The 72,089-nt window shown below is 35.1% G+C and overlaps 3 protein-coding genes and 1 non-coding gene across 4 annotated transcripts; 2 read left to right on the top strand and 2 right to left on the bottom strand.

Annotated features, from left to right (window-relative positions):
* The first annotated feature begins 12,610 nt into the window (after positions 1-12,610).
* Positions 12,611-21,617, top strand: LOC131653087 (protein DETOXIFICATION 35-like). Its single transcript, XM_058923132.1, has 6 exons — positions 12,611-13,007; positions 19,215-19,840; positions 19,955-20,250; positions 20,328-20,446; positions 20,583-20,669; positions 21,016-21,617. Exons 1-6 carry the CDS (start codon positions 12,747-12,749, stop codon positions 21,091-21,093), a joined length of 1,467 nt encoding a protein of 488 aa, XP_058779115.1. The 5' UTR covers positions 12,611-12,746; the 3' UTR covers positions 21,094-21,617.
* Positions 21,618-47,386: 25,769 nt separating this feature from the next.
* On the top strand, positions 47,387-50,579 carry LOC131653088 (protein DETOXIFICATION 35-like). The gene is made up of 7 exons (XM_058923133.1): positions 47,387-47,746; positions 48,224-48,849; positions 48,979-49,035; positions 49,393-49,631; positions 49,716-49,834; positions 50,092-50,178; positions 50,284-50,579. Exons 1-7 carry the CDS (start codon positions 47,486-47,488, stop codon positions 50,353-50,355), a joined length of 1,461 nt encoding a protein of 486 aa, XP_058779116.1. The 5' UTR covers positions 47,387-47,485; the 3' UTR covers positions 50,356-50,579.
* Positions 50,580-50,866: 287 nt separating this feature from the next.
* LOC131653089 (rRNA 2'-O-methyltransferase fibrillarin 2-like) lies at positions 50,867-53,966 on the bottom strand. The gene is made up of 7 exons (XM_058923134.1): positions 53,815-53,966; positions 53,332-53,645; positions 52,736-52,831; positions 52,572-52,649; positions 52,317-52,493; positions 51,367-51,435; positions 50,867-51,182 (listed from the first exon to the last, which is right to left on the bottom strand). Exons 1-7 carry the CDS (start codon positions 53,828-53,830, stop codon positions 51,006-51,008), a joined length of 927 nt encoding a protein of 308 aa, XP_058779117.1. The 5' UTR covers positions 53,831-53,966; the 3' UTR covers positions 50,867-51,005.
* LOC131654462 (small nucleolar RNA snoR60) lies at positions 51,761-51,831 on the bottom strand. The gene has a single exon (XR_009299499.1). It is a non-coding gene; the product is annotated as a small nucleolar RNA snoR60 (small nucleolar RNA).
* Positions 53,967-72,089: the final 18,123 nt, after the last annotated feature.

Here is a 72,089-nt window from a genome sequence, read left to right as displayed (position 1 = left end):
ATTCATTTGGGGCACACTTCCATAAGACTATATCTATCTTATAAATACTTTGAAATTGTTTTTACAACCATCTTTTTCCATTTTAAATACCAAACTACCATATTTTCCAAATAAATTTCAAAATGACATTTTTTTTCAAAAAAAAAAATAAAAAAAATAATTTTGAAGTGCATCCGCCAATTGAATGGGCGGATTCTTCTATTTTATTTTATTTTTAATTTTTTGCAAAAATTAGTTTTTACAAATTTTTTTGCAAATTTGTCTAAAAAAATTGATTTTTGCAAAATTTCCTGTAGAATTTAATAAAAAACTATTTTAAAAAATCATATATTTAAAGAATCCGTATGTAATTATGTATGAGTATAATTTCGCAGAAAAATCGCAAACAATTTTCTAAGAAAATCCACACGTAATTAACAAATAAATTTGAAAAAAATAATATAGTGTCCATCAAAACATTGGACAGATGTACAGTGCCAAATTTATTTTCTTATGAAAAGATGGTAGTTTATGAATAAATTTGAAAATTTTATATTTTTCTATTTAGTAAAGGAGATTGAAGAAATTTTATTTAATTGACAAAAAGTTATTTTACACAAACATATTTTAAAAATTGATATCAATGAATATTCACTAATACAACCAAGCATTTCAAAACCCATTATTTAATGTTCAAGAGACACATATATGGATACAGATGTCATATATGTCCAACAAATTGGATGACTATTATATTCAACACCGATTATTCACACTGACATCCAAATCCAACATTAATTTATATATTTTAAGATACACAAAATAATAATTTAATAATATTTAATTTCGAATTTTTGAATTAGGTAGTAATAAATCTTTTTTACAATTACTTAAATATTAATTTTTATAAAAAAAATTAACATTTTAATAATTAATAAAATATTTACGCGATGAAATGCATCGAAAGTCGAAATTATATTTTCAAGAAACCTTAACCAGCTGTCAAACTTATTCTGTTCGTGCGTTCATCGTGTACAAAAAGAATCTAACTTCAAACTTTAAAGGGTAGTATTGTCATTTCCCAAGTCGGTCCCACCTGTGTTAGCAGCGGGCCCACACTAGTGCCTACACACTGATCCCAACGCGCACAACTAAAGCGAGTCCATACACGCGCCTGTCGCACCATACTCTGTTTCTTGTCTTGTGTTATTAAAAAATGGGAAATTGTTGACATGTGATTCTGAAATTCAGATTACAAAAGTCAATATAATCAATGGCTAGGGTTTTATGACTAACCAATCATTAGCTAGCATTTCTTTTTTACATGATTTTTAAAGTAAAGCATAAGTTAATCAAAAACTTAATGTGATCCTTTGACTAAGATTAGGATATAGTTTGGTCTATTACATGCATTTAAATTGTTTTTTGTGCTGTCATGTATTGTTACACATTTCATGTGTATTTACCATGTTACTGTTTTGAAAGAGCACTCATATTTGGATGATTTTTTTTTTTTTTTACATTATAAATAAGTGTTACTTTCCATTTTTAAATGTAGATACCTATTAAAAATTTTAATCATTTAAAAAAAATTGAAAATGTAATTTATATATTTATTTTATGTATAGATATAGATATGTCTAAAATACTTTTTTTAAAAATGTATATAGTTAATCTTACTTCCAAATAAATAACCCTTACAACATTTGTATGTCAACTTCAACGGACCTTTTATTTATTTTTAGGTGTAAAAATTCCCCAGTGCATTACATTATTGATTACCTTTGAGACATGAGGTGATGCACTATAACCAAAAACATTTATGCATGAACAGTATCATCATTGTGTCATAAAAAAATCATTATTTTTCAAAAACGATTTTTTTTTTTTAATATTCAAAACTTATATAGTTTTGTCAATTTTTTCAATTAGCATATAAAGTTTTGTCTAAAAGAAGTTAATTAACAAACAAAGTTTTGTCAAAAAAATAATTAACAAATAAAGTAAAATCACTAATAAAAGGGGGTGTTTATGAGAAGATTCTTCCAATCATGATTCATACATGTACCAAAAAGCAAACAAAAATTAAAAGCAAACTTAAAATCAATGGAAGGAGAGAAAGCTTTGAAAAGGAGTTTGTTTTCTAAAAGGACTTGTTTATTTTAGTTATAAGTTAAAAAAGCTCATTTGACTTGGGGAAGAAAAGAAAAGCTAGTGGGACTTGAGAAGATTCTTGGATATATTCTTATATGGCCTTATGTATGGTGCAAGCGCCACACTAAATATTACTTTATTTCTCTCTATTCATAATTTTGTTTATTTCCTAATAAACTATCTTAACAATTAAGTAAATAATTACACAACTTTTCTCCCTTTTTTTAATGTTTTAAAATTCAATATGATTTAATCGGTCGAATCGAGAATTAAATAGTGTAATAGATTACAAAAACTCAATACGATCGAATCGATCAAATTGAAAATCAGATAGTAAGACTACACAACTTTTCTCCTTTTTTAAATGGTTGTATTTATTTTCTTGATATTATGATTATTCAATTTTTACATTACATATATTTTTTAATCGATTTTAGTAATTTTACTTAAGGTTTGAGATTTACTTGTTTATGTTTAAATTTATGTTCTATTAAATCAACTTAGTTGATAGTTGTGTATGGATTTTAAATACAAAATTACATTCTACTTGATTATCTTTAAAGAATGAACTCAGATCATTAGACTACTAAATTAGGTGACAAAAAAATTCACTTACAATGATTATAGATAAGAATCGTGTTATCGCATATTTAAATATAGTTTCTTTTTATATTATATAATTTTTAATGTTACTTTATTTTTCTTCTAGCTTTTTTGTGTATTATTGTCTATGATATAAAGAATTAATTTTTGTAATTACACACAAAGAGAATACTTAGTTTATTAAAAATTTCTTTTTGTATAGTATATTCAATTTTAACAACTACATTTATAAAAGCTCGTGCAACCCACTGAATAAAATAATTATATCATCTATTTTTAGTCAAAACGTTTACATTTTGGATTATGTTTAGAGTTTTAAACTGAATGAGAATTATATATGATAATTCTGTTTAGGTTTGACAATTTGCTTATAAATGATAAGTTAAGTTAAGAGATATGATAGAATTTGATTTCTTAGATATTTATCACTATAGAGATGGATTCATGTAAATCAATCCTCCAAGTCGATATGACCCAATTGGTCTATGAGTTATATTTGGAATTGGGCCCAATGACACGTCATATACATCTTTTGACCCAAGCCCATTTCTTTTACTATTCATGTTAACCCATCATTCACCTATCACCCCCACGCTTAAACATAACACCCTCTTAAATATTGTGATTTTACTATATTAACTTTGTCAAACAAAAATTCATTTCACTATTTACTTGTAACATTTCAAAGTTTTCAAAAAGATATGAATCTTATCTGATTTTTCGAGCCAACTACCGAATTTTTTCAAGTATACAATTTTATTGGTAATTTCAATTTTATACTGGATCTTTTGAAAAAAAACATGCATTTTTATAGTCATTTTTAAAATGTTTGGTAAAATCTCATGTTTCTCATGCATTTTATCAGTTTTTTTGAAAGTCATGTTAAATATGCATGTGTTTTATCGAATATTTTGAAAATTTCGATAAAATTGCATGCATTTTTATCAGAATTTTCAAAAAAAAAATTAATAAAAATGAATACAAGCATACCGAACTTTTTGAAAAACCGGTCAAAGAAAATTTTGAGATGGTTAACTGGATATTTTGAAAATTTAGGGAAAACCATGTTGATTTCTGGATTTTTATAAAATCTGGCAATTCATATTTCATCATTTTTTATTTCCAGTGAAGACCTGAGAATCAAACGGGAAAATTGCTTCTACGCAACGTGATAGAGCTGTAACGAGGGCTCGCGCGAGAGTAGACGACGTCGATGACTCGCATATTTGGGCGGTGAGAGTAGCCGCAACTGGTTCTCACAAGAGGCAAACAGCTTAGCAGGCTTGCACACCATAAAGAATTCGATGTAGATGAGCTAGAGCTGATTGCTGATGAGCCCGATGCTGCGATTGTTGTTGTTGATGTCCAGAAAGCAATTGCAAATTTAGAGGGTCAAGATAACATGTAGATGATGGCCAAGACAAAGATGTCCTATCATTGTGAAACGAAGCCCTTGGCTGATATTAAGGTGACTCCTCAGGCTTATACTGAGATGATTCCTCTGGGAGATATAAAGGTGCTTACTACAAGTGGTATGGAGGTTACTCCTCCAACTGATATGGAGGCGACTGGTTCAGCTTCAATTGAGTCATATGTACACACTGATAAAAGGTTTCACGGAGGGCCCAATGATCAATTTTTGCTCACTGAATTTGGTGATCATGTGGCATTGAGATTATAGTAGGGATTTATATATATATATATATATATATATATATATATATATATATATATATATATATATATATATATATATATATATATATATATATATATATATATATATATATATATATATGTGTGTGTGTGTGTGTGTATGTGTGTGTGTGTGTGTTATGTTGAACTTGATTTTATTTATTATTGATATGTTGAAAATAACTAATGCTTTTTACTTTGTTTGCTACAAGACCAAATGCCACTAAAGGTTCCCATCCATGGGGCGAAACTAAAGAAGTTCTTAGATGCCCCGATGCCACGTGAGGTCTGGGAGATTGTCGATGATTGTAATCTTCTTTCATTGGTCGATTGTTTGCTGATCATGCTCAACTCTGCACTATTATCAGCTTTTGTTGAGCGATGGCATAAGAAGACACCTTCCTTTTATCTTCCATTTGGTAATATAACAGTCAATTTGGATGATGTATCATCCATCTTCCATTTTCCCATGTAAGGTAGTTTTTCATTGCTCCTCTTATTAACTAAGAGCTTGCATGTATTACTATTATATAGGACTTGGGGGTTGCCGAGGCGCATGTGAAATGTGATTTTAAGGCTAAGAGGAGGTGCTCACTTTTGTCTGTCTTGGCTCTGGGATAGTTATGCGGAGATGATGGGGCAGTCCCTAGAGTATACATGATACATCTTATAGGATGTACTATCTTAGTGGATAAGTCTCATTTATATATAGATGTGAGGTACATGTGGTTGTTTAGTAGCCTTAACCATGTCAGTTGGGCATAAGGGTGTGTTGCATTGACTTGTCCATATGTTGTACTTGGAAAGGCGACTGTCTTTGAGACTAAGCAGCTTGCCGGTTATATTATTTTATTTTAGATATAAAAATGAATCATTTCTTATTAATTTAGTTCTTATTTATAACATTTGTTGATTTGCCTATGTTCTTGTGCAGTGTTGAATATACGAGCATTTTTCATCCTTTTGTGAGAGGCGGCTTATTTCTACCACTGCTGACTCCACACGGGCCGAGAGATGGAAGTCCAGGCATGCACATCCAGGCGATCTTCTAAAGTACAAGAAGAGGATTGATGCACTTACCATAAACAATGTCGTATGGATGTGAGTGCAATATCTACTCTTAGATGTTTTGAATGATGTCAAAACTAGGAATTATGTAGTATTTTTACATTGGACCTTATCTATCTGTGTCTAGTTGCATTTTCATCTTAGGACACTTCTAGATCAAGTCATAAGTTTTTTGGACAAGTTTAAAATGTCAAAAATATGTATTTTTGTGAAAAATCATGCTTGGAGTCGACTCACCCGTGGTAGGAGTCGACTCCCACTGAAAGATTTTTGAAAAATAACTCCCTTGTTAAAAGGAGTCGATACATAGCCTCTTGGAGTCGATACACAACACGCATGAGCCGACTCCCTTGAGCTATGGTTCGACGCCCATTAAAAGCGTTTTAAAAAATTTTTCTTTGCCAAGTAGGAGTCAACTCCCACACATTTGGAGTCGGTACATAACACGAAGGAGTCGACTCCCAGTGTTGTGGCTCGAGTCCTACTGAAGCTGTTTTTGAAAAATTCTTTTCTTTCTAAAAGGAGTCGTCTCTCAGGCAGTATGAGTCGACTCCCTTGGCCTTATGAGTTGACTCTTACTTTGAATGAGTCGACTTCCACTATTTAAAATATCCAGTTTTGTAATTTTACAACCCTATTTTTTCAGTTTTGTTCTTTCACAGACATATACTCATTCATGCATCATTTCTCATTATTGAAACCAAAAATATACACAGAAATGTTCATCAGGACTTGTTCGAGGTACTATGTGATTAAGATGGTGGATCTGTATTGCTGGGAAACAGCAAAGCTTGCAAGATTATGGGTGTTGGATCTGTGATATTCAAGCTTCATGATGAGTCAATACGGTTGTTTACTGAAGTCAGGTATGTACCTCATTTCAAGAGAAATTTTATTTATCTTGGTGAATTTGACAAGAAAGGATATATTTTTCAAGAAGAGAAAAATATCCTAAGATTCATGAAGGGGTCGAAGCAAGTCTTGAGAGACGTGAAGAGACAAGGTTTGTATACCCTTGAGGCTGAAGTTGTAAGTGGTTCTGCAGATGTTGCATCCACGAAACCTTTTTCAAAGACAAAAATTTGGCACATGAGATTGGGTCATGTCAGTGAAAGGGGTTTGGACGAATGGGTGAAACGAAATCTGCTTGGTGGAGACAAATTTGAAAAGCTAGAGTTTTGTGAACCCTATGTACTTGGAAAATATTGCAGAGTGGAGTTCAACAAATGCTAACAAAGAACTCATAGATCTCTTGGTTACATTCTTGTAGATCTTTAGGGGCCTGCAAGTTTTGAGAATTTCAAAAGTTAGAATACTCTGGTAAACAATCAGATTGGTAGAAAGATTCAGAGGTTAAGAACCGACAATGACCTTAAATTTTGCAATGAGACATTCGACAGTTTTTGTGCAGCCTCTGGTATTGCAAGGGCAGAACTATTGTAGGTACTCCCCAGCAAAATGGTTTGACTGAAAGGTTTAATCAAACCATTTTGGAAATATTTAGATGCATGATGACTAATGTTGGGCTAAATAGGGTGTTTTGGGTAGAGGTTGTTTCGACAATAACATATTTGAAAGAGATGTCCTTCGACTGTGTTACATATGAAGACACCTTAAGAAGTTTGGTCGGGACATCAACCAGATCTCAACAAACTTAGAGTATTTGGTTGCGTAGCCTATGCTCACATTATGCAAGACAAGGTCGAACCTAGAGCTCCGATATGCATGTTCATGGGATACCTTGAAGGAGTCAAAGCGTATAGGTTATGGTGTCTAGAGCAAGGTCACAGGAGGTATATCACACTTGGGAACTGATTAAGAAACCCGATGGATCCGGGTTAGTTAGCTATAAGTGGATTTTCAAAGTTAAGGAAGGAATCAAAGGAGTGACGTTGAAGAGATACAAGGTAAGATTGTTCGCAAGGGGTTTCACTCTAAAAGAAGGTGTTGACTTTAATTATGTGTTCTCACTAGTTGTAAAACATAGAACCATCAAAATGTTGTTAGCTATGGTGCGAAGTTCGACCTAGAACTTGAACAGATGGATGTGGAGATTGATTTCTTGTATGGTGATCTAGATGAAACAATCCTAATGAGGCAACCTGAAGGGTATGCAGAAAAATGAAAGGAAGATTATGTGTGCAAGCTGAATAGATCTTTATATGGACTGAAAAAATCTTCTCGACAGTGGAATAGGAGATTCGACAAGTTCATGGGACACATAGGGTTCATTAGAAGTCATTTCGACCACTGTGTTTACTTCAGATTTCGACCTGGAAATTCATTTGTTATTTTGTTGCTTTATGTGGATGATATTCTCATAGTAAGCAATAATGTTGAGGATGTAATGAAGGTGAGGGCTGAATTTAATAAGGAGTTTGACATGAAGGATCTGGGAGCTGTATCCAGGATTCTTGGGATTGACATCCAAAGAGATAGAAAGTAATCGAGATTATGCTTATCTCAAGAGACATACCTGAAGAAGATTCTCGAAAAATTTGGTATGTCGAATTCAAAGTCTGTTGTGACACCAACAAATCCTCAATTCAAGCTAAGTATAAATCAGTGTCCTAGTACCGAGATCAAAAGAACTTATATGAATGGCATCCCATATGCTGACATAGTAGATTCTTTGATGTATGCTATAGTTTGTACTAGACTCGACATAGAATATGCAGTAAGTCTTGTAAGAAGGTTCATGGAGAATTCTTGAAAGGCTCACTGGCAAGCATTGAAGTGGATTATAAGGTACAAAAATGGGTGTCTCAACAGAGTCCTAATTTATGGTGGAGTCAATGGTGAACATAGTAAAGAAGTAATCGAAGAATATGTCAATTCTGATTATGTATGTTGTATGGATTCCAAAAAATCAATTTATGGATATGTGTTCACTATATTTGGCACATTAATCAGTTGGAAAGTTAAACTTCAGAAGGTTGTTGCCTTATTAACCATTGAAGCGAAATATATCGCCCTAACTGAAACTGTGAAAAAGCATTGTGGCTTGAAGGTTTTGCTAAAGAGCTAAAACTCCAAGGTCGAGTTATCACTACTAAATGTGATAGTCAAAGTGCAATACACCTGTCGAAGAATTCAGCATATCATGAACGAACCAATCACATCGATGTGAGGCTGCATTTTGTAACACCCTTCTAACCAACTTATAAAATTCGCAATATATTATAATAATTAAATAATCACGAATCATCAACAAGGGTGTCACCTTCATAAAAAAATACACAATAAAACGTCTTGCTCCGTAACACTGGTTCTCAAAATTATTTAAAACCAATACTTCTTTAACACAATAATAGTAATTCAACTTCTCGCAGCGGAATTCATAATTCAAAATATCAATTATTTAAAATGATTCATAAACTTCTTCACAATTCATTATTTTAGGAATCATGAACCAAGACAATCAAATACTATGAAAGACAACTCGTCACATCAAGATAAATGAAATAAAAGAACATAATAGTTCTAAAACAAACGATCACAACCTCGATGTTACGTATCAGAGCAAGATCCTCTTTATTCGAAATAAACTACTAAAAGACTCCATGAAGATATCCTCTAAGCTTTGAAGAACTATTCCTTATTACCTGCGCGTTACCCACGTGAAGGTAACATCCAAACAGAAAGGGTGAATAATTCTAATCATTATAAAAGACATAAGGAATAAACATAGTAGTTGCACAACGGTTATCAATAATCACACATATACAGATACATATATATCCCCATGCTTCACATATTTACTCACACCTGCACATCCTCAAATACTCACGGTGTCATGACGTAAGTCAATTACATTCATCATCAAAGTCTCATTTATTCATTGATAGTCAAAATATCATGCAATCAATTATTATGCAATGTCACAAAGAATGCAATGAAACTTCATTGACTCATGCATGTGGTACCAAAACTTCACTGATGACTCAGTCATCGTGCACCAAAGATCCCCCCACCAATAGGATCAGTTCCTGCTTGGAACCAGGGCACTTCATAATATTGTACCCAATATACACTATGAGATTGAGGCCATCACTAGACCAATCGTCCTGCAAACATCACTAGAGCAATGTCCGATTATATATGTCATGAATGCATGATGCGCAACAACAAAATATATGTGACCATGGCTAGTCAAAACGTATCATCATTCACATAACCATCATAGTAATCACCACATACTTCGCATTATACACGGAATCATCAACAAGACAACATAATTTCAACATAAGAACATACATCAAGCATCGTCACAATACCATCAGAACAACAACGCATCATAACAAGCAATACTTACACATAGTCATAAAATCAAGTTCCACGTCATCGATAAATAGCCCTCTAAACCCATATAAACGTGTCAATTAAATTCCACAAAATTACTAAAAAAATTAGCATAAAATACAAGCTTTCATAATCCGAAACAATTTTTCAAAAATATTACTTTTCGTCCCAGATCATCGCGCTAAGCGGGCCTCCCTTCGCGCTAAGCGTGTGACTCTCTGCCTCGAACTGTGTTTTCTAAACGAAACCGCACTAAGCACGATTCACCGCGCTAAGAAGGATCTGCGATTTTGCAGAAAATCCCTGCACGACCTGCATCATTCCCATACGAGTTTCTAACCCCAAAACACACCCTAATCATCATTTCCTGCGACTTAAGGCATATAAACTTATTTCTAACATGTATTATCTATTACAAACATCAAAATACAATCAATCATCATAATACCAAGAATTATCATCAAAACCCTATACCTTCAAACCCATGGAATGGTGGATTTGACTCTAGTTCATGTTACTACTCATCATATAATCAAAGATTAACATCATTATTCATACAACAACATGAATCCAAGCATCATTCTTCATAATTTCCTCATAAACATCCAATTCATCACAAAACTGCACTACACAAACCCAACCGACAATTATCTAAACCTTAGATCAATAATAAGAATCATGATAACTCCCCTTAACTTAGATTATAGCTAGCTTTAATTCTCGTTCTAAGTTCCACGGTTCTCTCTCTCCCTCTCTCTCTCTCACGCTTCTCCCAAATTTTCACAATCGAATGAGTATTTCTTTCTCTTCTTCCGATTGACTTAGTTAACCTTAAGACCCCTAATATGATCTTCCTATTATGCCCTCCCTTACTTCCCCTAATTATTTATCTCATCCTTATATTATTTATTTAATTAAATAATAATGCATAGTTAGAAACTCTAATTATTTATATTATTCTAACCAACACCTTAATTCACACTACCCCACATGCATCAACATAAAAATCACATATATTCTCAGATACTCCATATCAATCATATAATCACACCAAAACAACTAAATAATAGATTAAACAATTAAATCTAAATTTTGGGGTGTTACACATTTTGTCAAAGGGGTAATCGAGGGCGGAGAAGTCCAAGTGCTGAAGATTTCAACAGATCACAATGTTGTTGATATGATCACCAATACCTTGACAAGTTTCAAGTTTTTCCACTGTATGCAATTGACAAAGTTGCAGGAAGAAAGTTAGTTTGTTCCCTTGATATTATAGAGTTTGTTCCATGGTGGAGATTTGTGAGATATTTGATCGAACTCTAATATGGTCGAAGGGTAGCTTCTTGGTTCGACAATTCGAGAGGATCTTAATTAGTATGTCGTTGAAGTCTGATCACATACTGTAGTTGAATGCTTGCAATGTTGTAGTTGAAGTATACTCAAGTATGCAGTAGTTGAAATGCTAGGATTGTTAGCATTATCGAATTGGGCATGTTTGCTAAGCCCAATTATTTAAGTTAGCTTGTTCCCTAAATTAGCTTGTGTAAAAGCCCGTTAGTTTAGTGTGTTAGTTTTCTTATAAATAGCATACTAATCTCTCATCATTGCACCCTACAAATCCTAATTAGGGTGAGAGTGGTTATTTGTTATTTGTAACCTTGTTTCAAAGAGAAAGTAATGAATAGCAATTTATAATCAACTTCATTGTATTCTTCTTGCTTTCATCTTTCCTACAGTTGTGGGTTTCTTGCCAAAAAAAAATCTATTATACTTTGTTCTTGGTATTGATTTCACAACAATATTTAACATTTCTTCCATTTTTAGTCAATATTGTCCATAAGTGTGAATCACCCAGATCACTAATCTTGATCCATATTAGAATCTCACTTTCACTCCCTAAATGAATTTGACCATGGGTCTAGTACCACTTGTTGGGAGTGTGGAAAGCAGCAAAAGTGTCAATGAGTTAAACTTTCATGATCTAAGAGACATTGACACTACCTATTAACCCAAGACCTTAAAATATCAACATTCCCCCAATTCTTAGTCGATATGAGACTTAATCACTCACACTGAATCACAATAATCTCCCTCACAAATAAGAGTTTTCTACATCCTATAACAGGATCCAACATGCACTTTTTCCACCAAACTAAACTATTACTTTGATATCATTTATTGGAGAGTCTGTGAAGTCGAAAGTACCAAAAAAATATTGACACCATGTATCCAACAAAAATCTTAAAATAATGAAAGTATTAATTTTTTATTCATCTTTAAAGTAACTAAAATTTCCGAAGTTACATGATATCAAAGTCTCTTGAGCCATTTTCAAGTCCTGTTTCTTATATAAATATTCATCTTCATCGCACAACAAAATATAAATTTAAAAAACATGGTGAGTGAGTCAGAGACTGAGGGCCTGTTTGAAAGGCTTTTCAAAAACTCTATTTTAGTTTTTGAAAATTTAAAAACTAAAAACTTGTTTGAATATAGTATTTTACAAATGTGTTTTAAAAAACTCTTCACAATTTTTCAGTTTTTAAAAGCAAAAAACTGAAATGGCTAAATTGTGTTTTGATTTTTACTTTTCAGTTTTTAAAAACTAAAAACAAAAACTATTTCAAACAGACCCTGAATATTTATATTTCTATCAACTTCTCAACACACTTCTTTAAAATTCTAATAATTTTCATACAAACAAATTCTGAAATCACATTTATTAATGTGGGACTTCTCAACAGATACTTCACCAAAACATGAGGCACACATCCATCATACTTCATTTTCAAAAGGACAACAGTTTGGTTGTTGCCACTTTATCTTTATGGTATCCAGCGGTATAACAAAAGGCTATTAAATACAATTCCCAAAGTATATAGCATATACTGCTCTATGCTTTTCAATTTGAGTGTGACAAAGAGAGAAATTGAATCTCATTGAAAATGGAAACACCTTTGGTGAAGAAAAACTTAACACCAGAAAGTGATTATTTGGCAGTGAAAAGGTTGAAGGATGTTAAATATGTGCTATGGAATGAGACAGCGAAGATATGGAGGATAGCAGTTCCAGTGGCTTTGTGTTCACTTTTTCAGTATCTTAATTACACTTCGACTTCAATCTATGCTGGTCATCTTGGAGACATTGAGCTCTCTTCTGTCTCTCTTTATCTAAGTGTCATCACTTCTATCTATTACTCCTTGCTGGTTAGTCACTACATTCAAGAACTCTGAATTATTTTTAGGAATTAAAACCTGCTTTTTGATATTTTTCTAACTTTATACAATGTTCTTTTTAATCCCTTCCTTGACATACATTTTCTTTTTTGATTGTGATTTTCAAAGTTTAATTAGCATTAATTATAGATTTATTAATAATGCATTTGATTATTTATTGATTGACTTGTTTATATTTATAAAAAAACAAAAGTGGTAGTAATGTTTGTGATTAGCGGTCTTCATGGTATACTTCGAGAGAAAATTGAATCGAATCAAACCGAACTAAATTATAATAAAAATTTACTCGAACTGAACATAACTGTTTCAATTTACTAAGAACTGTAATAACAGATAGTCATAAAGCTATTCCTATAATTAAGGGGTTACAAACTATACCTATTAATGTGCAGATGAATTGGCACAATTTGAATCATTCATAGTTCCCTTAATATTAGGAATTAGTTATACAATACAGTATCAATTGTAACTATAAAAACTCAGCATCTAGGGCTGCAACATGATTGAAAAATATCATTCCTTTATGGTATCAGAGCGTAAAGCTTAAAAGTAATATTTTTTTTCGATCCTTGTTATGCCTTCTGACGCTATGCCTTCTGACGCTGAACTGACGCTCACCATGTCATCACCAGCAGACAAACTGATCGTCTTGAATGCTGGTTCTCAACTCTCTATTAAACTCGATGGAGACAATTACCCAGCCTGGAGAATTCAATTCATGGCTCTTTTAACAGGCTATGATCTTCTAGGTTATATTGATGGAACTAAGCCTTGTCCATCAAAACAGCTCGCGAACGATACCACGGCTGTTAATCCAGCCTTCACGCATTGGGTTCGACAAGATCAACTCATCCTACATGGTATTGTATCGTCTGTGGCCGCAACAGTGGTCACACACTTAGGAACCGTCAAAAGTTCCAATCAAGCATGGGAGATCCTAAAAACCATGTATGCGGGCCGTTCAAGAGTGCGGATTATTGCGCTCAAACAACGGATTTCCAATTTCAAAAAAGGAAATCAATCGATGGCTACATATCTACAAGGGATAAAGGCAATTTCGGATGAACTCTCAATCATTGATCATCCTCTTGATGAAACTGATCTTGTTATTCACACTCTCAATGGTTTGAGTGCTGAGTATCGTGAAATTTCTGCTGCACTTAGAAGCAGAGAAAGTCCCGTTTCATTTGCTGAACTTCATGAGAAACTGATCGATTTTGAAACGATTCATCACCAAGCTGACCCACTTACAGCTGACAATGTGATTGCCACTGCCAATGCAGTCACAAGAACCAAAAACTATCAACACAAAAACAACAACAACCGCAGCTCTTCTCCAACTCTGCGGAATGGCGAAAATAAGGTGATCTGTCAGTTTTGTGACAAGGTTGGTCACACTGCTAAGGTTTGCTACAGAATCAAGGGATTTCCAAAACGAACCGGCCCTAAACCAACAGCGAACTTTGCTCAGAATTCGGCTGCAACACAACATGGTAACTGGGTCATGGATACAGGAGCATCTCATCATATTGCTCCGGACCTGCAACAGCTCACTTTAGCAAATTCCTATCCTGGAGCAGATCGGGTGATTGTTGGTGATGGAACAGGTTTGAAAATTACTCACACTGGTAACTCTGTTATTAATACTTCTGTCAAACCCCTTCATCTTAAACAAGTCTTATGTGTCCCTAAAATTAAATCTAACCTTTTGTCTGTTTCCAAGTTATGTCAATCTAATGGTTGTTCTGTTGAATTTTTTCCAAATCATTTTGTTGTCAAGGACCTGACCTCGGGTCAACCACTGCTTCAAGGACCACTTAAACAAGATCTCTATCATCTATCCAATGCATTCAGTCCATTCAGTCCATCCAGTCCACCGCACGCATTGCATACAAGCATCCATTCTGCCTCTACATGGCATCACAAATTAGGACATCCTTCTTTCAAAATAATAAAGCATCTAATTGACAATCATCATCTACCAATAAAGCTTCCAGCCTCACATGAGTGTGCTTCTTGTCACTGTGCGAAAAGCCACAAGCTTCCTTTTTCAAATCATCATCTCACAAGCAGCAAACCTTTGGAACTTTTGTACTCTGATGTTTGGGGCCCAGCTCCTGTTAGATCATTAGATGGTTTTTTATACTATTTAATCATTGTTGATCATTTTTCCAAATATGTCTGGTTGTATCCAATGAAACATAAGTCAGATGTATTCTCTATTTTTGTTCAATTCAAGTCCATTGTTGAAAAATCCTTTAATTTGCCGATTGTTTCTCTTTTCACTGATAATGGTGGAGAATTTATCAAATTAAAATCCTTTCTTGCCAATAATGGCATTTCTCATTTCACCACACCACCTCACACACCTGAGGTAAATGGCACAGCAGAGAGGAGACACCGACATATTGTTGAAACGGGTCGTGCTCTTTTGCATCATGCTAATTTACCCTCCCACCTATGGTCGTTTGCTTTCACCACCGCTGTGTATCTTATTAACAGGATGCCTAAACCAGTCATTAAAATGATCACTCCCTTTGAAGTATTGTTTAAAAGTAAACCAACCTATAGTAAACTTCATTCATTTGGATGCTTGTGTTTTCCTTGGCTAAAACCATATATGCAAAATAAGCTCCAACCCAGGTCTAAACCTTGCGTATTCCTAGGCTATTCACTGTCACAGTATGCATATATTTGTCTTGAACCACTATCAAATAGGATTTATGTATCTAGACATGTCAACTTTGTGGAGAATGCATTCCCTTATCAATCCATAATTAATTCGTCATCTCCTTGTCCTCTAATTCCATCACATGACTCTACAGTACATAGTATTATTCATGTCAATCAAGATCCAAATTCAGCTCAGGAACCACACCAGTCCCGAGCACATGAGTCATCTCTGCCTGCAGTTCCACCTTTACCGGTATCCGGTCCTGCACCAGTCCTCGCACCGAACCAAACACCTACCTCTGAGTCATCAGTCCCGGTATCGAGTCCCACACCAGTTCCGGGATCAAGTCCTCCACCAGTCCCGGAGTCAATGCTACCTATCGAGTCATCTGTGACAACAGAGCTACCAGTGAGTAGTGATAACTTAACAACTTCTACCACCAACACTGCATCTGGTTCGGTTCCAACTTTAACGACAAATAATCCAGCTCAACGTGCTCCTGTAGTAACAAGGTCACAAAATAATATCTTCAAACCCAAGAAACTATTTATTGCCACTAAACATGATTTACAGGAAAATCTTGAGCCATCTACCATTACTCAAGCATTCAAAATACCACATTGGAGAGATGCTTGTTCTGCTGAATTTAATGCACTCATGAATAATGGTACTTGGACCTTGGTTCCTCGTCAACCTCACACTAATTTAGTTGGCTGTAAATGGTTGTTTCGCATCAAGAGAAATCCTGATGGAAGTGTGGCACGGTACAAAGCACGGTTGGTTGCAAAAGGATTCACTCAAACACCTGGTCTTGATTTTAAGGAAACATTCGCACCGGTTGTGAAACCTCAAACCATTAAAGTGGTTCTCACTTTAGCACTTTCTCAAGGGTGGTCTTTACACCAAATGGATGTTAATAATGCCTTTTTGCAGGGAAAATTGACTGAAGATGTCTACATGCAGCAACCACCCGGATTTATTCATTCTGAATTTCCTCAACATGTATGCAAACTCAAGAAGGCTATCTATGGTTTACGACAAGCACCTCGAGCCTGGCATGATTCTCTCAAAGCTTTTGTTCTTTCTGTTGGGTTTCAAACAAGCCAAAGTGATTCATCCTTGTTTATTTACAATAAACATGGGGTACAAGCTTTCTTATTAGTATATGTTGATGACTTACTCTTGACGGGCAGTAACACTACCTTTTTAACTCACTTCATGACAGAACTTTCCAAGAAGTTTTCTCTCAAACAACTTGGTTTCCCTCATTATTTTCTTGGAATTGAAATGATCCCAACCAATGAGGGTATGTTATTATCTCAACATGGTTATATTAGAGAGCTCTTGGATAAGTTCAATATGGCTGGAGCAAAGTCCGTCAACACACCATTATGTATGACTACTCCTCTCAAACTAAATGATGGATCTGCCCCTGCCGACTCAAAGCTATTTCGTAGTATCATTGGTGCATTGCAATACGTCACTTTGACAAGGCCAGATCTATCCTTTGCAATTAATAAATTGTCACAATTCATGCATCAACCAACACAAGTCCATCTCCAACAGCTCAAGCGAGTATTACGGTATCTAAAACATACTATTAATCATGTTTTGAGGCTAGCAAAACCATTGCATCTCAAACTACAGGCCTTCACCGATGCCGATTGGGGAGGTAATTATGATGACAAAACATCAACTTCAGCTTACATAATTTATTTTGGTGGAAATCCTGTCTCCTGGTTATCAAAAAGACAAAAAACAGTTGCAAGATCCTCCACAGAAGCCGAATACCGATCGGCTGCCAATACTACAGCTGAGATCATGTGGTTGCTCAATCTATTGAGTGAACTTGGAGTACCATCTCAAGTACCTACTCTCTTTTGTGACAATATTGGCACAACCTACTTATGCTCCAATCCAGTATTTCACTCTCGAATGAAACACATTGCTCTAGATTATCATTTCGTGCGACAGATGGTGCAACTTGGAAAAATACGAGTTTCTCATATTTCTACAAAGGACCAACCGGCAGATATTCTAACAAAGCCTATGCATCGCACCAGATATTCATTTCTCAGAGACAAAATTTGTGTCATTGATGGTGACCCAATTTTGAGGGGGCATAATAACAGATAGTCATAAAGCTATTCCTATAATTAAGGGGTTACAAACTATACCTATTAATGTGCAGATGAATTGGCACAATTTGAATCATTCATAGTTCCCTTAATATTAGGAATTAGTTATACAATACAGTATCAATTGTAACTATAAAAACTCAGCATCTAGGGCTGCAACATGATTGAAAAATATCATTCCTTTAAACTGAACTGAACCAAAATTATTAGTTTGGTATGCCATTTCGAAATTCCTAATCGTACCGAACCGTTACAAGATAATTTATTCTAAACCGAACCGTTTATATCAAAGAACATAACCGTTAAGCTATTTTTCAATTTTTAAAATTTTTTAAAATTTGTTTTAAGTATTTTCATTTTCAAATTTGGTTGGTTTCAATTAGTTTCAGTTCGGTTCGGTTTTTATTACAGTTCGGTTTTAGAACTGTTTGTGCATAATAGTTTGGTTCACTATCCAAACATAACAGTCCAGTTATTTTAACTTTTTTAGTTCGGTTCAGTTCGACGGTTCAGTTCATTTTTGAAATTTTTTTAGCAATCCTATTGCTATTTGTGACATTTCCCGAATCTTGCATATAGGGAATGCTAATGGCCATCAAGATTCTTAATGATGTTTAGAAGGTGAATCTTAAATGGGGTGAAAAGAGTCTTCATGCAATGAAGCCTGAGTGATTATGGGCAACGGTGATATTTTTTATGTGTGTTGCTTAACGGCAAGATAATTTAGCGAACTTTTGAGCTCTAATTGCCAAATGATAGACCATAACATCTATAAAAGAGTTTTTAGGAATTTTAATTTCTAAATCAAGATGATTTACATAGGATATTAAGTGTTGGTCCGTTGAATTTGAAATCGGGATTTTTAAGGCTTTTTTGTTGTCGAAAATTTGAACTTTTAACCTGATGATTTCAAAAGTATTGATTTACAGTGTGGAATAAGAAATTATTATCTCCATCAAGAATATTGGATGCTATTACAAAATGATTCAGTTGCTTCTGAACCAAGCAACAAAGATTTAGTTACTTGTAAGGCAAGTAATGAAGATACACTAGAAACATAACCCAAAGATATAACTAACTAGTTGTTTGTTGGAGTTTGTTAAAAAAAATTAGTAGGTAGTTAGAGATAGTAATAGGATTTACTAGACTAAGAGCGATAAGTAACATATGAGCTAATTACTTCTATACTATGAAGCACGGACACTCCGAATACGACACCGACAAGGAAGCACCAAAAAAATTTGAAAAATAAATAAATTAAAGGTAATCATAAGTGTTTGTGTTACATAGCTTCTATAAGATAGCTTGTACTAGGCATTTCCACAATTCATCATGATGAACTAAATTTCACATGTAAAATTGCAGTTTGGTATGTCAACAGCATTAGCAACAGTATGTGGGCAAGCTTATGGTGCAGGACAATTTCAAAATGCTGGTATTTATGTTCAAAGATCATGGATTATACTCTTAACCACTTGCATATTCCTCTTGCCTATTCATATATATGCAACTCCAATCTTAAAATATCTTGGCCAAGAACAAAAAATAGCTGATCTAGCTGGCAAATATGCTATTCTAGTAATTCCCTACATGTTTTCCTATGCTATCAATCTACCGATCAAGAAATTTCTTCAAGCACAAAGCAAAGTTAATGTTATTATGTACATAGCAATCATGACATTACTCATACATAATGGTTTACTTTACATCTTTACCCATGTATTTGATTGGGGAATAATTGGCTTAGCAATGGCAAGTAATATAACAGGATGGATATTTTCTGTTGCATTGGTAATTTATACCATTGGTTGGTGTAAAGAAGGATGGAATGGATTATCTTGGATGGCTTTTAAGGAATTATGGGAATTTGCTAAACTAAGTATTGGTTCATCTGTAATGATCTGCTTAGAACAATGGTATTCTGCTTGCATTATGCTGCTTGCTGGTCATCTTGATAATCCTGTCATTGCTATTGGTTCCTTTTCAATTTGGTAAGTAATTATGATTAAAATCAAATGTTTTTATTGATTTAGGCGTGTCTCGGTGTCTTTCGCGCATCGATGTCCAACACTTGGACGATATTATAACACTTGTATGATTTTTAGCCTTAATATTCAAAGTTGGAAAACCATGCTGTTTCTTGGAGTCAGCACAGCACTAATTGTTCGTGTGTCTAATACACTTGGCATGTCGCATCCAAGAGCAGCCAAATACTCCTTCTTGGTGACAATGTTTGAGTCTCTTCTCATTGGAATCATTTTCATGATTGTGATTTTCTTAAGTAAAAACAAATTTGCCATCATCTTTACCAACAGTAAGGATATTATACATGCTTCGAGTGAATTAGCATACCTTCTTGGTATTTCCATGGTTCTCCATAGTGTTTCACAAACTATATCAGGTGAGATTTCTTACTTTTATGAATAGAAAAAGTTACATTTTAATAGCTTATAGTAATTTTGAGGAGATTTTATATAGGTGTTGTAATTGGTTGTGGATGGCAAGTTATGGTTGGTTACATAAACTTGGCATGTTATTACATTGTTGGACTCCCTATTGGAATTTTTCTTGGTTTCCACCAGCATCTAGGGGTCAAGGTATAACACTATTCTTGTTCTAGAAAATCTATAATTTATCTTTACTTTGCTTGTAGTAATAGCACCATGATTTTGAAGTGCAACTTCTCTATTATATGATTTTCATTTCATGAAAATTTACGTCTTTGTGGCATAGGGTCTGTGGGGAGGCACAATGTGTGGCAGTATTCTCCAGATTTTCGTGCTCATATCCATTATTTGTAAGACCAACTGGAGCAAGGAGGTAATATAGGACTTTGCTAATTTGTCTATTTCTTCTATTTTTTTCTTCTATTTGTAATATACTAGACATTTTTGAAACATGTGAAATATCTTAATTATTTATATGACAATAAGCTACTGAAAACGAACAAATAAAAACCGTATCAAAATACAAGGATGCTAAACAAAATACTAAAAAAGCAAAACACCAAGACAGTCCAGAGAATGCACACACTATTAAAATGATAATGTGATCTTTTAGATCCACATATTAAAATCATATAGTAGTAAACACTTGAATTTCTCTATCCTAAAATATTTTTTAACATTTTCTAATGTGATTTATGAGATTTGAGATATAATTGCAGGTAGAGAAAACAGCTAGTCGCATGCGAATTTGGAACTCTACCAAACTTCAAAAGGATGTGATAGAAAATGGTGTCTGACAAATGAATAGAGTTATAAATGTTGAGTTGCAAATCATATGTGTATTGCACATACATTTTCTACAGCGCGCGACTCGACTTGTGAAATCTATCAACATCAGAAGCCCTTAAAATATCATGGTGTGCTCACAAATAAAACCCGGCGTGCACCAAGTTATAACATGTCTTCCACATCAACGCAAAGCATGAATCACAATTCATTAGCTTACAGATGAAATGTGAATGCACATTCATTAACTTAGATTTAAACTAAAATTTAGGAAAAACATAAGTATTATAAATTTTAGAGAAATAAATTATTATGGAGCTTTTTGGAGTTAGTAACAGTTTCCTACCATTGAAGTTTCATCATTTAAGTTTATGATTTGTGTATTATTTATGTAAATTCTATGTTATTGTTTAATTTTTCTATGAGTAGCTAAATTACTACTTGTAAGGGATGAGTTCTTGTAGTCATAACGTTATACCCCTATTTGTTATCGTTATGTTAATGGGTTGTCTTTTGTCATTTATCTAGTATTTGCTTGTAATATTGTTTATTGATTGATCATCAATTGAAACTGATTTGTGCCTTACCTTGTGAAACTGGTTTATCGCCATTCAAACATATAAACAAACATAACAGAACCTTTTTTGTTCAACAAGTATAAAACTAAACTCAACATTAATTTCAATATTCATGTTCGATTTTCTATGATACTCGCAATGTCATTACTTGCAGCGACTTGGTACACTTGTCAGATCATCCATCAATAGTTCTAACGCCAAAGAATGCTAACATTATTGAATTTAATTTCATGATTTTTTTAAACAAAGGGGTATAATTTGGTTGGTAGAATATCTATACTAGACACTAAAATTAATTGATGTTAACTTTAATATGATATCAAAATATGTCAGGAATAAGACTGATTTTACTTCACCTTAGTATCACTATCATAAATCAACCTTGCTGTTGAAATCTATTATCTGGTATGGCTACGGATCCCCCATATTATCTATCTGTAATTCTCTAGAGAATAGAACTTTAGTCCTAAATTAACGCCTAAGGCCGTTAGTAAATTACAGATAGACCTAAGCATTTTGATTAACAAGAACAATATCTTTTCATATTTTTAACCCTAGGCCTAGGTGATAAATGGCAAGAATTTTTGTATCAAATTACTATAAGTTGAAATTCCTTTCTAACAAATAATCATTGAGCAAGTACTAGAGATCAATTCAGTAAAAGCATTCAACACAAATTAAAAATAAACCATACATGCATAATAAACTTTCAGTTGCAAAGATTAGTTCATAATACAAGGTTATTAAATTATTAGAGCTCTTTTTTTTTAAAGAAAACAATCTCATTTATTAGATGAAAGAGAGAATACAAATATAGAGAAAGAAAATGTGTTACGGTATTTCTCATCCACGCATTAACAACATCACTAATAATTAAGACTAACAAACTATGGACATCAAAAAATTTGAGAGGTTAGAAACCAAAAGGAAGGTACCAATCCAAACCTTTAATCCAATCAACCAAACAAAGTTTTTCCGCAAGAGACAAGTGAATTTTGAAACCCCAATCTTTAAATCTATCCAGTTACGGATCATATCTTTAACTTTGACACTAGCTTTATCACGCTCAAATCGATTATTCAGGTTCACAATATTGATTAATCTCACAACTTGTGGATAAAATAATTGTTGGCTGAAAAGAGGAGGCAAAAGTAACTTGGAGGAACATTCTTAAATAACAGGCGTCGAGCTTACGACGTTAAACAAGCATATCTATTCTTTTTAGTGTGATGCAATTGTCTAAACAAATTTAGATCGGACCAGTTCTTAAATTTCAAATCTTCACTTTTAAATTTGTTTAGACAATTTCATTTGGTCTTTTAGTTTGTATATATGAATAGTTGTGTATTTTTCTCTGAGCTTGTTTTGAGTAGCTTGAGGAATTTGAGGTGATTTTCCATGTTGATCGTTTCAACTTGCGAGTGTATGGTAATGATTTTGTTAAAGTTTTTTACACGTTCAAGGTATGTGTTTATCGCTTTCTAGACTATAGCATATTCATGTTACGTAGGATTTTTACAATTTTTATGTCATTCATTCATTCTTTTGTGAGGTAGCCTTTTTGTCAATGTACATGTTGTGTTTGCTAAATATTTGTCTATGAGTGTTTGGTTCTCATTTTTGTATGGATGTTGATTCCTTGTTTTCTTGAACCCTCAATTATAATTTATAGTTTGAATTTTTGTCTTGCCTTAGAAAGTAAGGAGTATTCATGTTATGATGATGGTTGTATTTAAGTTGGGGAGAGAAATGTTTTGATCATTTATATTGTGGTTGCTATAAGGTTTAGAAAAGAAAAAGAAAAGAAAAAAATGTGAAAAAGAAGTGAAAAGAAAAAGAAAAAGAAAGAAAAAACAGAAAAGTTTAAAAAAAACCAAAAAGATCATGGAATAATGTTGTGTTAATAAGTATGTGATTGGTTTGAGAAATTTGGGATTATGAAGAAGTTTGATTGGAATTTTGTGTTTGAACTTTTGTGAGTTGATCACTCCCTTAGAAGTTTGATTGATCACCAAGTCACATTACAACCTTGAAAAGTCCTTGTGATTCTTGCCTTTGTGTTTTCAACATGATTTTTGGATGGTTGCATAGTTTAATCTTTTGTTTGCAAGATTGTTGGATGAGTGAAAACACCTCAATTTTGTGTTTTTCATCTATCGATGATTGTGTGTTAGGTGTGATTCATTTTGAACTAGTGTTGTTTTAGAATGTTTAATATATTCTTTGTATTTAGCATTTGTGTCATGTTTATGTTATCGTCGTAGTTTAGTGGTAAGTATTTACTTTGTGTGTACCGTTTTGCATTTGAGTCATACATTTGTTTCCGTTTTTCAAAACTTGTTGATTTGAGATTTTTGGATTTTTGCGTTTGTTTCCTTGAGTTACTTGATTCTTGTTTAGGGAAAAACAAGTTTAAGTTTGGAGAGAGTTTGATAAGTGCCGATTTGTAGTGCTTTTGTATATATAGTTTTGTGGCACTTATCGTGTTTTTGTGTAAATTTCGTTGAATAATTTCTCATTTTGTGTGTAAATACGTTTAGTTTGTTTATACTCGTGTTTTGATTCATTTGTGTACCTTTTGATGGTTTTCTATTCATTTTGTAGGTATTGAGGCGTATTTGGAGCATGAGCAATAAAGTGTCGAAGACACGGCTTCAAACGCGCGATTTTGAGCAACATAACCAACTCATCAACGATAAGGCTCAAAATCAAGGAATTAAAAATCATCAATTTGGTTGATATTTTGTCATTGTTAGAAAGAGCATTCAATAAGCTTTCCAACGTTTTAAATCGGGTGCAAATCGGAGTTACGGTTCTCAAGTTATGGCCGAAATAGTGTGAAATCTTACATGTCGCTACTGGTGTCATTCGTCCGGCGAATGACAGACTCGCCCGGCGAATTTGGCAAGACAGAAATATGTTAAAAGGGGTAAAAATCACATTTAAAGGTTATGGTTTGGGTGATTTTTGCTCCCACTCCATCAACAAACATTTTTTAGGTAGTTTAGCTTAGAAAACAACTTTGGAGGTTGCATACGGATGATCCGGGGTGGATTGATCATCAATCGGAGCTGACAAACCGGGAGATTTTTGGTTCATTTATTTTTTTCTTTGTGTATTTCTCTTTGGTTGGATTTTGTATATGATTTTACATTGAACTCATGTATACTTGATTCTAGTTTAGGGAAAAACAAGTTTAAGTTAGGGAGAGTTTGATAAATGCCGATTTGTAGTGCTTTTATATATATAGTTTTGTGGCACTTATTGTGTTTTAGTGTAAATTTCGTTGAATAATTTCCCGTTTTGTGTGTAAATACGTTTAGTTTGTTTATACTCGTGCTTTGATTCATTTGTGTACCTTTTGATATTTTTCTATTCATTTTGTAGGTATAGAGGAGTATTTGGAGCATGAGCAATAAAGTGTCGAAGACACGGCTTCAAACGCACGATTTTGAGCAACATAACCAACTCATCAACGATAAGGCTCAAAATCAAAGAATTAAAAATCATCAATTTGGTTGATATTTTGTCATTGTTAGAAAGAGCATTCAATAAGCTTTCCAACGTTTTAAATCAGGTGAAAATCAGAGTTACGGTTCTCAAGTTATGGCCGAAATAGTGTGAAATTATGCATGTTGCTACTGGTATCATTCGTCTGGTGAATAACAGGCTCGCCCGACGAATTTGGCAGGACAGAAATATGTTAAAGGGGTAAAAATCACATTTAAAGGTTATGGTTAGGGTAATTTTTGCTCCCACTCCATCAACAAACATTTTTTAGGTAGTTTAGCTTAGAAAACAACTTTGGAGGTTGCATACGGATGATCTGGGGTGGATTGATCATTAATCGGAGCTGACAAACCGGGAGATTTTTTGTTCATTTCTTTTCCTCTTTGTGTATTTTTCTTTGGTTGGGTTTTGTATATGATTTTACTTTGAACTCATGTATACCTAATTCTTGTTTAGGGAAAAATAAGTTTAAGTTGGGGAGAGTTTGATAAGTGTCGATTTGTAGTGCTTTTGTATATATAGTTTTGTGGCACTTATCGTGTTTTTGTGTAAATTCCGTTGAATAATTTTCCATTTTGTGTGTAAATACGTTTAGTTTGTTTATACTCGTGTTTTGATTCATTTGTGTACCTTTTGATAATTTTCTATTCATTTTGTAGGTATTGAGGCATATTTGTAACATGAGCAATAAAGTGTCGAAGACACGGCTTCAAACGCACGATTTAGAGCAACATAACCAACTCATCAACGATAAGGCTCAAAATCAAAGAATTAAAAATCATCAATTTGGTTGATATTTTGTCATTTTTAGAAAGAGCATTCAATAAGCTTTCCAACATTTTAAATCGGATGAAAATCGGAGTTACGGTTCTCAAGTTATGGACAAAACAGTGTGAAATCCTGCATGTCGCTGCTGGTGTCATTCGTCTGGCGAATGACAGGCTCGCTCGACGAATATGGCAAGACCCAAATATGTTAAAATGGGTAAAAATTACATTTTTTAGGTTATGGTTTGGGTATTTTTTGCTCCCACTCCATCAACAAACATTTTTTAGGTTGTTTAGCTTAGAAAACAACTTTGGAGGGTGCATACGGATGATCCGGGGTGGATTAATCATCAATCGGAGCTGACAAACTGGGAGATTTTTGGTTCATTTCTTTTTTTCTTTGTGTATTTCTCTTTGGTTGGGTTTTGTATATGATTTTACTTTGAACTCATGTATACTTGATTCTTGTTTAGGGAAAACAATTTTAAGTTGGGGAGAGTTTGATAAATTCCGATTTGTAGTGCTTTTGTATATATAGTTTTGTGGCACTTATCGTGTTTTAGTGTAAATTTTGTCGAATAATTTCTCGTTTTGTGTGTAAATACGTTTAGTTTGTTTATACTCGTGTTTTGATTCATTTGTGTACCTTTTGATAGTTTTCTATTCATTTTGTAGGTATTGAGGCGTATTTGGAGCATGAGCAATAAAGTGTCGAAGACACGGCTTCAAACGCGTGATTTTGAGCAACATAACCAACTCATCAACGATAATGCTAAAAATTAAAGAATTAAAAATCATCAATTTGGTTGATATTTTTTCATTGTTATAAAGAGCATTCAATAAGCTTTTCAACGTTTTAAATCGGGTGCAAATCAGAGTTACGGTTCTTAAGTTATGGCCGAAACAGTGTGAAATTCTGCATGTCGCTGCTGGTGTCATTCGTCCGGCGAATGACAGGCTTGCCCGGCGAATCTTGAAGGACATGAATATGTTAAAAGGGGTAAAAATCAAATTTTTAGATTATGGTATGTGTATTTTTTGCTCCCACTCTATCAACAAACATTTTTTAGGTAGTTTAGCTTAGAAAACAACTTTGGAGGTTGCATACGAATGATCCGGGGTGGATTGATCATCAATCGGAGCTGACAAACAGGTAAATTTTTTGTTCATTTCTTTTTTCTGTGTATTTCTCGTTGGTTTGGTTTTGTATATGATTTTACTTCGAACTCATGTATACTTGATTCTTGTTTAGGGAAAAACAAGTTTATGTTGGGGAGAGTTTGATAAATGCCGATTTGTAGTGCTTTTGTATATATAGTTTTGTGGCACTTATCGAGTTTTAGTGTAAATTTCGTTGAATAATTTCTCGTTTTATGTGTAAATATGTTTAGTTTGTTTATACTCGTGTTTGGATTCATTTGTGTACCTTTTGATAGTTTTCTATTCATTTTGTAGGTATTGAGGCGTATTTGGAGCATGAACAATAAAGTGTCAAAGACACGGCTTCAAACGCACGATTTTGAACAACATAACCAACTCATCAACGATAAGGCTCAAAATCAAAGAATTAAAAATCATCAATTTGGTTGATATTTTGTCATTGTTAGAAAGAGCATTCAATAAGCTTTCCAACATTTTAAATCGAGTGCAAATCGTAGTTACGGTTCTCAAGTTATGGCCGAAACAGTGTGAAATTCTGCATGTCGCTGCTGGTGTCATTCGTCCGGAGAATGACAGGCTCGCCCGACGAATCTGGCAGGACAGAAATATGTTAAAAGGGGTAAAAATCACATTTAAAGGTTATGGTTTGCGTGATTTTTTCTCCCACTCCATCAACAAACATTTTTTAGGTAGTTTAGCTTAGAAAACAACTTTGCAGGTTGCATACGAATGATCCGGGGTGAATTGATCATCAATCGGAGCTGACAAAACGGGAGATTTTTGGTTCATTTCTTTTTTTCTTTGTGCATTTCTCTTTGGTTGGGTTTTGTATATGATTCTACTTTTAACTCATGTATACTTGATTCATGTTTAGGGAAAAATAAGTTTATGTTGGGGAGCGTTTGATAAGTGTCGATTTGTAGTGCTTTTGTATATATAGTTTTGTGGCACTTATCATGTTTTGGTGTAAATTCCGCTGAATAATTTTCCATTTTGTGTGTAAATACGTTTAGTTTGTTTATACTCGTGTTTTGATTCATTTGTGTACCTTTTGATAGTTTTCTATTTATTTTGTAGGTATTGAGGCGTATTTGGAGCATAAGCAATAAAGTGTCGAAGACACAACTTCAAACGCGCGATTTTGAGCAACATAACCAACTCATCAACGATAAGGCTCAAAATCAAAGAATTAAAAATCATCAATTTGGTTGATATTTTGTCATTGTTAGAAAGAGCATTCAATAAGCTTTCTAACGTTTTAAATCGGGTGCAAATCAGAGTTACGGTTCTCAAGTTATGGCCGAAAAGAGTGTGAAATTTTGCATGTCGCTACAGGTGTCATTTGTCCGGAGAATGACAGGCTCGCCCGACGAATCTGGCAGGACAGAAATATGTTAAAAGGGGTAAAAAAAAAACATTTTTAGGTTTTGGTTTGGATATTTTTTGCTCCCACTCAACCAACAAACAATTTTTATGTAGTTTAGCATAGAAAACAACTTTGGAGGTTGCATACGGATGATCCGGGGTGGATTAATCATCAATCGGAGCTGACAAACCGGGAGATTTTTGGTTCATTTCTTTTTTTTCTTTCTGTATTTCTCTTTGGTTGGGTTTTGTATATGATTTTACTTTGAACTCACGTATACTTGATTCTTGTTTAGGGAAAAATAAGTTTAAGTTGGGGAGAGTTTGATAAATGCCGATTTGTAGTGCTTATGTATATATAGTTTTGTGGCACTTATCGCGTTTTAGTGTAAATTTCGTTGAATAATTTCTCATTTTGTGTGTAAATACGTTTAATTTGTTTATACTCGTGTTTTGATTCATTTGTGTACCTTTTGATAGTTTTCTATTCATTTTGTAGGTATTGAGGCGTATTTGGAACATGAGCAATAAAGTGTCGAAGACACGGCTACAAACGCGCGATTTTGAGCAACATAACCAACTCATCAACGATAAGGCTCAAAATCAAATAATTAAAGATCATAAATTTGGTTGATATTTTGTCATTGTTAGAAAGAGCATTCAATAAGCTTTCCAACAGTTTAAAACGGGTGCAAATCGGAGTTACGGTTCTCAAGTTATGGCCGAAATAGTGTGAAATTCTGCATGTCGTTGCTGGTGTCATTTATCCAGCGAATGACAGGCTTGCCCGGCGAATCTGGCAGGACAGAAATATGTTAAAAGGGGTAAAAATCACATTTTTAGGTTATGGTTTGGGTATTTTTTTGCTCCCACTCCATCAACAAACATTTTATATGTAGTTTAGCTTAGAAAACAACTTTGGAGGTTGCATACGGATGATCTGGGGTGGATTGATCATCAATCGAAGCTGACAAACCGGGAGATTTTTGGTGCATTTCTTCTTTTCTTTGTGTATTTCTCTTTGGTTGGGTTTTGTATATGATTTTACTTTGAATTCATATATATTTGTTGATCATGGTGTTGTATAAAGTTGCTTGTTAGAAAGTATAGGATAAGTATTTTTAGTATCGTCTCCTCAGGGATTGATGCGATATTATCGCCGTTCTACAGCTTAGTGTATTTTGAGTTAAGGTTCTGGATGTTTTTAGTGTCATGAAAGGTAAATAGCATGTAAAGAAATTAAAGACAATAACTTGGGATTTGAAAACGGTTTGGTAAAACTGTGTCAAGATTAGTGTTCATTAGTTTGCTTCATATGTACTCTAATGATTATATATATGAACCTATTCATGATTAATACAATCACGTATCCTCTCGATACCGTTTATCTCTAAAGCAATATCGTGATTATTATCATATTCACCGTCAGATGATCTCTCATGCCGACAATCAACATGATAATCTTAAAAGCTTGATACTTGTGAATATCAACTCACAAATCTATCTCTAGAGTTTGTTTATTGATAGATGAATATCTTTTAGGTCTAGCTTTGAAACATATCTCTCAATAATGATCCAAAACAACAAATGAAACATAAATAACAAGATATTCACCATGTATTAATCATTAACTAAGTTCATACATAATAGATCAAAGAAAGTACATATTTACAAACTAACTACCTCTAATCTTGACACAAGATGAAACTTAGCCCTCCATATCCATGGAAGCTTCAACAACAAGCAACAAACCAAAATTTAGTGACATCAAACTCAAGAAAATCAAAGAAAGATGTTTGGAAATCTTGATTTTCTCTTAAGAAAAAATGGTTTTTCTCTTCTTCTCTTGCCCTCCCTTTTCTTCCAAGTGTGTCTTATGATAAGAACTAAGCTAACCACCTTTTTTCATCAATTTTATGTGGCTAAGAACAAAAGTTGAAAAGGTAGGTCCGCTGAGCGGAGCAGGTCCGCTGAGCGGAGCAGTAAAAATATCTATTTTGTCTTCAAGGTCCGCTGAGCGGAGGGGGTCCGCTGAGCGGAGCTCACTTTGTTGCTCGTCCCTGCCCATGTCCGCTTCAGCTCCGCTGAGCGGACTTGTTGGTGGAAAATCTCTGCCTGGGTCCGCTTGGACTCCGCCGAGCGGACCTCCTTGCACAAATCTTCTTCTTTTTGCATTCCACCCTCCTTGCAAGCTTGCTTTGATCACTCTTCTCATTCCATCTTGCCCAAAAGTTGTTAAGATCTAAAGAAAACATAAGAAGAGTTAATAAACTAAACTAATTTAGAAAATAAACACAAGGTTATTTATTTACATACTATTATATCAAAAGGTGATCAAATTTGGCACAAGAGTTTAAGAAATACCACAAAACTTATATACAAAATATGCACAAATGAGATTCTAACAACTCTCCCCAACTTTGATCTTTGTTTGTCCTCGAACAAAGCTAGCTCAAAAACAAACATCATCAAATCACATAAGGTTAGTAACATCAATTGAATGGTTCAAACTTGAGTTACATACCTACAAGATAAGTCTTCCTTGCTTGTACAAGATTCTAACATGACTATGAACCACTTTCTGAACACAAACCTTTCAACACAATTGCATAAAAGAAATAATGTTCATGAATGAATCACCTAGGTTTCACTTCACAAAATAATTGAAGGACAATTGCCATATTAGAAAAAGGGACAAATCACACTCACTAGCAATGATGCACATCCAAAACAATTCATATATTCATCTATACTATGCACATGAGACAATAGAGACAAAGATCACTGAGGACTTCATTCGGTTGTAACTTGGCCTGGGTTTCAAACAAGTGATATTGTATGTACACGGCCATTGAAACAAAAAGGGTGAATGATCATGGAAAGCATTATTTATATACAACACTACTAATATGTTACCCTTTTGTTTTTCACCATACAATGCATTCTTTCCTTTTTTTTTTTTTTAGATCATTAAAGTTTTTTTTCTCTTTTCTTTTATCATATGCTCATTCTTTCTCAAAAAAATTTTTTTCATTGATTTTCCTTTTTCAAAGAATGCATTGCACCACCATTTTCTTTCTTTTCTTTATCTTTAAGAAACATCTCTCCCCAACTTTAAACATTTCTATCTATAAAGACATCAATGCTTTCCATTCAAGGTTCAAGTACTATTGGGTTAAGTGTTTACCAAAGAAATTGTCAAGTGAATCACTTCTTCTCTTTATCAACATTCATTGCGTTTTCCTTTGATTCACTTGACAAAACAAAAATTTAGGCTCAAAATTGATTACAAAAGATCACACACTCACGGGTAGCCTTGTTTAAGGTGGTTTTTCTCATACTACTAAAAAAAAATGCCTCGATCCCTTCTAAGTTCTAATGTCTCATACAAAGCCAGATTAAACATAAATCATTTGAGTTAACATCCATCACTAGAACACTCTTATTTTTGTACACAATGGAAGTCCACTCACTTATCTAGTTTTGTCCTAATTTTGATTCAAACACAAACAAAATTTCTAAAATGCAATGTGACAAAAACTTTGTGTAAAGCCCTTAGTTCATAGTCACCTTATAATCTACAAAGCAACAAAATACTTACCTTGGTATGAACATCATCAAGAATCTTATCATCACCATCCAAATTTTTGATGTTGACACACCTTATCACTCTTTCTTCTTTAGAGCATCACTTCTATTCCAAGACAAACACAAAATATTATTTACACCTTAACATATAATATATGTACACTATTCTACTACTAAAACACAATATTATAACAACAAGGGCATAAATTGCCCACACAAGCACATATTACTTAAACAAAATACTTAATCAACAAAGGCATAAGTTGCCTACAAAATATGTTCGGGTGGGATCCATGGCCACCAAAATACATCAAACCTCATCCTCATATGGATGGCACAAAAGTAGTTACTAACAAAAGCAAAAGCAATAGAAACACATGCTACTAGTTCAACAACAGAAAGTAAAATCAAAGTATTATAGAACTAAACATAAACTAAATAAACAACAATAAAAATCGACACTGGATATCCTCAATCCTCCTCATCATCCTGCTCCATGCCATCTCCTTCCTCTTCTTCCTCTTCACCATCCCCCTCTCTGAAAAATGGCCTCTCCGCAGGCCATGCACAATGAGCCTCATACTCCTCATTAGTAGGAAAAGAGGGAACATCCGTCGGATTGACTTGGTGGCGATAGAGCTTGCAGAGAGAATCATGAATCATAGCTTGTGATCTTCTGTTGGCATCAAAATACGCCCAATTGTACCTGCAAGCTAATTCCTCATTATACCTACCACCTGCAGGAGGAGCCATGTTCTGTGGCTGAGGATGCTGCTGGACACCTAGCTTAGGAGAGCAATGCCTATGCACATAACCGGTGTCCACAACACTAGTGGATTTCATGCTTGCCACATTAGGAAACTCCACACCTGCTTTCCTGCAAAGTCCCATTATCAAACTTGGAAAGCCAAGCTCAGCAGAAGGCTTCGTTCCTGACTCGGTACCACTTGAAGCCACAATCCTAATCTCCTCAGAAATGATTTGAGCCACATCCACCTCTCCACCTGTCATAATCCAAAACAAAAGACAAGACATGTCAATGGTTAGGTCAGATGTGTGGCTCCTCGGCATGACATTGTTCAGGAGGAAGACTGTGTACAATTGTGCCATTTGAGTCATATTCTTCCTGTCCATCTTTTGAATATAACCGGAAGGGTTAAGAGTGAACCCTCGGCGCTCAAAGGATAACAGATCAGCAATCTCCTGCATATCCCAAGTCTTTGCAGCCTTTTTCCTCGCATACTCACACTTCTCACCTGCAGCACGAGGAGACGGTCTTCCCAAAAAAGTGTTAATTGCATCCCTTGAAAAAGAAATTCCCCTACCTCTCACATAGGAAGTGTAAGTGTACACCCTTCCCTCAATCGGAATCGCATTGGCATAAAACTCACGCACGAGGTCCGCATTGATTTAAGTATCTGGAGAGATCAAAGCTTCCCAATGGCGTTCCGCAATATTATCCAGAAACTGATAAAAGTTACCTCTATGTGGGAGGTTAAACACCTTTTCCGGCCAAATCTTTTGACCAACCAATTTCTCAAACCTTGCCTGCTGCTCTGGACCTAGGAACCTATGTGAATCGAAGGGTGGTTGTGGAGCAGTTCCTGAGCTTGAACCTGCCAATTGCCTAGCTCGCTTTCCCCGATCACTTCTTGACGACATCTACAAAAAATACAACACAACATCGAACAAACATCGTCAAGCAACATTTATAAAATGTAACATATCCATTGGTAGTGTTAAACCAGGCCCTAAACCATTGCATCAAACACAGATAACAGAACTGAGATTCTGCACTGAGCAGGGTCCGCTCAGCGGAGGGGGTCCGCTCAGCGGACCTGCGCAGAAATTCAAAAATTATGCAGACACAGGTCTGCACCAGGAACATCCCTGGGGTTTCAAACCCCATTCCCCAACACTTTTAGGCACGAAAACATGTAAGGAAATAGAGAATCACAGCATGCAAGTGATAAAACCCTAAAATCTAAAATCTAATCTAACCTAAACCTAAAATATAAACAAGATTTCTTAATAAAATCAAACCTAAACACTAGATATTACTAAACCTAACTTCAAATCTAAAAAGGAGACAAATCTTTGCATAACCCTACTATGACATCATTGAAAAATTATGAACAACATTAGAAACATACCTTGCTGAAAATGGACAAGAACAAAAGTGCAGCAACTTTGAACAAATAAAAAAATTGGAGCTTGGAAGGTTTGAAAATGGTGGAGAAGGAGAAGGAAACAAGTGAGAGGCACAAATGTGGTGAGTTAGGGTTCTGAACCCGCTCAGCCACAAATTCTGCTTTAATTGGGCCTTTGGACCGGTTTGGTCCATTGGACCCTGTTATTTTTTTTCTGGTTTTTAGCAGGTCCGCTCAGCGGAGGGGGGTCCGCTGAGCGGATGACAGAAAACTGCAATTTTCTGGTTTTTCAGCAGTCTGTTCCACTCGATTCTTTCTCCACCGACTTTTCAAATGTCCCAAAACACATAAAACAGAGAATACTTACAATGTTGGGGTGCCTCCCAACTAGCGCTTTGTTTAACGTCAGTTAGCTCGACGGTCCGAGGCGGCTTTACGGATCAAAAATCGGAACGGATTCCGAATTTCGATCGACTTCACCACCAAGATACGGCTTGAGTCTTTGACCATTCACAGTCCAACTTTCATTTGTTGTCGGATTTTCTAACACAACCGCTCCATAGTCTTTTACTTCCTTGATTCGGAACGGACCCGACCACTTCGACTTCAATTTACCAGGAAATAACTTCAACCTTGAATTAAACAATAGAACCATTTGGCCTTCCTTGAACTCCTTCTCCACAATCTTTTTATCATGATACCCCTTCACTTTCTCCTTGTAGATTTTGTTTGATTCATATGCTTGTAATCGCAATTCTTCCATCTCAAGCAATTGCAATCTTCTCATTTCACCACTTGCCTTAGGATCAAAATTAAGCAACTTCAAGGCCCAAAACGCCTTATGCTCCAATTCCACGGGTAAATGACAACTCTTCACGTAAACCATTTGAAACGGAGTAAAACCAATCGATGCCTTGTATGCCGTACGGTAGGCCCATAAAGCATCATCCAACTTCTGTGACCAATCCTTTCTTGACGAAGAAACTGTTTTTTCCAAGATTCTTTTGATCTCTCGGTTGGACACTTCGGCTTGACCATTAGCTTGTGGATGGTAAGCTGTTGTTACTTTGTGCTTCACGCCATATTGTTGTAAGACTTTTTCAAGTTGCGTGTTGCAAAAATGTGAGCCACCATCACTAATGAGAATCCTTGGTGTTCCAAACCTTGTGAAAATGTTTTTCTTCAAGAACTTGATTACGGTCTTTTCATCCGCCTTTGGACACGCTATTGCTTCCACCCATTTTGAAACATAATCAACCGCAACCAATATATACTCACAACCAAAAGATGAAGGAAATGGTCCTACAAAGTCTATTCCCCAACAATCAAATACTTCCACTTCTAACATATTTGTCAATGGCATTTCATTCCTTTTGCTCACTCCACCACTTCTTTGACAATTGTCACAACTTTGTGCATGCAAGTAGGCATCTTTGAATAACGTCGGCCAATAGAACCCGGATTGGAGAACTTTTGCCGCCGTTCTTTGTCCACCATAGTGCCCACCATAAGGTGAGTTATGACAAAGCCACAAAATTTTCATTGCTTCTCCCTTGTCACACATCTTCTTAACACACCATCCACACCAATTTTGAACAAATATGGATCATCCCACACATAAAATTTGGCATCATGAAGGAACTTCTTTGTTGCACTTTTACTCCAATCTTCCGGTATCCGTCCCGATGCCTTGTGATTAGCCATGTCAGCAAACCACGGCCTTTCTTCCACCATGAACAACTTTTCATCATGGAATGATTCCAAAACCTCTTCTTCTTTGTTTATTACCTCATCATTTACCAACCTTGACAAATGATCCGCCACCAAGTTTTCCGCTCCTTTCTTGTCTCTAATCTCTAAGTGGAATTCTTGTAACAACAATATCCACCTGATTAGCCTTTGCTTTGAATCCGGCTTGGTAAGCAAATACTTTATCGCTGCATGGTCAGTGTAAACAACAACTTTCGAACCAATTAAGTAGGACCTAAATTTTTCTAATGCATATACAATAGCTAGTAGCTCTTTTTCGGTTGTTGCATAATTAATTTGTGCTTCATTAAGAACCTTACTAGCATAGTGTATAGCATGAAAAAAAATTCCTTTTCTTTGACCCAACACCGCTCCTACCGCATAATCACTAGCGTCACACATTAGTTCAAAATCAAGTTTCCAATCGGGCGCTATGATTATGGGTGCGGTAGTCAATCTTTGTTTCAATTCATTGAAAGCTAAAAGACATGCATTATCAAAAACAAAAGACTTATCTTTGTTGAGCAAGTTGCTCAAAGGCTTTGCAATCTTTGAGAAGTCCTTGATAAACCTTCTATAGAATCCCGCATGGCCTAAGAAGCTTCGAATTCCTTTGACATTTGTTGGCGGTGGCAACTTTTCAATAACCTCCACTTTTGCTCGGTCGACTTTAATTCCTTTGGAAGAAACTTTGTGACCAAGAACTATGCCTTCGGTAACCATGAAATTGCATTTTTCCCAATTGAGAACCAAGTTGGTTTCAACACATCTTTTCAACACGGCATCCAAATTCTTCAAACAAAGATCAAATGAAGCTCCAAAAACGGAGAAGTCATCCATGAAAACTTCCATTGTCTTTTCTATGAAGTCCGAGAAGATAGCTTGCATACATCTTTGGAAAGTGGCCGGTGCATTACACAATCCAAATGGCATTCGCCTATAAGCAAAAATTCCAAAGGGACAAGTGAACACCGTTTTCTCTTGATCTTCCGGATTGACCGAAATTTGGTTGTATCCGGAGTAGCCATCCATGAAACAATAGAAATCTTGACCCGATAACCTTTCCAACATTTGGTCCATAAAAGGTAAAGGGAAGTGATCTTTCCTAGTAGCTTGGTTAAGCTTTCGGTAATCAATACACATCCTCCAACCCGTCACGGTCCTTGTCGGAATCAACTCATTCTTTTCATTTGTGATCACGGTCATTCCTCCTTTCTTTGGTACCACTTGGATTGGACTCACCCATGCACTATCCGAAATAGGATATATCATTCCGGCTTCCAATAGTTTCACCACTTCCTTTCTTACAACTTCTTTCATTGTAGGATTCAACCGACGTTGAGGTTGAGCTACCGGTTTAAAATCCTCCTCCATCATAATTTTATGCATACAATAGGCCGGACTAATCCCTTTTAAATCGGAAAGAACCCATCCTATTGCCTCCTTGTTAGCTTTCAACACATGAATTAATTTCTCTTCCTCCTTGTTAGACAATGAACCACTAATGATCACCGACTTCTTACCACCTTCTTCAAGAAAAACATATTTCAAATGAGGTGGTAACATCTTCAATTCTAACTTAGTTTCCTCCACCTTTGGCTCATCTTTCAACTCCTCCATCTTTGCTTCAAAAGGACTTATCTCTTCAAAAACATCAAGATCTCGCAAACATTCTTCAATCTCTTTTTCTTCTTCTTCATTGAGAACATCAAGAGCTTTGGTTAATGTTTTCTCCAGAGGATTGAACACATGAGCTCGACTTTCAACTTGCATGATAACTTCCTCCATAGCATCAATTCTAAAACAATCACTTGTATCATTTGGATATTTCATTGCTTCTGAGAGATCAAAACACACTTCCTCATCTTGGAACCTCAATTTCATTAAACCATCATCAATGTCTATCATCATCCTTGCCGTCTTCATAAAAGGTCTTCCTAGTATCAATGGGGTATCAACATCTTCCTCCATATCAATGACAACAAAATCAACTGGAAAAAAGAACTTATCAACTTTCACCAGTAAATCTTCCGCTATCCCAAAAGGCATAGTTGTAGACTTATCGGCTAATTGAAGTGTCATTCTTGTATTTTTCATATCAACAATACCTAACCTCTTGACCATGGATAAAGGAATCAAATTGATACTTGAACCCGTGTCAACCAAACCTCTTCCAATATGAATGTCACAAATAGTAACCGGCAAAGTAACTCTTCCCGGATCTCTTTCCTTCCTTGGTAAAGTACTTTGAATGATGGCACTACATTTAGCATCTAGGACAATCGTTTCGGGCTCAGTGTAACTTCTTTTCTTTGTGAGGATGTCCTTCATAAACTTGGCATATTTTGGCATTTGCTCTAAACCTTCACCAAAAGGAATATTAATTTGCAATTGCCTAAATATGTCAAGAAAACGAGCATATTGCCTCTCGTTATCTTTCTTTGAGGGAGCATGAGGGTAAGGTAAATTACGAACGGGAGGACTCATAACTTTCTTCTTCCCTTCTTTAATCTTTCTCTTTTTCTCTCTATTTTTTTCTTCTTCTTCCTCACTTTTTTCTTCACTCTCATTTTCAACTAAGACTCCCTCATTTTTCTTTGGTTCTACTTCGCTTTCTACCTCTTTCTCCTTTTCTATCCTAACTTCCTCCTCCTCGACCTCCTTCTCCACTTCACTTTCAAGCACCCTCCCACTCCTAGTTACAACCGCTTTGCAATGCTCCTTAGGATTGGTTTGAGTGTTTGCCGTGAATGATGGTCTGGTTTGCTTCTCGGCGAGTTGTTTCGCAAGTTGGCCGACTTGAGTCTCTAAATTCTTTATTGCTGCTTCATTACTCTTTTGATTCGCCATTGATGCTTGCATGAATTGATTTAGAGTTTCCTCCAACTTTGAAGGCTTGTCTTGAGAAGGTGGTTGTTGTTGATAAGGACTTTGTCTTTGTTGATAATTATCTTGTCTCCACCCTTGGCCATATTGTGGTGCATTAGGCCTTTGTTGGTATCCACCTTGGTTTTAGTAAGGAGCTTGTCTTTGTTGATAGCCTCCTTGATTTTGATTCGCCATGTAATTCACTTCATTCACCGGTGGACAATATCCGGTAGGGTGGTCTCCACTACAAAGCTCACACGAAGCAACTTGTTTGTTCTTGTTAGGATCATGTAGCTCTTTGAGTTGTTGAGGTAACCTTGCCATTTATTTTGTAAGCTCCTCCACTTGTTGAGAAAGAAGCTTATTCTGAGCAAGAATAGCATCATTGGTTCCTAATTCAATAAGCCCCGGTTTCTTTTGAACAACTCCTCGGTTATGTTGCACCTGATGATCATTTCTGGCCATTTTCTCAATTATCTCTATTGCCTCCTCTGCTGTCTTAGCCATCAAGGAACCTCCAGCAGTAGCATCTAACAGAAGCTTAGGTTGTGGTTGTAAGCCATTACGAAAAATGTGAATCTGAGTAAGTTCATCAAATCCATGACTAGGACACTTTCTCAACATTGACTTATACCTTTCCCATGCCTCATTGAGAGTTTCATTCACACCTTGAGAGAACACTGAAATTGCTGTTTTTGCTTCAAGTAACCGTGACTGAGGGAAGAACCTATCAAGAAACTTTTCTTCTAACTCATTCCAATTTGTCATGGTTTGAGTGGGTTGGTCTAGATACCAATCCTTTGCTTTGCCAATTAAGGAGTGAGGGAATAATCTCTTAAACACCTGCTCTTCCTCTCTTTCAGGGGCTCCTACTGCTCCAGCAATTTCATAAAACTTTGTCAAGTGTGTATATGGGTCCTCATGATCAAGACCTGCAAAGGGACTAGCATAAAGTAGCTGAAGAATGCCAGTCTTCATTTCAGAATTTCTTGCATTGTTGTCATTTCGTGCAAACTGGGCTGCTTTTCTTGGACTGTTAGCACATGGTGCTCTTGGCGGCGGTGGTGGTGGTGGATCTTGTTCTCCATGCCCTGCCATCTCTTCTTCTATAACTTGTGGTGCTGATGAAGTAGTAGCTTCTTGGGCTAATCTTCGTTCTTTGGCTAGTTTCCTTCTTCTTCTGGTTTTACTGTTCAATCTCCTTGCGGTTCTTTCAATTTCTGGATCAAAAAGAAGCTGGTCTGCTGGTACACTCCCACGCATAAACCAGAGCTGAAACACTAACCAAAAAGTGAGCAAAGACTAGGCAATAATAATAATATTTATACTCAAAACACACAAAAACTATTGCTATGCTTATAATATCTTAACGCCAATCCCCGGCAACGGCGCCATTTTGTTAGAAAGTATAGGATAAGTATTTTTAGTATCGTCTCCTCAGGGATTGATGCGATATTATCGCCGTTCTACAGCTTAGTGTATTTTGAGTTAAGGTTTTGGATGTTTTTAGTGTCATGAAAGGTAAATAGCGTGTAAAGAAATTAAAGACAATAACTTGGGATTTGAAAACGGTTTGGTAAAACTGTGTCAAGATTAGTGTTCATTAGTTTGCTTCATATGTACTCTAATGATTATATATATGAACCTATTCATGATTAATACAATCACGTATCCTCTCGATACCGTTTATCTCTAAAGCAATATCGTGATTATTATCATATTCACCGTCAGATGATCTCTCATGCCGACAATCAACATGATAATCTTAAAAGCTTGATACTTGTGAATATCAACTCACAAATCTATCTCTAGAGTTTGTTTATTGATAGATGAATATCTTTTAGGTCTAGCTTTGAAACATATCTCTCAATAATGATCCAAAACAACAAATGAAACATAAATAACAAGATATTCACCATGTACTAATCGATAACTAAGTTCATTCATAATAGATCAAAGAAAGTACATATTTACAAACTAACTACCTCTAATCTTGACACAAGATGAAACTTAGCCCTCCATATCCATGGAAGCTTCAACAACAAGCAACAAACCAAGATTTAGTGACATCAAACTCAAGAAGATCAAAGAAAGATGTTTGGAAATCTTGATTTTCTCTTAAGAAAAAATGGTTTTTCTCTTCTCTTGCCCTCCCTTTTCTTCCAAGTGTGTCTTATGATAAGAACTAAGCTAACCACCTTTTTTCATCAATTTTATGTGGCTAAGAACAAAAGTTGAAAAGGTAGGTCCGCTGAGCGGAGCAGGTCCGCTGAGCGGAGCAGTAAAAATATCTATTTTGTCTTCAAGGTCTGCTGAGCGGAGGGGGTCCACTGAACGGAGCTCAGTTTGTTGCTCGTCCCTGCCCATGTCCGCTTCAGCTCCGCTGAGCATACTTGTTGGTGGAAAATCTCTGCCTGGGTCCGCTTGGACTCTGCTGAGCGGACCTCCTTGCACAAATCTTCTTCTTTTTGCATTCCACCCTCCTTGCAAGCTTGCTTTGATCACTCTTCTCATTCCATCTTGCCCAAAAGTTGTTAAGACCTAAAGAAAACATAAGAAGAGTTAATAAACTAAACTAATTTAGAAAATAAACACAAGGTTATTTATTTACATACTATTATATCAAAAGGTGATCAAATTTGGCACAAGAGTTTAAGAAATACCACAAAACTTATATACAAAATATGCACAAATGAGATTCTAACATTGCTTTACAAATCATTATTGATGTCTTCCTTAATCTTTTTGCTTTATGTTTGGATTTGGATTGTTATAGACATATACCTCACAAATCTTGATTAGGGATGGATATCTATTAGTTCTAGACTCTAGAGATAGTTTTTGGAGCTAATATTCGCCGTGGATATAAAATCTTCATGCCTCTGTGTTGGTTGTGTTGGTTGTGTTGGTTGTGTTGGTTGTGAGATCGTCGACGCGAGAAATACGGTTTTCTGATGTGTTATTGAGGTTGGCTGAGAGATCGTTGTCGAGATAATATAGCATTTCTCTCTACTTTAGGTTAGAAATGACTTAAAGTGTGACCGATGCTTGATGATATTGATGACTATTGTAGGTTAAGTATAACTGATCGATAAGTTTAAGTTTGTGGGAAGTAGATTAAATGCAATGCCTGATAAGTCTATTCTCTCTAAAAAATGAGTTATTTTTGTGTTGATATTTACTTTTCTATTTTTATACTTTACAAATTCAATCCAAACTCATAATTGTAGAAACTGTTGAATGGCAGTTCGAAATCACTAATCTTTGTGGACACGATAATTTTCTGGATAAATATTTCCAAAACTTTTGTTGCTTGCCGCTTTACCACTTCTGCAATGAGCGAGATTTGGTGGAGAAAGAGTTTAGAGAGATGCGTTCTCTATCGTCAGAAATTCTTTCTTTATCCAAATTACGTTCTAACATCTAGTGGCAAAAGTCTATATTACATTGGCTAAAGGAGGAAGATGTGAATTCAAAATTCTTTCATGGTATTATGTCTTCCAAGAGAAGGTCGATTGTTATCATGTCGATTTTAGTTCATGGTGGTCTGATAGAGGGCGTTAATGGTGTGAGGAAAGCTATTTTTGATCATTTTCATAATCATTTTCAATTAGTAGTGATTGATCGGCCAGGGATAGAAGATATCTATTTTAAATCAATCACCAGGGAGGAGGGGTTAGTATTGACACTAACTTTTTCAGAGGTTAAGATTAAGCATGAGGTTTGGGATTGTAAGAGTTTTAAGAGTCCGAGTCCAGTTGGAATCAATCTTGATTTTATAAAAGATTTCCAGGACATTCTAAAAGACAAATTGATGCGCTTCTTTGTCGAGTTTCACCGTAATGGAAAGTTGACAAAATGAATAAATAGTACTTTTAGCGCTTTGATTTCTAAAGTTGAGAGCCCTCAATGCTTGTCAGATTTTTCGACCTATTTCTTTAGTTAACTGATTATATAAAATTATATCTAAGATTCTTGCTGTCATACCCCAATTTTTGACCCTAAGATCATACATCAATTGCATTTTAATCATCAATCAAGAGCACCATTGTGAAGTTCCATTCTTGATACTATACTTATCTCTGAGGGGAATCATCAAGCATTTTTTAGCTTTTTATTTGTTTTATACTAACCAAAATCCAAAAATATGCATTTTGTCTCTTTTGTTCATATTTTACAGATAAAAGATCGGCAAAAAATCAAAACAGTGCAAGAAAACAGATTTTTGAAGATTTCACTATGGAAATCGATTTACCCAGGAGGGAAATCGATTTCCCTGGGGAGAAATTCAAAAAAAATATAAGGAGGGAAGCATGGCATCATTTTGGCACCAATTTTCTTTGATCATTTTTGTCATTTTACCAATTTTCCACCTCATCAAAATTAATTCTCTTCATTAAACCTCTTTTAACCCCATTTTACCATTTTTACCATTTAAATACCATTTAAACACCAACTAAACACAAATTAATTAACCAAGAGCAAAAAGACCAAATTGCCACTACTCTTGCTCCCATCCTATAAATAGAGGTCTCTACTCCCTCATTTCTCAAGCTTGGGGAGCCAAAAAATTTCTTGCAAATTCATTTCTCACCCTTTCCAAAACCCTCACCCAAAGTTCATTTTCATAGAATTAGTGAGATTCACATTGAATCTTACTAGTTTTGAACTAAACCTCCTACATTTCATTCTTTTCTTTGTTTGTTCATCTCCAATTTTGAAAGATCTATACATTTTGTGCTTGTTCTTGAAGTTACTTCAACATTTGGTTCAAGAATTGGTAAATTCCTAAACTCTAAGATGTAGATCTTTATTGCTTGTGTTCAATGCATCTTTGATGCTATATTGGTCATATTTGATGGTGAATTGATGGAAATTTTGTGCTCCAATTGACATGTGATCAGAAGGTGTTTGTATGTTGGTTTAAATCAAGTTTTTATGCTTCATAATGTTGATTTTTTTTTAAACTCTGCACATGAAATCAAATTCCTCCAGAGGGAAATCGATTTCCACTCTGTTTTTGCGCCAGATTTGAAAACCTGCACTCAGGAAATCAATTTCCTCCTTAGGTAAATCGATTTCCCCTGGGACAGAATGTTTTTTTTTTTTTGCTTTTTTATGCTTGTTTTGGTTTCCTTCTTCCTCTACTTCATTAATATCACTGGATCTAGGATGTTGATAGGTTTGAAATGACCAAATCCATAATATTAGATTAATGATATTAATGATAGTGTGAGTTGATTTTATTTTATGCATTTTTATTCTTCTTCTCCTTCTTTTTTCTTTTGATCAATGAAAGTCTTAATAACTTGAGAATTCTTATGGATTCTTGGTAAAGACTAGATTGTTACCTATTTTCTTTTCGTGCGTTATTACTTTCGGAGAGTGATCTACATATCGCTTCTTTCGCATGCATTAGCACATAAAGTTTTGACCGGCCTCGTTGTAGGGTGATTTCTACATAAATCACTTGGCGATCTGCTTAACATAGCGCAATATTTCGTGTCCCAAATAAAAAAGATCAAATATGGAAGAGAATTGTATGCGGTTGATTTAAGACTTATGAAGGTTTATCGTGTAGTCGCTATGATTTTATCAAGCTTCTGATAAATTTCCATTGAATTTAAATCCGAGGACATCCTTCACTCACCATCGATTTTCATTACTAACTTTGATAACATACTTGACAAGTTTCAAGATGGTTATCTTTAACATCTAACAATTGACTTTAATTTCCGCATTTTATTATATTGCTCTTTATATTTCTCGCTTTATTGCTTTATTTTATCATTTCATCATGTTTATGTTTCCGCCATTTTCTCTTTGTCCATTTGGACATTTATATTCCGCTATTTTCTCTTTGTCCATTTGGACGTATTGTTTATGTTTCCACTATTTTCTTTTTGTTCACTTGGACCATACTTTATTTTTATGCTAACACACTAATAAACAACAAAAATCTAAAAAACACTTAAGGCTCTTTCGGACTATTGGTTACTATCCCGGGCATTTTGGAGATTCGGACTTATGGACTTAGTACCTCTGGACCCTGTTATGATATTGTCACTCTATTGTTATTTTGTCTGTCTGGCACTGGATTGTTGTTTGTTTGTGTATGCAGGTATTTCCTTGAAAGTCCTTGATGGTTAATTCCAAGGCATTGATATAAGAATTTTACCCGAAAACAGTTGTTACTCTGCCCGATTTTCGTCAGAATTTTAATATGCTTAATGCAAAGTGGTGCTAAAGATAATAAGTTCATCTGGATCCCCAAGTGGTAATGTGTTGGTTTGGTATTGATAAGTCCAAAGGATGGGAAATCTACTTTGACTCTTAATGTCAAGTGTTGGCTTCTTATTTTGGTTAGACCGTTCTTTCCTTAGATTTTATTTTATGCACTATGATAGCCTCTTCATCTCCTCCCATTTCTTAGACTTTCAAAATCTTCTCCCTTTTTCCAAAACCTTCTTATGTTTGTAAAACCTCTTTTAAAATCTTTCTTTTAAAAATATCTTTTGCCCTTAGTGGCTTTTCTTCAAAAGTTTAGACACAATTAATTGTTGAAACGAGCGGCGATACTCCACGATTTTGAAATTAATTGATATAATGAGATCTTTTCCGCATGAGAGAGATAGTGGCATACTCGTTGATTTTATCCAAGTTAGAGCCCTTCTTTCATTTGCGATGCAAAGAACTCATTTGTTCTCATGCTCCAGATCAATGGTTGAGTATTTCTCTCCGACGACGATAAAGTGGTTATCCCTTTTAAAAAATTGTTTTCCCCTTTAAGCGGAACTACATTAGCTCTGACTTCTCCATTGCACCGAGGAGGTATGTAGGCACAAAGTTTAACGCTTTGTCGAGCTTATTTTAAAAATAAAACAAACCCTTTTTAGCACACACGACACAGATTTTCAAAAAGGTTTATGTGGAGTACCACAGATATGAGGGATGCTTAAAACTTTCCCCTTATATAATCAACACCCGTACCTAAGATCTCTTCTTTTGGTTTTAAAAACAAACTTTGGATTTTCTTCGTTCTTTTCCCTTTTCCTTTGGAAATAATAAAGCGCAGTGGCGACTTTCACTAAAATATTGAGTCGAGTCAATCATATGGCTTCGATCTCAGATTTTCCCCGCTACACTTGCTAATAGATTAAGGCACGTGACTGTATAAAAATGTAAACTGGTGTACTACGAAGATGCATCTTCGAGTTCTGGGTTTCCAAACATTGCGAAATTCTAGAGATACGTCTCTAGAATTTTATGCAACTCTCACCAATGTCAATGGCAGAATGCAGTCCCCGAAATTATCAAAAATAATACATTGATCAAATAACCACCTGTTAAACTCGTTTGTCCTTATGTATGAGCTATCAAACATGTATAATCTATCTATTTCATAATCTAATCATCAATTTCTATAAATTTATACAAAAACTCCATAAAGTTTACAAAAATCGATAACTTACAAATATAATTGTTTGGAGTTGGTTGATTGGACTTTATGTTGATGTTAATGGAGGAAGTTTTGAACTTGTTTGATTGCTTGAATGTGGTTTGAGAAGGTTTGAGAAATGAAGAGATTTAGAGTTGCTTTTTTTAGAAGTGGGGAAGAAAAACGGGTTCTAACGTGTTTTTGAACAAATAACATTCAGAGATGCATCTCTATTATATATACGAAAATGTATCTCCGTAATATTTTTTTATTGCCTTAAAATTTAATTCAAATATGCATTACGTTTGGGAATGTCTGGATTCGAAATATAAAAGTATTATTATATTTTCACAAGGTAACTCATAAGCTACATTAAAAATTTCCTAAATTCATTTAGGACTAAGAGTCTAAGTATGTAGGCGTATCTTTTTTATCTTATTGTCGTGAAAATTGAAATTTTAATTTTAATTTAATTTCTCTAGTCCAATGGAAAAATCCTAATTGGTAGAAGCTATAGAACCTTCTCACTATCTACCTTGCACCCGAAAAGGTAGTTTTTTTTTGTTTTTCTTTTTTTTGCATTTGATCAAAAGTGCATGATTAGCCATCCGGCCCTCTCCTTCACTCTCTCTTTATGGTGGTTGGCTTGGACGACTATGATGTGGTCAGAGAGAAGGACCAGAAAAAACATGTGATTGTCTTTGATTTTTTTTTTTTGGAATTGTTTTAAGCATGAAAATGATTGAACAATTATCAAAGAATAAATAGGGACCTCTCAAGATATTTCATAAAATATACTTCAAATAATTGTTATATTTAAAAAAAAAAATTTGTCTCAAAATACTTATCACTTTAGATTTTTAAAACAATTTTATATTTAATTTTTTAATTATACACTCTAATAAATATTTTTAATTTATTATTTTCTCACATAACATTAATGTTAATTTAAATATACTAATAGTTAATTAGGATAATTTGATAAATTATTGTTCTCTCTTTCATTTATTTATTATTGTTGTGAGGGATGGAGTGTGACATTCATGAAAATAATACTTTAATTTTAAACATGCATATTAAAGGGCACAGCTACACTTGTCCCTACTTCACAAAAAACTCTTAATTGCATGCAAACAAAAGAAATAAATAGAGACAAATTACATTTTCCCAAGAAAACAAGTCTAGATTTAGAAGTTCATACCAAACTTCAGTCTAACAATCTCACTGATATGGAAACTCCTTTGGTAATCAAAAGCTTTACTACAGAAAATGATTATTTCGCAGTGAAAAGCTTGAAGGATTTGAGACATGTTTTGTTGAGTGAAACATTGAAGATATGGAAGATAGCAATACCAGTGGCTTTGTCTTTACTTTTTCAGTTTCTCAATAACTCTTCAACTTCCATCTATGCTGGTCATCTTGGAGATATTCAACTCTCTTCTTTCTCCATTTATCAAACTGTCATCTTTTCTATCTATTTCTCTTTGCTGGTTAGTTACTCACTCACTCTCATTCATCCAAACTTCTTATCTTTTCTTTTGACTTTTCTTTTACATTATTACATAAATATAAGTCTTAATATTCGCATGTTAACTTCCACGTTCATTTTGATATCTTAATTTTAAAAAATATTAATATATTGATTTTGGTGTCTCAATTTTAAAAAAATATTATATTGGTCTCTGAACTTTTCAAAATTTATCATCGTTAAATTTGATGTTAATTACATAAAAACTTACTAACATAATATATTAGAGACCAATATAATATTTTTTAAGTTAATTGACTAAATTGAGCTCGAGGTTAACATACCGTATTAAAAATATACTATACCTAAATATAAATAAATACTGATGGAGATTGAATTCTGAATCAACAATTTATTCATTTAGCTCAACTAGCATATACTGAATGATTTTTGAAAACTAGATAAAGTTGTGAAATCTACTACTTATGTAAAATTGCAGCTTGGCATGTCAAATGCAATAACAACACTATGCGGTCAAGCTTATGGTGCTGGACAGTTTGAAAATGCTGGTATTTACCTTCAAAGGTCATGGATTGTACTCATAACCACTTGCATACTTTTGTTACCAGTTCATATATTTGCAACTCCAATGTTAAAACTTCTTGGCCAAGAAAAAGAAATTGCTGATCTAGCTGGAAAATATTCAATTCTAGTGATTCCATATATGTTTTCCTATGCCATCAATATACCCATCACGAAGTATCTTCAAGCACAAAGGAAAGTTAATGTTATTATGTACATAGCAGTTGTTACATTGCTCATACAAAATGGTTTACTTTACATCTTCACCCATGTATTTGATTGGGGAATAATTGGCTTAGCCATGGCAAGTAATACCTCAGGATGGGTATTTTCTGTTGCATTGGTAATTTATATCATTGGTTGGTGTAAAGAAGGATGGAATGGATTATCTTGGATGGCTTTTAAGGATTTATGGGAATTTACTAAACTAAGTGTTGGTTCATCTGTAATGGTCTGCTTAGAACAATGGTATTCTGCTTGCATTATGCTGCTTGCTGGTCATCTTGATAATCCTGTCATTGATGTTGCTTCCTATTCAATTTGGTAAGATTAAGATCATACATAAATTTTGGTTTAAATAATAGTTTTTGTCCATACACATATATCACCTTTTTCTTATATAATCAATTGTTGCTTGGTTTCCAGTTCATATTCTTACTTTTGTATTTGCAGCCTTAATATTCAGGGTTGGCACATAATGTTGCTTCTTGGAATAAGTATAGCAGTAAGGTGAGTGACTATAAACTAAACTCATTGCAATAGAATTTGTAATGAAATCTACTAAAAGTTAGGGTAATTTTTTAGGACGGGCAAAAACGGATTTTTGTACAGGTTCCAAAACGTATCACGGTTAAACTGTAGTTAAATAGGACCTCAAAAAATATTGTCACGGTCAAATCGTGGTTAGATAAAACTACTATTTATTTTGTCACGATTAAATTGCAGCTAAGCTAATTTAGACAGAGTTTCCATGAACTTGAGACGGCTATGCTGAAATTCTGAAATTGTTGATTATATAGAATTTTTTTTTCCATGTTTCTTTTCAATGCTCACACTAATTATTGATTGATTATAATGCTTTGCAAGTGTTCGTGTGTCTAATACACTTGGCATGTCGCATCCAAGAGCAGCCAAATATTCTTTCTTGGTGACTATGTTTGAGTCTCTTCTTCTTGGAATCATTTTCATGACTGTGATTTTCTTAAGCAAAGACAAATTTGCATCGATATTTACCAAGAGTGAGGTTATGATACATGCTGCTAGTAAATTAGCATACTTTCTTGGTATAAGCATGATTATCAACACTATTTCGCAAATTATATCAGGTGATTGATTAATCATTTTCTTTTATGAATAGAAAAAAGTTACATTTTTATAGCTTCTAATAATTTTGAGGGAATTTTATATAGGTGTTGTAATTGGATGTGGATGGCAAATTATGGTTGGTTACATAAACTTGGCATGTTATTACATTGTTGGACTCCCCATTGGAATTTTTCTTGGTTTCCACCAGCATTTAGGGGTCAAGGTATAACACTATTCTCGTTCTAGAATCAATAAAGCTTTACTTTGCTTGAAAAAGCATTATGGTTTTGAAACTATCAAGCACGAACACCAGAAATACGATACTGACATGTCGACATCAGTAATAACTTTAAAAATTTACAAGTGTTCGTATTAGTTTTGGACACCGACATTGACATGAACACATTTTTTTCAATGATGTTGGTGATATTAGAAGTGCAACTTATGTATTATATAATTTGTATGAATCTTTGTGTACAGGGTCTATGGGGAGGCACAATGTGTGGCATGATTCTTCAGATTTTAGTACTTTTAGTCATTATTTACAGGACCAATTGGACCAAGGAGGTAATTATGTTTCTTTTTTGTATATTAAAATCATAATTACAGATTTGCTTAGTTGAAGTATTTTTGTTAAGATTTTATAATGTAATTTATGGAATATGATTGTAGGTAGAGCAAACTGCTAATCGGATGCGAATCTGGAGCTCTAACCAAGAACAACCTTCGGAAGGAACTGATTGAAATTAAATGTTGTGTGAACAGTTTCTTTAAAGTCAGTTTTAAATGTTGGTATAAATATTCATATTTGTTCAAGTGAGATAAGTGTCAAGCACAAATTTATTCTTATTATTGGGCATATTAGTAATGTTAGTCATAGATTTCAAGTCATGATGATCTCTTGTGCTTCTTTAAAAATAACATTATGCCAGGTATCTTGTGTTGCTTTAAATGGAACATTCTCACCAGGTTCGCTATTCTCCAAGTCATGGTAATTGACATGGGACATAGTTTACACAAAAGAAGGCTCAAAGAATTGATGGAAGAATTTGGGTATAAGAGCTTTCACAAGTCTTTTGAAGATACCGTTCTACCCCTTCCATATTCTTACACAAAAGAAAGTTGAAAAAGAGTTGAGTTCTAGTTTCAAAAATGTTTCATGTCCATTCAAAGGTAATGGCTCTCATTAACATAGAACATAATTATTAAACTAGTTTACTCTAAGCACTTGCATTGGCGATTATAAAAGACATAATTTATGGTTAAGCAAACAAACTCTAATAAATATCACAGATAAGAAGTACAGCATTGAGCGAGAATTCTTAAAAACAAAATTGAAATCCTAAATTGACGATGTTGACAAAATTAAATGTTCTCAAAAGTAGGAGGCTAGACTATTCAGCATCTTTCTTCTTCTTAGGCATTCTGTATCCACCAACAACACAAGCATGGTCCCTCTCAAATGGTTCAAGAGTCACTTGCTCAGATGGCTTAAATTGATCTGCCTTCAACTTGTTCACTTCACTGCTGAACACTGCCTCTGCAGGAACTGTAGAATCAATGCAATTGGCCTGCAATACAACAACAAAATTGAGTGACCTTGATTTTTGAGGTACATTGAAACGAAAAGCCAATTGAGAGTAGTGATAATATGCAATGACACGTGAAACGGGAAGAAAAAAGGATATATTGGCAAAAACTAAGCAGGCACTAAGATAAAAGTCATAACAAATTAAATTTGGTTTCTGAACTAACCTTGATGGATATAACAAAATGGCCTCCAGCTTTAAGATAGTATGAAGCATTCAGACCTAAAATTCTTGCCTGCAATGGTAATCAAATTAAGTACAAACAAAACAAAACATTTGGACTGCATGGAGTTTCAACCCACTGGCCAATTAATATTATTTTAGTCTTATTCAGAACTTCGCAAAAATGAAATTCATTTATAGAATAGAATTAATAGAAACAAAGAAACATGAAAAGTAACAACCGAATCTAGGGAAACCAACCACTAGAGCAACAAATACAAATTGCTGTACTTGAAAATAGAGAGTTTTAACAAAATAGCATGTTCTTGTATGCATAATAAAAATAGAATGTTGATCAAAGGATAAAACAATACAGAAGGAAAAAACAGTTTGCTTTGTACATCAGAATCTCGGGTCTACATCATCCAAGAAGTCTTGAAGGGGAATCCGAGTAACTCATCATATGCACTGATATAGTAACCAAAACGTTTTAAACCATGAATTTAAGATTAAAAAACAAAATAGAACTTAAAATACAAAAATTGAGAAGCTAAGCAACACTTCAAAAGGTTAAATGAATAAAAAGTAAACTTTAAAAATATGAAAAATTTTAAAATCTAAAAAATTGCATAAATATTATTAAAATGCCAGCTCATGCCAAAGCTACAAATACATACACATGAATCCAATGGAAATAACTGATCAATAGCAGTTCATGAAATAATAAATGTAAAAAAATACAATATAAAAGCTGTTAATCAAGTTGTCAATAAGTGACAGACAAATATAAGTGAAATTAGTGGATTGATAACAGATTGATGTTATGAAACAGTTTCACAACACAGTATTCTTGTTTCAATCTTTAAAAATAAATTAGGCACAATATAAATCACACAACAAAAAGTTTTCTTGTCCCATCAGTTAAAAATAAATTAGCCACAATGTAAACCACACCTGATCAGGCTGAGCAACATCAGAAAATATGACATCAACCATGCCAACTAACATTCTGTACTTGGCTGGGTGTCTAGCATCTTCAATAATGGGAATAACATTAGTACGCTTTTTGGCCATGTTAACCAAATCACGCCCACTTCGGTGGGAGAACTCTACTGCATACACAACTCCAGTCTACATAAACATAACAGATAATTCTTATTGGTCTTTAAACATAAGATGTAAAAAATACACAATTTAATTTATACTTACTGGACCAACAATATCAGACACATGAGAGACAGTTGTTCCAGAAGCAGCTCCTAGGTAAAGGACTTTAGCACCGGGTTTCTAAATAAAAAAACAAAACATAGTCATTAGTACTTGATTGATAATGTCATGTAAGAGATAATGTTTGAGAAAATTAAGCCTCTTACAATCCAAATATTGTCTACACCACCAAGGACAGCAGCTGCCAACTTGGAACGGAAAGGGTTCCAAATTCTATACTCAACTTTAGTTCCATCCTCATTCTGCAGATTTTACATATCAACAATTAGCTATGACACAACAAACTAATTTAAAGTATTCCACAGTAAAAAAAAAACTTAATTTTCAAATTTAACACATACAGAAATATTTTGCACATTTTGAACGACATTGATGCTTTAAAATCAAGTAAAAGAGAGAACATTATTGTTTATCAAGTGTTTATCAAAATAAGTTATTAAGAATAAGCCAGCATAAGCTATTTATATAACAAAATAAATTTAAATTATTTTTATATATGTTATAAGCTGTTTACCTAAGTTATCTTGGAGAACTAACTTATAAAAATACAGTCAAAAAAACTTCATAAAAATCTCATAAGCTGAAAAAGGTCTCCCAAACAATAATAAATGAAGGGTTGATTGCAAGTAATAGCATGTAATGAACAGGAACAACAAAAACACACAAGTAAAATCAACTCAATCAGTTAAAAAGTACTGAATTAATTCAAACCATAAACTGTTACCGAAGTCAAAGAAATTACCTGCACAGAAACTCTCTTCTCATTGTAAACAGCCTCCCCAGGAACAAGATTCCTTGTAACAAGGGCATCTTCTTTACCCTTAGCAATGAAAATACCATCATGTCTATGAGGCTCAACAACAACCTTGCTTCCTCCTTTCATTCCACCTCCTCGGCCACCATCACGACCACCTCTTCCACGTCCTCGTCCTCTACCACCACCACGCGGCTTAAAATCACTTCCTCTTCCTCCATTAAAACCTCTACCACCACCACCTCTACCTCCTCTGTCACCTCCTCTACCTCCTCTGAAACCTCCACCGGAACCACCACGACCTACATAAATAAAACACAATTAACAACATATAATCAAATAAATCACTACATGGTTCTACAAACTGAAATCATCAAAGAAACATTTGTTCAAACACTACACATGCATAAAAATTCAGCAAATAATTATCATAGAATGAAACAGAAAAGGGTTAGTGGTGTTTTCTGATACCTCTGGGAACAACCATCTTCGATGCAGTGAGATGGGTCTTAGCGGCGAGAAAGGGTTTATGATAGTGAAGAGTGTGAAGAAGGGTTTATGGAAACGAAAGGGATTTATAGCTTGAATTAGGGTTTTGGTATTGGATATTTTATGCCTCTGGAGCGAATCAGAGGAGTGATGGATGGATAATGGGTTGACCCGGAAGCCCAATGGAGAAGCCCAATACCTTTTTTTCTATATTGTTGAAAGTTATTTTAGGTTTTGTTTTTTTCTTTATAAAAGAGAAAATTATAATAAAATCCTTCTAAGGTTTCTTTAAATAACACAAATGTCTATTGTTTTTAAATACACGCTAACTTTGTATTTTAGATTTAGATTGAATATTTTAAAATCAACAAAATGAAATGGAATGGAATATATTAGAGGTACTATTTAATTTTATGAATATTTTAGGATGGACTAAAATAACGAAATGAAATAGAACCACTTCATTTTATTTTGCTTCATCTCTAATTTTATATTATTTAAATTATAGAATTCTATTTTATTTCATTTCATACAACTACAACTCAATTCTATATATTTCATTCATCCAACATATAATCTTAAGTAATGTCAATTTATAGGAGCTTATGGTATAAAAAGCGCTAGCCCATGTGTGAAAGATTAGAAACAATCAAACCAAATTACTTAGTTCTTTATAAGCCCTTTTGAGATATTGTGTAATGTTATAATTATATTGGGTCTTAAGAAGGAATAGTCTGTGTAAGGGAGGCAAAACACACTAACAAGGGTGAGTTTCCCTAGGAAGTCAAAAGCCACTTAAAATAGGCCATGAGATCGTATGGATCTTAGTAGTCGCACATCTGTTGGTTTTATTCCACCTAAACTCACTCTCATTACCCATTTGCTAGTGAACATGAGAGATGATGTGTCTCATCATAACGGACTAAGAGAAAGGGTCAAAGTAGATAACTGACATCTCCTTGATTTGAGGAAGAATAACTCTCTTACTCTCCATGTTTCTAAGAGAGGTGCGGAGGTCACCACTCTCTAGCCAGACTCAATGACCCTTTATAAATACCTCTGCTTTAGGGCTAAGGGGAAGAATTAATTTTCACCCAAAAACCACATATATATATATATATATATATATATATATATATATATATATATATATATATATAAACATCATCAATAACTCTGAACATCACATACAACCTTCCAAGTACATAGCTACAATTATTGTACTTTTTAGCAAGTACAATTGGCACCCACCGTAGGGCCTGGTAAAACTGACGTAGGTCACACTTTTATCCGACGAACAACTTATTGTCCACCCTCTTCAATAACCTTCAATTATGGTGAACAGACAAGCAACAACTTTAAAAGGTAGTAGCTCTGGTGGGGACCAAGATGCTATAGTGGATATGTGTGTCATTGTGGACGATTTGTGTCGCCATAATCAGACTTTAAAGGAAAATATCCTTAACCTCTAGCAGCACCAATAGGATGTTTGTCCCATTAAGGAGACGTCGATTATGGACCCTTAGCTTCTCACTGATGATATTTATGGAACCCACGTACTATAAAGTTCCAAGCCATTGTCACTTGCAATATTTAATGGAAGAAGTGACCCCCAAAAGTATCTCACTTCCAACAACACATAGATGACAATTATTTGAGTATCTAATTCTCTAAATGCAAGCTCCTCTTCAGTACCTTCAAGAACACGGTGTTAAGGTGGTACATGAGTCTGCCACAACTCTCAGTCACCAGCTACTAGGACCTAGTAAATAAGTTGTTCCATTAGTTTTCAACGAGTATGCACAAAAGGATTTCAACCACCAACTTCACAATATTCTACAATGCCCTTCAGAGTCATCGAGAAAATATATTGCTCGATTTAGTGAAGGTGATCATTAAAGTCATTCATACAAACCATAAGGCGTTCTTAATAGCCTTCTGGAACAGACTGAGCGTGGAAGATTTTAACAAATCCTTCACCCAATGGTCATATATTTCCATGGTGGAAATGGTGACGCACACATAATACTACATCAAGAGCGAGGAAAGAAACATAGAGAAATATATGCAGCAGACATCTAACAATCTTGACTATATGCAGCAGACACGCGGTAATCATTACATTTCATTTGTCAAGGATATGATGACCTTTAAGCAAAGCGGGAGGCCCACAAATAACTTCACGCCCATAAACACTCGTCGTGAGCGGATATGGCATAAGGTCCTTCACACATACGATATCATTCTTCCGTCAACCCCTAAGTCAAACATCTTGGGACTTGAACCCAACATGTGGTGTAAATTTCATAAAGTCGAGGCCATCATGCAATAATACATGTACCAACTCAAGGAGGAGATTGAGTGTCACATCCATGAAGGCCACTTGAAGAAATATGTTAGGTGCAGCTCCACTCGATCACCAAGAAGCTCTAGAACTCAAGGGTGAGATGCCTCTATAAGTCTTAGATCTAAGAAGGGCATGGAACTAAGTAAAGGATGTAGAGATAGGCTCGTGCATCACACTCTTTTTACATGTCCAAACCACCTAAGTCTATTTCCTACCATATTCTCTACTATAAGCTATCATACTTCACATTTGTACGCCATGTTTCTATAGTCAAAATTATTTTCAAATTTGGGTTTTATAATTTTCTTTGGTTTATTTACATTAACATGTTGGGTTTTATAAACATTTGTTTACAATTTATTTTGTCTATTAAAAAATATAATGTATTCATTATTATTTATATTTTTTAAATAGCAAATGCTTAGTCACCCTTTATATACTTTCAAATGACCTTTTATTTCAAATAAATAACATAGCACAATTGGTAAGGAATAAAGCTTGCAAGTAAGAAGCACAGGTTCTAATCCCACATTTTGACATTCCATATTCGTCTCATTGTGTCACACTACCTTGTGATTGGTCCATATTCTTATCTCTCCTTTCCAATTGGTTGTGTTGTGTCACCGTTAATTATTTTTCTATTTTTAGTGACCTAGTTTGTCCTATAAATAGGACCGTTTTTTCTCACAAATGGGAGAACAATTTCCCACGATCAACAATTCAGAGACGTTATTCCCTTTTGCAATTTACTTTTAAAACTTCTTTGTCAAATCTATTTAGCCAATGATTTCTATACGAGGCCCCCTTTTATTTACAATTTTCTTGTTTTTAATTTTAATTTGTTTGTTGTTTGATCCACATGATGATCTTATTTTGATGGTTGTTTTAAAAAAATGATGTTTTCTTACTAAAAGTTTTGTCTGGAGGCCATTTTTAGGGGTGTTCATTAGTTCAAATAAATTTGAAACGAACCAGAATCCGAACCAAACCGTAGTGTTTGGGTTGGACATTTTTTCAGTTCGGACAAGTGATAAGTGCCAAAATGTACTTATTTTGTGTATGTAAATAGTGGCACTTATCGATACTTTTGTTAACACCGTTTGAGTAATTCCCCGTTTTGTGTATAAATACGTATACTTTGTGAATAGTTGTATTTTCATATACTTTTATACCATTTGATATTTTTTCCTTTGTTTTTATAGGTATTCATGCTTATTGGAGCCTTGAGGAATAAAGTGTCAAAGGCACGGCTTCGATTTCGCAATTTTGGTGAAAGCCCGCTTAGCCATCATCAAGCGGACTTCCAAAGACTCAAAAATAAGGATGACCAAAATCATCATTTTGGTTTCCACTCATTCATTATTGGATAGAGCATTGAATAAGCTTTCCAACGCTTCGAACCGGGCACAATTCGGAGTTACGGTTCTCGAGTTATGGCGAAAACAAAATCTGATTTTTAGCAGACTCCGCTAAGCGGACTCTATTCCGCTCAGCGGACCTGCGGATTTTCAGACTTGTTAAAAAGGGGAAAAATCACATTTTTAGGTTATGGGTTGGGTATTTTTGAGTCCCAACACCATCAACTTCATTCTTAGATCAAAATTAGCTTAGAAAACAACTTCGGAGGTTGCATACGGATGATCGGGGGTGGATTGAGCGTCGAACGGAGCTGACAAACCGGGAGATTTTCGGTTCATTTTTCTTCTTCTTTGTGTATTTCTCTTTGGTTGGTTTTGTTTGTATATTTACTTGAATGTTATGTATATTTACCGATTATAATGTTATATTTAACTTGCTTTACGAATCTGTGTTGATGTTATCCTGAATTTTTGCTCTATGCTGGGGATTTGGGTTACTTTAGAGATAAACTTCTTGAATCCTTATCTAGGATGATAATCTGTTGGTTCTGAGCTCTAGAGATAGATTTAGAGCTAGCATTCACTGTGGGTATCCGTACTTAATGCTTTCGTGTTTGAGCGGCGCGCGAGAGATCGCCGACGCGAGAACACGGATGTTCTCGTGACTTCGCGTTAGAGATAACCTTAGTTGTGAGATGATCTCGTTTGTGCTCCAGAGATGGACGCTTATGTGAGAGATACGTGATAACATAGATGAGTATCGTAGGTTGAGTATAATGGGTTGGTAAGTGTATGTTTGTGAAGAGTGAATATATTTACATTCCTGATAAGTTATTTCTCTTCTAAGAATGTGTTTATTCTTTTCCTGTCTATATCTTTGTTTACTTTTTGCTCATTCAATCCAAAGTTCGAAACCGTAGAAACTGTTGAATGGCATCTCTCCATCTCTGAGGACGATAAATCCTGGATCAATATTTCCAAATCTTTTCTGTTGCTTGCCTTATACTGCCTTCAACAAAATGGCGCCGTTGCCGGAGATGGTTGTGGATTGCATCGCAATAGTTTTCGTGGTTTTGAGCTTTGTATATATCGTATATATTGTATAGTTTCACTTGTATATATACTTACTTGTACATGTTTACTTGTTTATGTTCACCATATAGTTTTACTTGTATATGTTACATACAAGTATACTTTTGTTGGTGAATGTTGGTGAAACATGTTGATCTCGGCTTAGCTCTTTAATTCAAAATCTTCACTTTTCAACTTGTGAATCCAACATTCACCAATTTTCACTTTTTGTATGATAATAATTGTATTTGTTCCAAACTTGTACATATGTGTTTGTTTGTGTATATAGTTGTATACTTTGGTTTTTATGTTCGTTTAATCATTGTATATATTTGTACCTGTGACGTTTGTTGAGTGCTTTGGTTAGGACACTTTCTTTAGGTTTGCACGGTGAGACGTCACCATGGCATGACGGGAGGAAGCTACTTTCCAAACACCGAAACAATAAAGGCGTCGAGCTAACGACGTAAAACAAGCGCTTGTTGGGAGGCACCCCAATGGTTGTAAATATTGTTTATATTTCTGTTTATGAGTTATTTAGGTGAAGTGGCGAGTGATTGGAACAACAGATCCTGTTCTGATTTTTCTAGTTTCTGCTATGTCCGCTAAGCGGAGCAGAGCTCGCTAAGCGAGCATAGCAGAATTTTGTTTTTCTGCTCTGTACCAGTGGGGTTCCCATTCCACTTGGTTCACTCCTTTTTCCCACTCTCACCAAGGCTAATTAGTAATATATATTAGTTTTGTTTTTTTAATTCTTTTGTTAGTTGTTTGTACTCAAATTTTGTTCGGTGATTCGAAGATTTTTGAGGTGATTTTCCAAAGCTTGAGTGTTTCAACCTGCAGATGTATGGTAGGATATTGTTTTTGAAGTTGTATCATTCAAGGTACTCATTTATCGCTTTCTATAGCATAACATGTTTAGGAAACTTTTCATTTGTACAATTACCATACCATTCATTCTTTTGCATTACTTGTTTATTGATTGAATCACTTTAGTTCTCAAACCATAAATGTGAGGAAGCTTTCCATTGTTCACATATGCTGGAGGCCACAATCTTTGTTTTAACTGGATTTTATTATGCTTAATCTTTTGTTTATGTTGATTTTATAAAAGCATGAAAAAGATCAAGGCATTTTGTTTCATTTTGAGCACAACTACCAAAATCAAATAGTCAATTCCCCTTGTGAGTGTGTGATCATTTGTTAACCCTTTTGAGCTTTTTGTCAATGTCCATGTTGTTTTTGCTAAATGCTTATCTTTGAGTGTTTAGTTCTCATTTTTGCATGGATGCTTGATTCTTTGTTTTCTCGAACCCTCAACCATGATTTTTGGTATGAATGTTTACCTTGCCTTAGAAGTAGGGAGTATTCACATGATGATGTGGTTGAATTTAAGTTGGGGAGAGAAATGGTTGCTACTTATGTGGTTGTTGTTATGAGGTTGAAAAGAAAGAAAAAAAAAAGAAGAAAAAAAGGTGAAAAGAAAAAAAAAGAGAAAAAGTTTTCAAAAACAAAAAGAAAAGAGAAGCAAATAATTGTGCTAATAAGTATTGTGATTGGTTTGAGAAACATGTGGATAAGGAAGAAGTTTAATCGAGATTTTGTTGCTTAAGACTTTGGTGGATTGATCACTCCCTTAGGTTTAGGCAAGTTTTTGTTTCGATTATCCTTAGGACGTATCCCTTGTTTGTTAACCAAGCCACATTACAACCTTGAAAAGTCCTTGTGATTCTTGCTTTTGTATCTTCAATGTGATTTTTGGATGAATGCATAATTTAATCTTTTGTTTGCAAGATTGTTGGATGACTGTTAAAAGTCCTTCACCTTTGTGTGTTCTTCACCCATTGTTGAATTTTTGCTAGGTGTGATTCATGATGTGAGCTTGTATTGTGTTAGAATGTTTTGTATGCTTTTTGTGCTTAGGATTCGTTTCGTTTACATGTTGTCGTTGTAGGATAGTGGTAAGTATTTACTTTGTCTATACGTTTTTGTATTGAGCCATACATTTGTTTTTGGTTTTCAAAACTTGTTGATTCACAATTCTTTGGTTTATTACTTTTGATTCTTTGATTTATTTGACATTGTTTGAGGACAAACAAAGTTTCAAGTTGGGGAGAGTTTGATAAGTGCCAAAATGTACTTATTTTGTGTATGTAAATAGTGGCACTTATCGATACTTTTGTTAACACCGTTTGAGTAATTCCCCGTTTTGTGTATAAATACGTATACTTTGTGAATAGTTGTATTTTCATATACTTTTATACCATTTGATATTTTTTCCTTTGTTTTTATAGGTATTCATGCTTATTGGAGCCTTGAGGAATAAAGTGTCAAAGGCACGGCTTCGATTTCGCAATTTTGGTGAAAGCCCGCTTAGCCATCATCAAGCGGACTTCCAAAGACTCAAAAATAAGGATGACCAAAATCATCATTTTGGTTTCCACTCATTCATTATTGGATAGAGCATTGAATAAGCTTTCCAACGCTTCGAACCGGGCACAATTCGGAGTTACGGTTCTCGAGTTATGGCGAAAACAAAATCTGATTTTTAGCAGACTCCGCTAAGCGGACTCTATTCCGCTCAGCGGACCTGCGGATTTTCAGACTTGTTAAAAAGGGGAAAAATCACATTTTTAGGTTATGGGTTGGGTATTTTTGAGTCCCAACACCATCAACTTCATTCTTAGATCAAAATTAGCTTAGAAAACAACTTCGGAGGTTGCATACGGATGATCGGGGGTGGATTGAGCGTCGAACGGAGCTGACAAACCGGGAGATTTTCGGTTCATTTTTCTTCTTCTTTGTGTATTTCTCTTTGGTTGGTTTTGTTTGTATATTTACTTGAATGTTATGTATATTTACCGATTATAATGTTATATTTAACTTGCTTTACGAATCTGTGTTGATGTTATCCTGAATTTTTGCTCTATGCTGGGGATTTGGGTTACTTTAGAGATAAACTTCTTGAATCCTTATCTAGGATGATAATCTGTTGGTTCTGAGCTCTAGAGATAGATTTAGAGCTAGCATTCACTGTGGGTATCCGTACTTAATGCTTTCGTGTTTGAGCGGCGCGCGAGAGATCGCCGACGCGAGAACACGGATGTTCTCGTGACTTCGCGTTAGAGATAACCTTAGTTGTGAGATGATCTCGTTTGTGCTCCAGAGATGGACGCTTATGTGAGAGATACGTGATAACATAGATGAGTATCGTAGGTTGAGTATAATGGGTTGGTAAGTGTATGTTTGTGAAGAGTGAATATATTTACATTCCTGATAAGTTATTTCTCTTCTAAGAATGTGTTTATTCTTTTCCTGTCTATATCTTTGTTTACTTTTTGCTCATTCAATCCAAAGTTCGAAACCGTAGAAACTGTTGAATGGCATCTCTCCATCTCTGAGGACGATAAATCCTGGATCAATATTTCCAAATCTTTTCTGTTGCTTGCCTTATACTGCCTTCAACAAAATGGCGCCGTTGCCGGAGATGGTTGTGGATTGCATCGCAATAGTTTTCGTGGTTTTGAGCTTTGTATATATCGTATATATTGTATAGTTTCACTTGTATATATACTTACTTGTACATGTTTACTTGTTTATGTTCACCATATAGTTTTACTTGTATATGTTACATACAAGTATACTTTTGTTGGTGAATGTTGGTGAAACATGTTGATCTCGGCTTAGCTCTTTAATTCAAAATCTTCACTTTTCAACTTGTGAATCCAACATTCACCAATTTTCACTTTTTGTATGATAATAATTGTATTTGTTCCAAACTTGTACATATGTGTTTGTTTGTGTATATAGTTGTATACTTTGGTTTTTATGTTCGTTTAATCATTGTATATATTTGTACCTGTGACGTTTGTTGAGTGCTTTGGTTAGGACACTTTCTTTAGGTTTGCACGGTGAGACGTCACCATGGCATGACGGGAGGAAGCTACTTTCCAAACACCGAAACAATAAAGGCGTCGAGCTAACGACGTAAAACAAGCGCTTGTTGGGAGGCACCCCAATGGTTGTAAATATTGTTTATATTTCTGTTTATGAGTTATTTAGGTGAAGTGGCGAGTGATTGGAACAACAGATCCTGTTCTGATTTTTCTAGTTTCTGCTATGTCCGCTAAGCGGAGCAGAGCTCGCTAAGCGAGCATAGCAGAATTTTGTTTTTCTGCTCTGTACCAGTGGGGTTCCCATTCCACTTGGTTCACTCCTTTTTCCCACTCTCACCAAGGCTAATTAGTAATATATATTAGTTTTGTTTTTTTAATTCTTTTGTTAGTTGTTTGTACTCAAATTTTGTTCGGTGATTCGAAGATTTTTGAGGTGATTTTCCAAAGCTTGAGTGTTTCAACCTGCAGATGTATGGTAGGATATTGTTTTTGAAGTTGTATCATTCAAGGTACTCATTTATCGCTTTCTATAGCATAACATGTTTAGGAAACTTTTCATTTGTACAATTACCATACCATTCATTCTTTTGCATTACTTGTTTATTGATTGAATCACTTTAGTTCTCAAACCATAAATGTGAGGAAGCTTTCCATTGTTCACATATGCTGGAGGCCACAATCTTTGTTTTAACTGGATTTTATTATGCTTAATCTTTTGTTTATGTTGATTTTATAAAAGCATGAAAAAGATCAAGGCATTTTGTTTCATTTTGAGCACAACTACCAAAATCAAATAGTCAATTCCCCTTGTGAGTGTGTGATCATTTGTTAACCCTTTTGAGCTTTTTGTCAATGTCCATGTTGTTTTTGCTAAATGCTTATCTTTGAGTGTTTAGTTCTCATTTTTGCATGGATGCTTGATTCTTTGTTTTCTCGAACCCTCAACCATGATTTTTGGTATGAATGTTTACCTTGCCTTAGAAGTAGGGAGTATTCACATGATGATGTGGTTGAATTTAAGTTGGGGAGAGAAATGGTTGCTACTTATGTGGTTGTTGTTATGAGGTTGAAAAGAAAGAAAAAAAAAAGAAGAAAAAAAGGTGAAAAGAAAAAAAAAGAGAAAAAGTTTTCAAAAACAAAAAGAAAAGAGAAGCAAATAATTGTGCTAATAAGTATTGTGATTGGTTTGAGAAACATGTGGATAAGGAAGAAGTTTAATCGAGATTTTGTTGCTTAAGACTTTGGTGGATTGATCACTCCCTTAGGTTTAGGCAAGTTTTTGTTTCGATTATCCTTAGGACGTATCCCTTGTTTGTTAACCAAGCCACATTACAACCTTGAAAAGTCCTTGTGATTCTTGCTTTTGTATCTTCAATGTGATTTTTGGATGAATGCATAATTTAATCTTTTGTTTGCAAGATTGTTGGATGACTGTTAAAAGTCCTTCACCTTTGTGTGTTCTTCACCCATTGTTGAATTTTTGCTAGGTGTGATTCATGATGTGAGCTTGTATTGTGTTAGAATGTTTTGTATGCTTTTTGTGCTTAGGATTCGTTTCGTTTACATGTTGTCGTTGTAGGATAGTGGTAAGTATTTACTTTGTCTATACGTTTTTGTATTGAGCCATACATTTGTTTTTGGTTTTCAAAACTTGTTGATTCACAATTCTTTGGTTTATTACTTTTGATTCTTTGATTTATTTGACATTGTTTGAGGACAAACAAAGTTTCAAGTTGGGGAGAGTTTGATAAGTGCCAAAATGTACTTATTTTGTGTATGTAAATAGTGGCACTTATCGATACTTTTGTTAACACCGTTTGAGTAATTCCCCGTTTTGTGTATAAATACGTATACTTTGTGAATAGTTGTATTTTCATATACTTTTATACCATTTGATATTTTTTTCCTTTGTTTTTATAGGTATTCATGCTTATTGGAGCCTTGAGGAATAAAGTGTCAAAGGCACGGCTTCGATTTCGCAATTTTGGTGAAAGCCCGCTTAGCCATCATCAAGCGGACTTCCAAAGACTCAAAAATAAGGATGACCAAAATCATCATTTTGGTTTCCACTCATTCATTATTGGATAGAGCATTGAATAAGCTTTCCAACGCTTCGAACCGGGCACAATTCGGAGTTACGGTTCTCGAGTTATGGCGAAAACAAAATCTGATTTTTAGCAGACTCCGCTAAGCGGACTCTATTCCGCTCAGCGGACCTGCGGATTTTCAGACTTGTTAAAAAGGGGAAAAATCACATTTTTAGGTTATGGGTTGGGTATTTTTGAGTCCCAACACCATCAACTTCATTCTTAGATCAAAATTAGCTTAGAAAACAACTTCGGAGGTTGCATACGGATGATCGGGGGTGGATTGAGCGTCGAACGGAGCTGACAAACCGGGAGATTTTCGGTTCATTTTTCTTCTTCTTTGTGTATTTCTCTTTGGTTGGTTTTGTTTGTATATTTACTTGAATGTTATGTATATTTACCGATTATAATGTTATATTTAACTTGCTTTACGAATCTGTGTTGATGTTATCCTGAATTTTTGCTCTATGCTGGGGATTTGGGTTACTTTAGAGATAAACTTCTTGAATCCTTATCTAGGATGATAATCTGTTGGTTCTGAGCTCTAGAGATAGATTTAGAGCTAGCATTCACTGTGGGTATCCGTACTTAATGCTTTCGTGTTTGAGCGGCGCGCGAGAGATCGCCGACGCGAGAACACGGATGTTCTCGTGACTTCGCGTTAGAGATAACCTTAGTTGTGAGATGATCTCGTTTGTGCTCCAGAGATGGACGCTTATGTGAGAGATACGTGATAACATAGATGAGTATCGTAGGTTGAGTATAATGGGTTGGTAAGTGTATGTTTGTGAAGAGTGAATATATTTACATTCCTGATAAGTTATTTCTCTTCTAAGAATGTGTTTATTCTTTTCCTGTCTATATCTTTGTTTACTTTTTGCTCATTCAATCCAAAGTTCGAAACCGTAGAAACTGTTGAATGGCATCTCTCCATCTCTGAGGACGATAAATCCTGGATCAATATTTCCAAATCTTTTCTGTTGCTTGCCTTATACTGCATTCAACAACAAGAATCGAACCAAACCAATAAAATCCAATGACAATTGGTTCGGGCATCAGATTTTTAATTTTCTATCCGCAAGCCCAACTCAAACCAACCATAATTAATTATTATGAAAATTACTACCAAGCATTCAACTTGGAGAAAAAAAAAGGTAAAATGTCGTATGTGGATAAGTTATGCTATTTTAACTTGTTATTAGAAAATTGTTACTATAATGTGGTAATTGAGCACAGAACTATGAAACACATTCATTATCATACTAATTCAAGGGACTAGCTATAAATTCAAAAGCCTTTATGTTAATTTTTTTAGATATTTTTTTGTTAGATATTTTTTAATCTATTAGAGAAAAATTGTTAGTCTAATATTTACAATTGAACACTGTTAGTATTATTTTTTATATTATTATGAAAAATTAATTTCAGTAAATAAGTTATTTTTTTCAAATATTTTTGTATTTTTTATCTACCCGATCAATCCAATTCAAACCAAATATGTTGTTTCTCGGTTCGGTTTGGGTTTTATTGCTAAAATTTACAAATTCAGTCCAAACCAATCCATTTAATTTTAATCGATTTGGGTATCAGATTCTCTCAAAACCAAACCAAACAGACTCACGAACAACCCTAATTTTTAATACATAATTACAACCTTTTGTTACTCTTCACGCACAAGGCAGGACGCACATTCTCTTTTACAACAATTTTCTTTTCACACACGTATACTAACTTCTCTCTGATTCTCATACCCTTTTATACATACATACTAAGTCTTAATTTACTAATATTACATGTCATTTGTGGATTCCTATTCCAAGTTTACTTGGATCTACTTCCTCAAGAACAAATCTGAGGCCTTATCCACTTTTCAACAATTTAAAGTGATGGTTCAATTGCAACATGGTTGCCCTATCAAGGCCTTTCAGTCTGACTGGGGGGGTGAGTTCAGACCTTTTAACAAGTTGTTGTCTGAATTGAGCATTGTTCATAGAGTTTCCTGTCCCCATACTCACAATCAAAATGGTGTTATTGAGAGGAAGCATAGAGATATAGTGGATATTAGCCTTACCTTACTCAATCAGGCTTCTCTTCCACTATCTTATTGGAATTTTGCTTTTTCTATTGTTGTCTACTTGATCAATAGACTTCCTTCTACTTCTGTCAACTTTCAGGTTCCTTATACTCTACTATTTGGTTTTAAACCTGACTATAATTTCCTCAGGATCTTTGGTAGTTCCTGTTTTCCCTTGCTAAGACCCTATTTCTAGGTTATTCCACTTCTCACAGAGGCTATAGATGTCTTTCACCTTGTGGCAAACTCTACATCTCAAAAGATGTGTTATTCAATGAGTCAAGGTTTCCTTACTTAGAGCTTTTCTCCTCCACTACACCCAAACTCACTCCAAATGTTTCCTCCTCCATCTCCCTCTCACCTTTACCTATGTTTATTGCTCATCCTACCTCAACTTCTTCTACTTCCCCTCATCTTACAGCTGAGTCCTCTAGGGCCTCCTACAGTTCCACCTCAACTTTTACAACTCATGTCATATCCAGTCATATTCCTCTAGCTTCTGGCAGCAATACTCCTTCTGCCTCTTCATTGCCCTCTGAGAATAATACTCAGATTATCACTAGTTCTCAAGAGATCTCTCCCAGTGGCACTGCTGACTCCAACAGCTCCACTAGTCAATCTACCTTCTTTGAGGCTGCTGCAGTCATTCCTCATAGGGTTGTCCCTGTTGATGCTATCCCTGTCAACCATCATACTATGACCACTAGAGCCAAAGCAGGATTTAAACTGCCCAGACTAGAACCTAGAGTGTTACTCACTATTGTTGAACCTAAAATTGTCAAGCAGGCTCTTACCAATCCCAAATGGCTTGCTGCTATGCAAGCAGAGTTTAATGCCCTTCTATCTAACAAGACTTGGACACTTGTGCCTCTCTCACCTCATAGACAGGTTATTGGTAGCAAATGGGTGTTTAGGGTTAAGGAGAACCCTGATGGTTCAGTCAACAAGTACAAGGCTCGACTTGTTGCTAAAGGTTTCCACCAAAGAGAAGGGTTTGGTTTCAGTGAAACATTCTCTCCTGTGGTAAAACCTATTACAATCAGAATTATTCTCTCTATTTCTCTCTCCTATAACTGGTCATTAAACAGCTTGATGTGAATAATGCCTTCCTCAATGGCCTGCTGATGAAGAAGTTTATATGGTTCAACTTCAAGGCTTTGAGCAATCTGATCCCTCCTTAGTGTGCAAGCTGAATAAGGCTATTTATGGTCTTAAACAGGCTCCCAGGCAATGGTTTGAGAGACTGCAAACAACTCTTATGCAGCTCAAATTTCACCCAAGTAAATGTGGTCCTTCACTTTTCACTTACTTTGAGGGTGGCCATACAGTTTATCTCCTTGTGTATGTTGATGATATTATCATCACTGGTAGTTCTGGTCCCTTACTGCAATCCATCATTACCAAGCTGAATGTTGCTTTTTCTCTCAAACACTTAGGTGACTTTGACTACTTTCTTGGAATTCAAGTCGCCAAAGTTGCTCCTCAAGCTCTGCTTCTTACCCAGTCCAAGTATGTCAAGGACTTACTGCACAAAACCAATATGCTTGACCGCACACCTGTCACCACACCTATGCACTCTACTTGCAAACTCACCAAGGTTGGCTCTTCCCCTCTTACTGACCCTTACATGTACAGGTCAATGGTAGGTGCTCTTCAATATGCCACTCTCACTAGGCCAGACATTGCCTATGTTGTAAACAAGGTCTGTCAATTTATGGCTCAGCCCCTTGAATCTCATTGGGTGGTTGTTAAGAGGATCTTGAGGTACCTTAAAGGTACTATCTCACATGGAATGCATCTCACTGCCTTACCTTTATCCACTGCACCTTCCATTAAACTATTCTATGATGTTGACTGGGCCTCTGACCCAGATGATAGGAGAAGTACCTCTGGAGCTGCTATATATTTTGGTCCAAACTTGGTCTCTTGGTGGTCCAAAAAGTAGCATGTGGTGGCTAGGTCCAACACTGAATCTGAGTTCAGGAGTATGGCTCGTGCTGCAACAAATGTTTTGTGGATTCAAACTCTCCTTCAAGAGTTATTCATCACTTGCAAGACTCCTCAGATTTTTTGTGATAACCAATCTAAATTAATGCTGGCTCATAATCCTATTATGCATACCAAGACCAAGCACATAGAGATTGATCTCTTTTATGTAAGGGAAAAGGTCTTTGCCAAGCAGCTGCAAGTCATTCACATTCCTAGAACTGATTAGTGGGCTGATGTTCTTACCAAGCCCTTGGCATCTACAGTTTTTTTGTCTCTCAGGCACAAACTCAGGGTAGTAGCCTCCCCATGAGTTTGTGGGGGGGGGGGGGGGGGGGGGGGGTATTAGAGTAGATAATTGTGTTAGTGCATTAGGACTACCACATGTCTTTTGTATCCAGCTATTACCTACTACTGCAGGTCACCTGTTACTCATATAAGTAACAGGTGCCACTCTTGCATTGTGTAATGAAAATCAATCATAACAGAATTATAACCGAATCTATTTCAGCACCATGAAGTGCTTCTCTCTCTACTCTCTATCTTTCTAACACTAAATAATTTTATTTATTTAAAAAAATAAGGTGTTTTCGGAGATGAATTTTCGAAAAGATGATTTCGGAGATGCATCTCCAAAAATACATGCGTTTTGCAGTTTAAACAAAACAGCCTTCCCCTTTTTCATTTTACCCTAAAACACAAAATTTCCAAAACTTGCTTCATTTCTTCCCACTACTACATTTAGTTTGACATCTAAAGTTGCTCTACAACATTCAAAGGCTACATTCAAAGCTTCAAATTTGTAAGTTTCACAACCTTAAACTCTAGGATTGAAAATCATATTAGGGCGTTAGAAATTAGCAAAATGTTATAAAGTTAAGTTATTATATGTCAATGAGTGTGTTTAGATAGGAAAAAATGGATTTTGAAGCATTTAGGGCAAGCAGTGGGTTTTCTGCAGAAATGGAGTTTGTAGGTGTTTTCGGAAGTGCATTTCCGAAAACACCTCTGACCAGTTTCGGAAATGCACTTCTGAATTGTACTCAGAATTGTTTTTTATTTTCTTTATTGTTTCGCCTTCTTACCAGTTTCAATTTTTCAGGAAAATTTCAGGAAACAAGGCACGACTTAGAGGGGGAAGGGAGACCCAGGCCGCACCGTTACCCAAGTGGGCTTCACTGCTATATTTGAGAATTCGGCGCATCATTTGGTGCCTGAGGAGTATCGGCGTATGGTGGCCACCCAGAAGTGGCACTATGTATAGGGTACGTGACATGGTTCTATCGGGTGTCGCATCCTTTGATGACACCCGACGCTTCTAGAGATCCACCTAGGCCAGCACATAAGAAGATCTTGGAGAACCAGCAGACTGAGGATGACTATGCTACTGATCTCCTGCTGGTATGCCAGCGGATACAGATGCTTGGGCATGATGCTTTGGATAGAGGTATCATTGAGCAGAGCAGTCCAGAGGCAGTTGCCATTATGGAGAGGATGGTCAGTGACGCGGCCGGTGCGGCAGAATATAGGAGGCAGAGGAGGTCTCAGGGAGTTAGGGTTAGGCATACTCAGTATCAGTTGCCTATTTATATTTTATTCTTGACTTTTTTGTATTCGGGTTGTATTATATTGACACTTAGCACTTACCCGTTGTCATACCCCAAAATTTGCCCTCCTCTATGCATCTTCAATGGCTCAAGGTTCAAAGATTTATTCAAGTCACTTTCTCCTAGTCAAGGGTCTCAAAACTAGGGTTTGCAGTTTATCAAAGGAATTTGAATTTCTAAGGTCTCAAATGGATCCCAAGGTGTCTCACATATATCAAGGCACCTCCATGTCAAAAGTCAAGCTTCTATTCCAAGGATTGCTCACTCAATGGCTCAGATGACCATTGATCGACTATGTTGACCTAAAAGTCAACTATAGTCAAAGTACAGTCAAACTTCAAGATTTTTGGTCAACATCAAGTATGCGAGGTTATATCCATCATTTGATCAAAGGTTGATCATGATCTATCAATAGAAACTCAGAAATGAACAAATGCAAAAAGGTTCAAATTAGGGTTTCTTTAGGAGAAAGTCAACGCAACTTTGACTGGTCATAACTTTCACATGGAACATCAAAAATTCCTCACTCAAAGCCTATTTGGAAGGAAATTGGATCCTATACAACTTTGTCTCTCACATGCCAAGGCCAGAAATGCTTCATTTAGGAGATATGATACAAACGATTACATGTCCTTTTCAAACATCAATCAAAAGCAGTTTCTTGTCAAAGGCCACATCATCAAGATAAAATCTCCAAACAAAAAATATGTTCCAAAGTGGCTTGTAGAGGACATCTTAAGGTTTTCAAAAAGTCCTAGAACTCTCTCATACCTTAAAAATTGAGAGAGATATGCCTCGTCGAAGTTGGTCAAATTTGGAGACAATATGTGAAATAAAAGAGGTTCAAAATGGATATTCTTGCAAATGGGCCTAACTTTTTAGGCCTTAATCTTGATCCACAAGTTATCTAAGTTAGCAAGACTAATTTCCACGAATTAATAATTTTTATTTGATTTTATATGATTTTTTATTCATTTAAATAATGATTAAAAGTCATATAAATCAATAAAAATCAAATATTTGGCCATGGGCTTTATAACTATCCATTCCAATCAACATTTATTTCAGATTTTCTAATAAAAATTCGGGCATAATTCAATTGAGAAGGATCGGAGCATAATTGATCAAATTAAGAAAGATCCATAAATTAAATTTCTCAAATTTGCAATATTGGATTCAAAAAGATTCTTGCAAGTTTTATTAACCTAATAGGCTCTCTTATAAGTAGAGAATAGAGTGCAATTCGCAGGGGGAAGGTTTTGCAGCCCAGGAGCGTTGATACGAAGCTTGAAAATTCAAGGAGAGCGTGAAATCGGTTTGAGAATTAGAGGTCGACTCAAGGCGTTTTGGAGGTTCAAACACCTTCCTGGGGCATCACTGATCATTTTCCAATCGTAGCCCAGGTCCGAAACATCAAGAAACATGGTCTCTATGTTACGGTTTGTCCTTTAATATTTTTGAATTCGTTTTCATGCACCTGCTCATAGTAAATCGATTTTAACTATATATTTAGATTCATAGTGATGTATGGAATGTTGCTAATGTGTTTAATTTGAGTTTTGGTACCAACATAGCAATCCGCCATTGATAGGGTTCAGAAGCTTCAAATTGGGATTTTCGGTTTGAGGAGAAATTAAGCCAAATCAATGAGCCCAATGGATTCACAAGGTTCTCTATAGTTAATCTAGGTATTTAATTGGGATTTATTTGGATTGTGTGACGAATTTAATTTTTGCAGACCTGTAGCAACGCATATAAACCGTAGGCAAAGGGTCTTAGATTTCCAGAAAAAAAAAAAGTTGCGTGAGGAAGACAATGCAGGAAGCTGGGC

The sequence above is a fragment of the Vicia villosa genome, linkage group LG2, assembly GCF_029867415.1.
Source record: "Vicia villosa cultivar HV-30 ecotype Madison, WI linkage group LG2, Vvil1.0, whole genome shotgun sequence".
Classification (NCBI taxonomy): domain Eukaryota; kingdom Viridiplantae; phylum Streptophyta; class Magnoliopsida; order Fabales; family Fabaceae; genus Vicia; species Vicia villosa.
This window is presented reverse-complemented; position numbering and strand designations above follow the sequence as displayed.

Coding starts and splice junctions, on each gene's coding strand:
- LOC131653089 (XM_058923134.1), bottom strand. Junction 52,650..52,735: donor GTGTAGACAATATTTGGATT/GTAAGAGGCTTA, acceptor TTTTTTATTTAG/AAACCCGGTGCTAAAGTCCT. Junction 51,183..51,366: donor ATTTTGTTATATCCATCAAG/GTTAGTTCAGAA, acceptor GTTGTATTGCAG/GCCAATTGCATTGATTCTAC.
- LOC131653088 (XM_058923133.1), top strand. CDS start 47,486: ATGGAAACTCCTTTGGTAATCAAAAGCTTTACTACAGAAAATGATTAT. Junction 47,747..48,223: donor CTATCTATTTCTCTTTGCTG/GTTAGTTACTCA, acceptor GTAAAATTGCAG/CTTGGCATGTCAAATGCAAT. Junction 49,036..49,392: donor GGAATAAGTATAGCAGTAAG/GTGAGTGACTAT, acceptor ATGCTTTGCAAG/TGTTCGTGTGTCTAATACAC.
- LOC131653087 (XM_058923132.1), top strand. CDS start 12,747: ATGGAAACACCTTTGGTGAAGAAAAACTTAACACCAGAAAGTGATTAT. Junction 13,008..19,214: donor CTATCTATTACTCCTTGCTG/GTTAGTCACTAC, acceptor GTAAAATTGCAG/TTTGGTATGTCAACAGCATT. Junction 19,841..19,954: donor ATTGGTTCCTTTTCAATTTG/GTAAGTAATTAT, acceptor TATGATTTTTAG/CCTTAATATTCAAAGTTGGA.